At 39.5% G+C, this 72,089-nt stretch overlaps 1 protein-coding gene across 1 annotated transcript; it reads right to left on the bottom strand.

The window, feature by feature from the left end:
- Window positions 1–38,950: 38,950 nt before the first annotated feature.
- LOC101170738 (CXXC finger 4) lies at window positions 38,951–69,170 on the bottom strand. Its single transcript, XM_004065913.5, has 3 exons — window positions 68,729–69,170; window positions 66,228–67,167; window positions 38,951–40,061 (listed from the first exon to the last, which is right to left on the bottom strand). The coding sequence occupies exons 2-3, from the start codon at window positions 67,050–67,052 to the stop codon at window positions 40,017–40,019; spliced, it is 870 nt and encodes a 289-aa protein (XP_004065961.2). The 5' UTR covers window positions 67,053–67,167; window positions 68,729–69,170; the 3' UTR covers window positions 38,951–40,016.
- Window positions 69,171–72,089: the final 2,919 nt, after the last annotated feature.

Raw genomic sequence — 72,089 nt, 5'->3', positions numbered from 1 at the left:
TTCTGACTTTTTAAATGTATTGGCAGCTGCTGGGGTTGTCCCTTCAGGATCTTTAAACTGATGAGATGGAGCTTCAAACTTAGAGAAATTTGAACTAATTAGGCAAACCAGTGATCTGCATCTCATCATTACAAGGAGATAAGCAGTCAGCAGACCAAGCTGGGTTCGGTGCAAAATCAGTGTCCCAACAGAGGAAATACATCTGTAAATCCTGTTTCATTCAGCATGCATGTTTAATGCATGAATAAGATATTAATAGCACTGATGGATGGGTAAGTCTATGAAAATAATGTGAATGTATATTTCAGTGAACATTTTTTCTTTTCCCCATTGCAGTATTTCATGATGCCGCAGCATATGTGGCCCTAAACTCTTCAACCCTGATGCTCGCATTAAGGCTCCCAGTACAGGATATGGGGATTATTCTGTTATCCACGGATGGTGCTGGGAGAGAGTGATAGATGGGGAAAGAAACAGTGTGGAAGGAGAGATTGTTGAGTGGAAGTGCAACTGGGAAGATCTGGTTCAGCCTCAACGCTTTCTTCGTTCAGCGGAAATGCTGAGGTCAGTCACCAGTCACCCAACCCCCTCTTTTGCTCCCTCCACCCCTCTGTCACTCAAACCCAGGCTTCCCTCTCTTGTTTCTTTTCTCTCGTCTCTCCTCCTCTTCACTGGATGAAAGCATTTCCTCTCCTTTCCAGCAATGTGCTATTTTGACAAACAGATTTATTGGTTACGTCATATTTCTTCCCTGTTTTAATCAAAAGGCGCGGCAGCGGGGCTGACTGGGGCTCAGATTAATATCACCATTGATCAGATTGGATTGCGGTGTCTTCGCACCAACTCTACAACCCCAGCACCCCCATGCTTCAACCCCCCGCGACACACACACACACGCACTCAAAGGCTATTTTATTACAGGAAATAGCTTTACATCCTCAAAGTTCCAGTAGTGTACCTCGTGCAGCTTCATTTAAAGTGCCTATACCATGCAATCAACTTTTTTGAGCAAAGCGGCATTTTCCTCTAGTCACACATTTCTGAGTATTTCTCTAAAACTCAACTTTCTAAGCACAAGCCCCACCCAACCCAAAAAACCAACTGGGTCTTTGGGATGTGGAACAGCCCCTTCCAGCTAGAGTCAACACTGCAGATAGCGCGCCCAGGCTAACACACTCACCCACTTTCTCCGTAGAGCTAGCTGTGATCAGCAAGAACACTTTCCTTTTATATGTAAAATATGCACATCCATCTTTGCAAAAGTTCCGATATTTTTCATTTTTGTGGGTAAAACGCAGACACACTGCCGGGGCAGACAGGTTGACGTCATGAAATGAAAAGCGTTACTTCCGTGTTAGCAGATTAGCTGCAAAAATACCTAATATTTCATAAAAGGTAATAGATTATCATATTTATGGATATAATTTACCCTGAAAGGCTTAAAAATAGCATGATATAGGCCCGTAAAATTCCCACTCCCATCATCTTTAGATCTATTGTAAAAGCATTCCCAGTGGTCTTTTAATCACAATTCAGGTCTTTTTAGCCAAAACAGAAAAAAAGTGTGTCGTTTTCAAGGACATAGTTTTTGCAGAGTGGCAGGAGTTAATCAGAAATTCACCTCTGAGTTGTAGGCAGGACTGTTGAAGCAGAGTAATCCCACCCCTACAACTCGACACCTATCTGTTAACTCTCACTCCCGCTGGCTTACAGCCCCAATCTGACATTAGTGGTGTAAAAAGAAATGGCGAGCAAAATTGGAGCTAAGCAGTTGTGCATATCTGAACCAGATGCCAGCTCGGGCAAGGAAAAGACGAACCTGGATCTATTTGTGCACAAGTGGATGCATCAGAATGCAGCAGAAATGGGAGCTTGTGGCTCGTCACCTATGGCTTGTGTACATGCTTTTTCCAACTGCATTTTTTGGTCTGCTCCTGATTCACAATAAAATTTAATAAAGAAACTCAAAAATACAATTTTGAGTGTAATTTTATCTTTATAAGTCCTCCATCATGAGAACAATACCACAAGAACATTTTAAAATCACAATTTTCATCAGAGTGGATCTTTGAGTTATATGCAACATTTTGACTCGTAGTAATATGTTTGCTTTAATCATGGTTTCTGCATAGCTTGCAAAACTGTCTGAAAGGTTTCACATGTTTAAGTTTGTTAATTTCTTTTTAAATACTCCATAAATGACCCTTCAAATTTTCAGCTTTGCTGGTGCCCCAGCCTGAAGTGGATTTATTGTCGCTGGTGAAGGAAAGCATTGTGATGTTGTGGTTGACACTTGAGAAAGAGAGTAGGAGGGAGAGGAGAGCAGGTGCAGCGGCAAGGCGGTGACAATGCTGCGAGAGGAAGTCATTTTTACAAACACACCATGGCAGCCAGGGCCAGTGGCAGCCATCAGCTCTGCTCCTTCCTCTGCCAGCCACCCCTTTACCATGTGCTCACTCCCAAACACCTACACACACACACCGTGTCACACCACCTTCAATGCTTTTATCCACCCCCACCCCCACCACCACTGTTATCTCCTGGCCTGCCAGTCACGCCGCTGCAGCCCTCCTCCGTCCTCCCGCGTCGATCATGCGTGACATGGAGGTCAGTAGCAAGCAGTGGCGAGGCAAAGAGCCTCTGTGGACCCCTCCTTCAACTGCCCCCCTGGGGTGTGACCGGCAAGCAGTCTGCCGCACGCATTGGGAAATTACCACCCATCTTTTGTGGCTAAGTGCACGGGTGAGTGATGAACAGAGGCGGCCTTTGGCAGATGCTAACTGCAGGGGTGTAGAGGTAGGTGTGTGGGTGGGTGTACGAGGTGTGTGTAGGGGTAAGGGGGGGGTGCATCGTTGAAGGAAAAAATGTAAAGAGAGAGAAAAAGAGAGTGCTGTGAGGGAAGTGGTGGTTGGTGATATAAGGATGGGGGGCTGAGAAGTGGAGCCGCAGCCTTCTGATTAAGGGGCGAAAGACTGCTGGCTGAGGTGGAGGGTGGAGGGGGTGGGGGGAGGGATACATAGAACAGAGTGAGCACAGGAAAAACGGGGAGAGGAGATGGAGGGAAGAGAAAAAGGAGGCTGAGAGGGAGAGGTGGGGGAGGGACAATTTAACGAAGCTCAAAGGCCATTTCTGGAAAGCGAGGGAAGAGACAGACGTGGAGGAGATCTGGACGAATACGAGCTGGTGTTAACAGCCTGTTAGTTCTGCCCTGGCTTCTCTTCCTCTCCTGGTTCTTTGTTTGTGACTTGGTGCTTGGAAAATTGTGAGCCGGGATTTCTCCGAGCTCTTTAAAGAAACTCTGCAAATTCAATTCAAATCAATTTTATTTATATAGCTCAATATTACAACAATAGTCGTCTCAATGGGCTTTTATACAGGTAGTTGTATAGTAAACATGAAATCAAAAAAAGTCATAGAAAAGAACATGAACATGAAGTCTTAGAATTAAAAATGCAAATGGCTAAATGAAATAGACTATGCTAAACTGGGCGTTTAAAAAAAAAAAAAGGATTCCGCAAACAAAGAAGAAACCTCAGGGGATGTCCACATGAAGGAAGGATCCTCTCCCAGGACTGACAGGCGATGTACCAGAACTCTTAGAGAATATTTAGCTTATCTAACCCTACAACTACATGTTGAACCCTTATGCTATCCTAGGTACTTTAACGTTGGGTGTTGGGTCATCTAGCCCCACTTAACAGTGCGCTGAATCTTTTTTCTTCAGTGATTTGTGATCTTCACTGGTGTCCATGGATTACATGAAATCTTTCCACCTTTATCATGGTAGGAATAACACGTCAATGCAAGGGTGGGGTCATCTAAGATAGCACAAGGGTTAAATATTCCAGCAGATGGGCTTCATCTAGATGGAGTTCGGGGACGGCTGGGATCGCGAGATGAGCCAGAGGCGAGGTCCACAGCCAAGTACAGGGACGCAGACGAGCCAACTGGAATCTGGAATCACTCCCGCTCCCCTGGAGGAGAGTGGGAAAGAGGGACAATACATGAATCACACTGCACCAAACAGAGTCATGGACAACCAAATGATAAATAAATTATCAAGAATAGAGGAGAGGGAAAGTTGATGAGAATGCAGCACAGAACCCCAGTGCACCATACTTTCCCCAGCTTCTAACTTCTAGCAGCCTACTTGCAACTAATAGTTATTTTTATTACTTTTAATTCAAACATGTTAATAGTAAGTTAAATATTCTCGGGCTAGCCTGGCAAATAGCCTGTCCAAAGATGAATGTTTTAAGCCTTACTTTAAATGTAGAAACTGTGTCTGCCTCTTTTGTATGAGCTGGGAGCTTATTCCATAGAACAGGGGCTTGGTGGCTAAAGGCTCTACCTCCAACTGTGCTTTTAGTAATTCTAGGAACCACAAGCAGTTCTGCATTTTGTGAGTGAAGTGTTCTGTTTGGTAGGTAAGGCACCATGAAATCTTTAGTATAGGATGGGGACACACTATGTAAGGCCTTATAGGTTAGCAGGAGGATTTTGAGCTTGATTCTAGATTCAACTGGGAGCCAGTGAAGTGAAACCAACAAAGAAGTATGTGTTCTTTTCTGCTAGTTCCTACTAACAATCTAGCTGCTGCATTTTGAACTAGCTGAGGACTTGTAAGGAACCTTTAGGCCATGCTGCTACCAAAGACTTACAGTAATACAGCCTAGACAAAACAAATGAGTGGATCACTTTTAGATCTTCTGCTTTAGACTTTCTGATCTAAGACTTATTGCGCAGGTGAAAAAATTCAGTTTCACAAGCCTGTGAAATGTGAGCATTAAGTGATAAATCCTGGTCAACTAAAACCCCTATAGGTTTCTATCTGTGGAATTGGATGTTATATTTACGCCATCCAGGAAGACTGTCTGATCAGAGCATCTCTGAAGTTTTTAGGACCTGGTATTATGACCTCTGTTTTTTCTGGGTTTAGGAGGAGGTAATTCATTGTCATCCAGGACTTGATGTCTCTGATGCAGGCTTTCAGTTTCTTTATATGGTCATTCTGGTCAGGTTTAATGGATAAATGCAACTGCATATCATCTGCATAACAGTAAAAAATTAATGCTGTGTTTCCTGATTATGTTTCCTAAGGGCAACATGTAAAGCATAAACACAATGGGTCCTAGAACTGAGCCCAGTGGGACTCCATCGCTAATGCAATGAGAGGACTGTCCATTTACATTAACAAACTGATATATATCGGATAAATAGGATTTAAACCACTGGAGGGCAGATCCTCTGATGCTTATGTTGTGCTCTAATCTTTGGAGTAAAATACCGTGGTCGATAGTGTCAAAGACTGCACTGAGGTCTAACAGGACCAGAATAGAGAGTAGTTCCTTTGCTGAGCCAATAACAAGTCATTAGAGACTCAACCAGTTTCGGTGCTGTGGTGTGGTCTGAACCCTGACTGAAAATCTTCAAAGTGGCTATCATCCTGTAGGTGGCGGTAACTACAAATCTTTCTATAATAATAATAATTGATACTTTATTTATCCCACAATGGGGAAATTCTTCTCCGCGTTTTGACCCATCCCCTGTGGGATGGGATTTTTGCCTATTCATAATTTTTTGTCCTGAATGCTTTTCTGTTCCTCTTTAGAAATGTTTGATTTTTTTTAAAACAAATTTTCATTATCAAGCATCCAGAAAAATATATGCTTTCTACAGATTTTTATGAAACGTGGTGAAAATAGACATAAAAACTGTCCAAATAAATTTGCATCTGCGTCTTGTATGCCTGTTACCTGGCAACAGTAACTTCTTTACAGAGTAGCTAACAAACAGGAGCCATGCATGAAGAAATCCTTCTTTCTGGAAAAAAAAAAACAACAAAAACACACCAAAAGGTCGAGAAGGTGTGGGTGGAGGTATTTGTGGGTGGATAAACGGATGGGGTATGTGTGTATGAATGATAGTAAAACTTGATGTGCAAAATTAGGCTATTATAGACCCACTCCAAATTTTATTTTTGATCTGTTCTAAAATAAATTTGTCTCTGAGCTGTGGGCGGAACCGTTAGCAGAGCGTAACCATTCCCTCACTTCCCCTCATCCCTTTGTTTACACACTCTCCAGCTAGCTTACAGCCACTCACTACCTCAATCTAACATTAGCAGTGCAACAAAAATGGCAAGCAAAATTGGAACTATACAGCCTTGCAGATCTGAACTAGATACCAGCCCAGACAAGGAAAACAAAGTTGTACATGGATCTATTTTTCTGCAAGTAGACGCATAAGAATGAAGTGGAGCAAGGAGCTTGTGGCCCGCTGACTGTGACAGCTATGTCGCAGCTACAAGTTTTTCCAACTGGATTTTTTCATCCGCTCCTGATTTACCACGATTTGAATTCAAAATATATTTAGAAATGCAATGTTAATCTTAATGTTCTTAATATATGTCCATCATGAGAAAATTCCCACAAGAACATGTTAAAAACACCAAAAAAAATCTGGATCTTTAAAAGCATCTCTGGCTAAAAAGAGGTGAGTAGGGCATAAGCTTGCAGGGCGAATTCAGTTCAGTTTAGTATAAAGTGGGCTGATGGTTCTTAGTCACTAGTTGACATTTGCTTGTCTTTCTTTGAACCGTTTATCATCATAGACCTGAAAAGCACATTTTCTTTGAACTATGCAGTAATCAGAATTGGCAGAAGATTATACTTTGTATACAACCTTAAAAAAACACATTTTTTTCACGTAAGTGAAAACATGCCTTTAATAACCTCATCTTTTATTACAGTATTTTTCAACTGAACTTTGCAAAAGAAATGCAGCCTTATTCATTAAATGTGATATTTTATCATTAATCACATCAAAACGCTATAAAAATCATTTTCATTCTGACCTTAAACAACCTTTGCATTATTATTCAGTACAATAGCAGAATGTCAAAAGAAAAATAATAGCTCCTAGAGGTTACCTGAGGAACTGCAACTGTGTTTAGTTAGCTTTACTTGAAGAGTTTCCCCTTTACGGCTTAAGTGATAGGGGCCCATCACTCTGAAAAAGCTTCATTATAATTCACAAACGCCTTATTCAGTCCATATGAATCCATAATGGACTAGATCCTGTTCACCCAGGACTCATTTGATACTCATTTAACTCTTGTGCTATCCTAGGCACTTAACCATTGGGAGTTTGGTCATCTAGACCCACTAGACAGTGCGCTGAACCTTTTTTCTTCAATGGTTTGTGATCTTCACTGGTGTCCATGGATTGCATGAAATCTTTCCACCTTTATCCACCTTTGTCATGGTAGGAAGAACACGTCAATGTAAGGGTGGGGTCATCCAAGATAGCACAAGGGTTAATGTAACATTGACTATGCCACTGGCATGGGAATATCAGATGGTCAAGTAAAAGTAGGCACCATAGGGACATTGCAAGTGTCATTAATAGCCACATACCTACAGACACAACCTGTGGTATGTAGGTCATGGCTGATAATTTCATGTTGTGTTGCTATGACAACAACCAATAGATTTGAACAATGTTTTACAAAACAAACAGGCGAATATGCCAACATTAAGTAGCTTTAACATCAGACTAGAGCATTATACATCTGTGGGGCCCCTTAAGCAGCATGGTTTTTAATCTCAGTGTACATGCGGACAGTGAAAATCAAGGCATGTCTTAAATTTAAATATGTACAATGAGCGGATGAATATTTCTTCATTGCTTCAAACTTTTGTCTTGCAATACATGGAAAAATGTGCATTATCTCATCTCTGAACGAAAGAAAGAGCAGCATTTTTCAACTCCAATCTAAACTGGATGCAAATGTGTTTAGTAATTGTTGGTACAGATCAGCGGCGGAGCTAGACCATTTTATGTGGGAGGAGGGATGGAGGCAGAAAGCAAATGAAAACAGCAGAGTGGACATGTGAAAGGATCAAAATATGTTTCCAATCAGTTTGATTATTGATAAGTTTCCTTAGGTTTCTGAAGACAGACAGAGACGCCCCTGCCCTGATGCTGTTCACACATCTTTATAACAGCATGGTTTATTGTCTGAAAAAAGTCTGTAGGCCAGAAAGACTGCTTTAACTTTAATTCGAGTGGCCACCGGTGATTTTATTAATTTCAGTTATTCTTAAGAAGTTCAATTTTATTTTGTCTTGAGGCACTGCAAAATAAATTTGAACATCAAATCAACTAATTATCATAAATCAGTTCCTTTCAAACATCCCAAATCCTTTTAATCCACTTTCTCCCAGGTCTATCTGATAAGGCCAGTTTGCCTTGATTGTTTGGTCCAAAAAAATGAACCTTAACCCTGGGCAAGCAGTGGGCAACAATAAAAATAACAAGCTAAACAATTTAACAATCTAAATGGAAGAATGGGAACTACCAATCATCCACACCATCTGCTGTGACCGGTTGGGGTCTGAGAAGACAGGAAAGAGACAGAAAAACACAGATTTGTCATGTTATGAGACAACAGAGGTAAAATAGTAACAGCTGAAATAAGGAGGACAGGTTGATTGCTACCTCGTCTTCTTTGCCTTTTAGCTGCTCCCTTTAGAGGTCACCACAGCAAATCATCCACCTCCATCTAATCCTGTCCTCTGTATCCTCATCACTCACACCAGCCACCCTCGTGTCCTCCGTGACTACATCCATGAACCTCCTCTTTGTTCTTCCTCTAGGCCTCTATCCTGGTTTAATCATCTTCAGCATCTTTTTACCAATATGATCATTGTCCCTCCTCTCAATGTGTCCAAACCACTGAGATGGTTTTAGCAATTTTCAGCAGATACCCCAACTTCTGCTACTGAGAAGATAGACAGGTACCGTTGTCATCATAGTTGAAAGTTAAATGCTGCAATCTCGGTGATCTCATTTAGCTTGCCACAAGTGGCTGTGGGGCTCGGTTGGTAAGGTAGAAGGCTGCCATGCAGGAATCCAGGGTTCAATTCCCAGAGGGGAATAAACAGTGGTACTGGATACTGGGGACAATTACCATATCAATGGCAAGCAATTAACATCACCCAGTGGGGGCCCTTGGGCAAGACCCTCAAAGCTACTGCTCTGAGTGCAGTTCAGCTGCCCCATGCGGAGAAGAATTTCCCATTGTGGGATAAGTAAGCTATCAATTGTTATTATTATTACAAGATTGCAGATCCGGTTCCCACTCTGTCCTTGGGCAAGTCCCTCAATCAGTCACTGCTCCTGGTGGCCATGTTAGCTCTTTGCATGGCTTCTCCATGGATGTACAGTATGGGTGAATAGGGACTGTGACTTTACAGCTTTTTAAGCATCGAAGAAGGTGAAAAAGGACAGTATACTTGTAAGACATTTAGAATTTTTTGGGTCTATAATGCTGACAAATTACACTTTGACGTTGTCTGTCCTATTTTACACTTAAGTTACGTTTACACCACACTCTGCAACACTCATTCAAGGGACCACTTCCAAAGGTAAATAATCACATTTTGGGCTTTCGTGTTCAAAACTCTTGCGTACACGTGTTCCTACGCAAGTTTCTACAACCATGTTCAGGCTCTACGAACAAAACATGCGGTTATTGAACATGTGTGGAAAGTTAAACCAGGCTGAACTTTGACCAATCGGGGACTCAATCTGGGACTGACATATGGATGACGTTCTTTTCTTTTCCCAGAATTGCTAATCATTTGAACATTGATCAAGGAGGAGAAATTAATAATTGCAATCTGTGACCATCTGGATATGACACCAAGTCTGCGATATATCGGAATAGAGCAATGAAAGAAAAACCCTGGAGCAAGATTCACAGATTGCACCACTTTTGCACCAAGCCTCCTCCAACTCCAGGTGGTGGACATGCAATAGTAAACAGAAGAAAAAGAAAAAGAATAAGAAGAACCTCTTCCCTGTTTGTCCAGTGTGAACACCATGGGCTAAATGCGTGTTCAAGAACTAAGGTTCTTGGATTCTCCACACATGCCCTGTGTGTTTGTGGCTTTACACTTTACCAGTTCCATTTTCTGATCAAGTGCACATGCTATGGCAGAGTTTCTGCTGGCAGTCTAGGCATTCTGCACTTTAGTGTGTTGTTGGCCTATCTATAATTTGTTATGTTTTTAAACTGTCAAGTGGTTATTTTGTCAAGGATTGAGGTTTCATTAAAAGAAAATGGAAAATTATTCTGGACATCGTCTGAATTGCTGTCCTATAAGTAAAAGTTCTGATAAAAAAAAAAGTAAAGATAGTAAACAAAAGAGGCACCAGTGCTAAACCCTGGAGAAGAAGGGATGAAGTGCAAAGGTTTCTCCTTTCCATAATATCTACGAAAAAACAGATGAAGCTCAAGATGACAAAGGAGTTGCATGGTTTGCTTGACATTTATTTTTGTAACTTTGTAAACCAAAAAAAAAAACATTAAAAACAATGTACTGTATTTATTGTTTTTTTAATTAAAGAAGAACAGCAGGTTTAGGAAAAAATTAAAATCAGAAAGATTAGTAGAGGGACGTGAATCCTGCGTGAAAAGGTGGTGCAGTGAAATAAAATCCACACTTCCTGTCACGCCACTTGCTGAAAGTTATTGACTGAAACACTGCACAGTGGAGGCGGTGGGTGACACACATGATCTTTAACTTGAGAGTGCTGGCTGTGTGGACCGGGGTTCACTTTACCTTTACAGGGGTCAGATTTCACATAGTCCTTGCCAGCTGCTCAAAGCTTTTGCACCGCTGTCTAAAAGTGGACACAGAGACAAAAGTCTGGATGAGCCTTTGAAGAAAATCATTGTGGTATAATACAGTGCATGGTTTACTAGTATTTTTTAAAATTGAAAATGTTAAAGTTCATCTGTATTCTGCTGCAACATCACTGGTTGCCTGATGAAAGAATCTGGTTCTTTCGACCAGCAAATGGTGACTTAATCAAGCAGTAACAGTGGAAACAAAATGATTTCCAGCTAATCTTGTGGCCATTGATGAGCAAAGGTAACAGCTCGGATGCTCGCAAATGAGCCGCTGCCTTGAAAGCTCCCCAGCTAATGACACGATTATTTGCTCATCAGGGTGATGCGAGGATGTATGTGTGAGGCTGCATGCATGAGCGAATGTATAGCGCATGTTTGAATGCCTGTATTGCTTGCTGTTGATGGCTGCAGCGGTGGTGGGTGGTGTTGGCCACATCTCTGCGTGATAATAAAAGCTGGTGCTGCTGTTACAGAGCCCAGCATTGGCGTACTGCTTTTGGGTGCTGCTTCTCTGCCCAGTGAACTGCAGACACAACGCAGAGTTTAAAGGAGTAAAACGACGAAGAAATTCAGTGCACTGAAGACGTGAGGAACGTTCAAAGGTTTTGATTTTAAATGCTGAGCAAAAGCCGTGTTTAGTATTTCCCCCCTTCCTCCCAGAGACAAAGTGAACAGGCAGGAAATGCAAGGATTGTTAGACATTTAATCTTCTTTCTACTGAGTAAACCTCGAGCTTGTAAAAAATGTTTTTAAAAAGCAACAATTTCAATAGTGTCACTGAAACTAACTAAAAAAGTCATCAGTTTTTTCAGGTGAATTTTGTTGAATTGGAAATATCTAAACTCACTAATTACACAAAATAATTACAATTAAAATAAGAGTATTGTCTCTTTTTCAGAAGCAGGGTGTACTTTTGAAGAGACATCAAAAAGCTGTTTATTCTGTTTTTATTTTTTATTTTGTTTTAACTTCTTTAAAGGAAATCGGCTGTATGATGACATTTTTTTTTGTACAATTTAAATTTAAATGTTGCCAGAGAATATGTGATACTGCATTGCAGACATGACAGTGACACAACAAATTTACAGCCAGTAGATAAATGACATACAAATTAAATCAAATTAAATTCACGAAAGATCAAACAGTGGAAAATAATTGTGATCTGATTTTTCTAAATCTACATAAAACTTGCCTCTTAAGATTGCAGCAAGTAAGAGAGAAAGAGTGAAAGAAAATCATTTAATTTTCTTAGGAATGGGAAAAGTGCAATGCAAAAGTGCCCAATGCAAATGCTCAGCTCTAATGAAGAAACAAGTATGTATAAAAAACTAAAAGAATAACTCCTGCAGCTTTTTTTCTTCTATTTGAAAATGTATGTTGAACATATTAACCCTTGTGCTATCTTAGATGACCCCACCCTTACATTGACGTGTTCTCCCTACCATGACAAAGGTGGATAAAGGTGGAAAGATTTCATGTAATCCATGGACACCAGTGAGGTTCACAAATCATTGAAAAAAAAAGGTTCAGCGCACTGTCTTTTAGAACAGAGTTTCTGCAGAGTGACAGTAGTTTATTAGATATTCACCTTTGAATGTTTGGCATTTAGTAATGCCACCCCATTTCCTATCAACCATCTGTTGACACCAGGGGTGAGCAAAGTGCGGCCCGCGGGCTGGATCCGGCCTGCCTCCATGTTTGCTCCGGCCCACTGAACAATATCAGAGACCCATATATATATATTTTTTTAACTTATACACAAAACGTATTATGTGAGTAACAAATCACGCGCAAATCCAAATTTATGTACAAATCCTAATTTACGCACGCACAAAGCAAGAATATGCATTCACAAATCCTAATTTACGCACAAATCAAGAACTACGCAAGCACAAATACGACTGAGTCTAATTTCTCTCCATAAATATGCGTAGCTGCAGCAAAAGACATAGAAATGTGCTTTCCATTATTACTGGATGAGAAACAGACGCGCAGGACACAGCGCAGCTGCACAAAACGTGAGACGTGTGAGGAGCTGCAGTGCCCAAAGTCTTTATTAGGATTATTATGACGGGAGAGGATTGACTATTTATTGTTTTTTTGTGTGTTTTTTTTAAATGTATCAGTATATTTTTCCTGAATTTTTGTCTTTGAAAATCATAGAGTGTTATTTGGTCATTGCTTTATTTAATAAATAATGTTATTTATTTTAATAAAAAGATCATGAATGAAACTTTATTCATATAGAACTTTACAACTCTTTAAAGGTACCAAAGGGCTTCACAATAAAAAATTGATCTAAAATGGGGACAAAATTTTTAAACTAAAAACTTTAGAATAAGTTGTTTTAGAATATAATTTTCAATCCAAATGTTTTCATCTACATTCCATGTTATATCATTCTCACTCCACGCATCTTCTCCCGATCTGGCCCTTCTATCGAATTTTAGAACTCAATGTGGCCCACGAGTTAAATAATTGCCCACCCCTGGTTTACACTCTCTCCCACTAGCTTACAGCCCCTCACAACCCCAACCTAACATACTGGTGTGACAAAACTGGTGAGCAATGCTGGAGCTATCCAGCTGTACAGTTTTGAGCCAGACGCCAGCCCAGATGAGGAAAACGAAGACGTAAATGAATCTTCTTGTCATCAAGTGACGGGGCCGAGCAGGGAACTTGTGGTCCGCCCAGAGTAGTTTCTGCAAAACATTTGTAATCTTTTTCCAATTGCATTTCTGATTCATGACAATTTTAACAAAGAAATAATCAGAAATTCAATTTTAAGCAGATTTTTCTTTAAACGTGTCCATGATTAGAAAATTGCCACAAGACTATACGAAAAGCACAAAAACACAATTTTCATCATAGTTGGTTTTAAATTTATTTTTTAATTCTCAAAAGTTATGACTACTTTGTTCTTGCAGTGACTTCAAAATAATTTTTCTCACAGAAAAGCAGAAACTGAGCTTTATCTTGTTGTAAATTTTTCTATCATTTCTCACTGCAGACAGGAGCAGGAACCAATGAGACTGCAACACTACAGTTTTTCAACAACATGGAGAGTGGGACAGCGCTTTGAGCCATAGTTGGAAAATAAGTCATGTAAATCAGTGTCACACAGAAACACTATCTTTCATCTTATAAAAAAAAAAAAGCTTGACATAAATATGTACCCAATGCTAATAAATTATGCTAATTAGGGAGTTTCTATATTCTTCCCGTGCATGTTTGGGTTTTCTCCGGACCCTGGCTTCCTCCCACTGTCCAGAAGCTACCTACAAAGGTTAATTGGTATCTCTAAATTGTCATTTGGTATGCATATGAGTGTGTGAGTGTGTGTGGAACAGACCAGCCACCTGTTCAGGGTGTACCCTGCCTTAGCCCAAATGTTGCTGGGTTGGCTCCAGCCACCTGGTAACTGTGTAAGAGATTCAGGGAGTTCTGAAGGAATGGAATAACCTGATCACTCCTCACTAGCTTCATATGTGGGGGTTAGGAGAACATGGGGCAAACCAAAGACAAGTTGGTGAAAAACTTAAAATATTTATTTACCAAACTACAGTAAAGGACAATTTCAAACATTAAAAAAGCTAGACAAAAATCAAACTGATTACGATACATATGCAGAATAAAAAATAAAAAAGCAACAGCCTTGATGAGTGCTCTGTGACCATAACCCTGATGCTGCTGTTTATATAGTACAGTAGGCTATATAGTCATACATTTTATTAAAATGTTTTTAATACTTAGTCACCCAACTTTTATCCTGTTTATAACTTCTGCTCTTAGGCCTGTACTCTGTTGGATAGTTGTGCAATACATTTCCCTAGATTCTGTAATATTCATGTTTGTAACGAACACAATTTGAATCAGTTAAAAATGATAACAGAATTTTTAAGTGAATTCTAATGCTAAATAAATAAAAGAAAAAAGAAAACTAAGAAAGAAAAGACAGAGATCCTAAATCTGATTCAAATAAATGACTTATGATTATCAGAAAAGAAAACTTTTATAAAATGCATTGTTTTTATTGAATGTGCAGGCATCATAATCAAAAAGCATAATCTCTCCACTGAAACTGCAAATTAAAAAAAAAAAACTAAGCCAAAACACGACAGCATTCACTGATGTTTGGCTGCGATCAGTGGCATAAAAAGCCTTTCCCTGAATTTGAAGGAGGAAATTTACTTTCATGCCACATGGCCACACTCATAATTATCTGATTGTTGCAGACCATTAGGAATTTGATTTATTGTTCTTTGGCAGTCAGGATGGAGGTTTCTCACCCTCGCCATGAACGTGTGTGAAATGCACAAGTCTGGAGGGCTGAGGAGAATATGGGGAAGCGAGAGCCATATGTCTGTGCTGTCAGAGAGCCACTTGTTAGAGGAAGTTTAGCCTCTCTGTGCCTCCAGCCACAACCTTAATTATTAACAACATGTCTCCCCTCTGAAGAGCTGTGTGAGGGCGGCTCAGTGAAAAAGATGCTTTGGAGTGTGGACCGGATGCTGAAAACCCCCTGGATATGGAGATATTCAGTCATGGTGGGGAAGGTTTTCAGGAAAGACACTTTCCTTGCTATTTCCTCTCCTGTGAGACTCAGCAGCTGAAGATCACTGGTGAAGACCTGAGGAATTCCGAGGGATTTGCTCTCATTACATGTAAATCAGTACAATCATTGTAAAGTCTGTTGAAATGAGCTCATGAAAACGAGGACAGGTGCATCCTTTTTTTATCTACTGAGCCTTGAAAAACCATTATACTATTATACTATAGGGTCTTCTTCTGGGGTCATACCAGTTGTTGTCCAATGTCCAATTTTAAAACTTCAAATTTCAGCTATTAGTTAGATTACTTACTAACTACTAGTGATGACAAATTGTTTTAAAGTTTCTGTGATCACAGGTCAGGTGTGTCGTGAGAAATTATCTCTAATTGATCTAAAAAAACATTTACCATTAGTAGGATATCAGCTCTGTGTTCATCCAAACAGGCCCAGATTTCACACTGACTGTACTTGTCAAATTATAAGTCGCTCTGGAGTATAAGTCGCAACATCAAAAAAGTGCATTATAAAGAAGAAAAATTATATAAAAGTCGCACTTTCGGCTAAAAAGTCAATCCACCAAGCCTGGCATAATACTGCGTTCACACCCAACACGAGTCATGACAAAGTTGCATCCACTGCCTCTTTTGACGCGTATCATATTCAATGCTCAACACTTGTCCAATGTATGTGTTATGTGTTCATAAACTAGACGCTCTTGCTCCTGATCACTACATGGAAGCATTGAATGTAAATCTCATTTACGGTGCATGTGAGACACTGACAATGTAAAAAGAGCAGGTTTAATTATGTATTTTGAATAGCTCTTTAAAAACATCAGTAAACACGCCTCCATGTTTGGGTTCATTCAGTCTTTTTTTGTTATTTTTTTGTCAAGTTCACCTTCTACTGCAGGAGCTGCGTCTAAATCAGTGGTCTCCAACCGGGCCGTGGACCGATACCGGTCCGTGGATCAATTGGCACCAGGTCGCAGAAGAAATAATTAATTATGCCTTGTTCTTTTTTTTCTTTTAAGTTTCGACAATGTTTTATTTTAAAAGATCTTTGATTTTGAAAAAATTAGACCCAGGACTAGGAGAGGAGATACTACATTTCTCGGCTGGCCCGTGAAGGAATGACTGGGGAGAAGGAAGTCTTGACATCTTTTTTTAGACAGCTGCCCCAGCGACCCACTCCCGGATGAGTGGAAGGAGCTGGATGGATGGATGGATGGATGGATGGATGGATGGATGGATGGATGGATGGATGGATGGATGGATGGATGGATGGATGGATGGAAAGATGGATTCTCTCAGCTACATCTGAAATCACTTGAGCTGTAAAGTTTGGACAGGGGAGGACTACATTTGATCGATCTTTTATTCTGAAAGAAATTGGTTCTGAAAATTGACAAGAATGGTTGGTTAGATTTCAGTCAGGTTACAGGTTCCTTCCAGGTTACATTTCAGTCACTTGAGCGCTAAAAGTAGTTTGGTGACGTGCTACATGAGAAAAGTTGTATGTGAAACGTTTCCTTGCAAATGGATAAGGGATAAGTGCAGGGACAGAAGAACAGATGGAAGAACGGGCTACGACTTCAAGACAACTATGTGAGTACTATGTTTACATAGTACTATATTTACATGGTACTCACAACGCTCATTGGCAGAATATGTTACTAGAGATTGATGTTCCATTGGTGTTATCTGTTGTTAATATTATTAAAAGATTTGTTTTTTTGTGATGATCAGAAGTTTTTTTTCTTTTTAAAATTGGACCAAAATTAAGCATCCCCGGCAACCCCCACCCCTTTCCACCGGGCCGCGCTAAAATCCCCAGGGGTTGACCGATCCACAGCCACATAAAGGATAGGGAGCACTGGTCTAAATGACAGCACCTTCAGCGGTACTTCTGTGACTCTGTAACCCAGTTTGACTTGATGTCATTAGTTCATTAGTCTGGGGAAAAACAAAATAAAAGCAAAAATAATAATCACTCGATGTAAATAATAAAAATATTATGAAGTTCTGGAGAAGAACCATCAAATTCTCCTTCATGTTTTTTTTATTTTGGGCAGCACTTCTTCTGCGCTGCTGTCAGTAGCCAATACTGGTACACACACCTACAGCGCCCTCTAGTGGTTGCTAGTGGGAAACAACCGCCAAAGGGCATCGGGTTGTTAGTGGGAAAATAACAAATATACAAACCTATATTTATTTTAAAAGAAATCACATCTAAGTTGTTCCTGAGTATAGGTCACACTCCTGGCCAAACTATGCAAAAAACGTGATTTAAACTCCCAAAAATATGGCAGGTAGAAATACTTTTTATATTTATTTGAATCAAGACACAATGACAATTCATTGCTAATACAGACTATAGAGTTAAAAAATATTATTATTATTTTTATCATTTTGTTTTGTTGTGTACCTAGAGGTTTTATCAAGATTAAAGTATATCTTGGCTCAGAAAAGGTTGAAAAATACTGATGTAAACCGTGCATAGTCCTGCATGCTTGTTTAGATGGCAGAAAGTTATGATGTGAGCAACAGCAGATGCATTTGTTCTAGCAGATTACTTTTGCTGACTAAGCTTGTTTCTGGAATTAAACGTTGCCTGTAAACAGGAAGTGTTGATTGGCTTAGCTAGAAGAAAACCATGTCCGAGGTAAATTATTTTGGGATGAGACATTTGGCTGCTTTCACCCAGAACATTTTATCATGTAAACACCATTATGACATGTCCGAAAAAAGGGTGGTCAAATAACCACCATAGACCGTTGTGTTTTTTTTTTTTAACTCATTAGCTGTTGGGACAAACAGAATGTTTTTTTCTCATCTCCATTTGGAAATGATCTGAACATAAATGATTTGCAAAAGGGCCACATGGCTCCCTCACTATTTTTTACTGTGTGAGTTAAAAACCTGGCTCAGAATTACTGAAAATACGATGCAGCACAGTGCGAACACAAAGCTCATTGGTCGTTTCTCCGACTGTTGTTGCTGAAAAAAAGTGCCACATCATGCGAGCATCAACTGACAGTTTGTGGTTGAAACTATCAAAACATGCTGCAAATCACATGGAAGGAGGGAGTTAGAAATGTGACCTTTTTCAGAACATGATCTTCACTCAGAATACAGAAGACAGTGTCTGCTCCTCTCATTATGGGCTGTTGCCTTGTTTGGTTGCACATCTTTATTTTGTTTACTCCTGACACCTCTCTCTGACTCTGCACCTGCTTACACCAGCACACATTCACCAGATAGGCAACCATTCCAGGCCAAAACATCAAAGACTTCTGCTCCTGACTCTGAGTTCATGCTTATAATCTTCCTGTTTTATCAGACCATTTTTTGAAGGGGATTCCAATCTATTTGTCTCAAAAGCGAAACTGGAGCTGTTCCCTGCTATGAGTCCACCCAAACGGGTCTTTCACACTCATCTGAAGCCAAAAATAAATTAAAGTAAGGAAACAAGGACTGAAGTGAACCTGTTGTGTTGCTGCTTCTCTCTAGAAAGGACCAAAAGAAGCAAATTTGTCCTGATAGTTCAGGGGTGTCAAACTCATTTTCCCCGAGGGCCACATCAACATAGTGTCTGTCCTCAAAGGGCCAGATATAACTTATACATGTAGATAAATGTAATGAAAAGAAATGTAACTACTCCTTAATGTTAAATTACTCATTTATCTATTTATTATAACTTTTTAAAGTGACAATTACAGTTGCATAGAAAACATAGTTTTGCTTGTTACTCTAGCAGAAATCCTTTTATGTTTGATTCTGTCAGGTTAGGTTATATGGATAGTGTTTAGTTTCGTCTGATTACCCCTAGATATAAATAAATACACACCAATTTTTATTATTACTTAAAAACCTTTATGCTCTCGCGGGCCACATGAAAGGACATGAAGGGCCGCATTTGGCCCCCAGGCCTTGAGTTTGACACATGTGTGATAGTTGATTTTAATACTTACTAATGGGTACACTTACTCTAATTATCCTATAGTTTTGCTGCTCTCTTTAGTGTCTTAGGGTGTAGGGTGTATTCAGACTGGAGAAATCCTTTGTTCCGGATCAAGTCTGCTTAATTTGTTCCAGATTGAGGCCCGGACCTAGAGTTTGGTCTGTATTCAGACTGGCACAAAGTGGCCCATTTCTGGCAAGGAGACATACCATGTGTGCTTTAACTCAGGATTCTAGCAACTGCAGGGATGAAGAGATGCAGGGTATAAAGGTATGCTGCTAAGTGTTTATGACACATAGATTGTCGGGGCAACAGTGTGAAGCAATGTGTATTATGGTAAAAGATGTCTTGATGAGTCTGAAATAACCCTTGTGCTATCTTAGATGACCCCACCCTTGCATTGACGTGTTCTCCCTACCATGACAAAGGTGGATAAAGGTGGAAATATTTCATGTAATCCATGGACACCAGTGAGGTTCTCATATCATTGAAGAAAAAAGGTTCCGAGCACTGTCTAGTGGGTCTAGATGACCCAACTCCCAATGTTAAAGTGCCAAGGATAGCACAAGGGTTAATCTGACCACATTTCAATGAGTTGCCGTGTGTCATCGTTGTGGTGTTATGGCAATGGTTCTTGAACTTTTTCTCTTGTTCCCCCTTTTGGAGGTGGAAAAATGCCCCCATCCCACCCCCTCGAAAAAAAAAAACTGTGACAAAATAAGCCAAATATGTTCAACTTTAATACCATATCAAAATCTTAAACATTCCTGCTGCTACAGACAAAAAAAATCAATAAAGGGGAATTCACTTCGTGAGAACAATAACACTGAACCTATGAACAATAAGGAAAAAAAAAGTTGTGTTAATGGCTGCGATGTGTCTGCTTTGTGCAACACATCTTTTCAAAACGAGGTTGCAGGTTTGTTACTTCAACTCTCAAGTCATGCTCAATATTGAGCCTAGCTCTGCTCTTTGTTTTCAAAGTGGCAACAGCAGAAAAGCCGATCTCTCAAAGATCGGACGCAGACTGGAAGCAGAATCCCCACAGCTTTCCATGAGTGGATGCTCCCTCTCCACACTCCTACTCTGTTAAACGTCGGCTACCGTGGCCGTTTTGGTCCAGTTGTTCTACTACGAGGACAGCAAAGGTGTTATCTAATTTAGCTTTCTTTTTCTTTATTCAGTACATTTTACCTGGTTAATCTTTAACATTACGCCATTTTCTCTGGTGCTTTTGTAACAGACAAAACAGTTTGAGACTAAGCTGGGTTACTTTTCCTATCTCATCTGCTTCCTGAACAAAAATGTCCACATGTGCACATTATGTGCAGAGAGCACACACACACTCAGGTTAACTGAGCTCAATGCTGCAGAACAGCCATCAGTCAAAGTGCGTTGGCACTGCAGGTCTGGGGGCATTTACATAGATAGATGATGGAGAGATTATGGGGCACAGGGGTTATTAATCACACAGCTGAGGAGGAGAAGAGACTGCTTGATGTCAACTCTTCTCTCCTGGGATGGCTCTTCAGACCTGATATGTCTTTTGTGCCAATCCTACTGTTCTGTGTGGCGGTTAGCTGAGCTACGGTGCTGTATTAATACATTTGCATTATGTAGTGCTGCAGGGTAAAAGTGCAGTAAGAGTACAGTTTGTTGCCTTCTAAAGAGTAACAAAACATTACATTTTCACACTGACAGTTCAGATTTTTACACACAAAAAAACTGAAAATAAAAAAGTGTGGTGTACAATGCAAAAATAAAAATACTAATTATGTTTTCAGTTAATTCTCTGCAAATTTTACTTAATTAACCACTTGATGAATACTGATGCAAATATGCATCCAAAGTTACCTTGATTAAGGTTCTACATAAAAGCCAAAATATAAGTAAAATTTTTTTTCATAACTGGAAAAATGTTCAAGAGTTAAGGGGTTACATTGTTTTATAGACAGAAAAAAACAAAGTTTAAAAAGAATCTACAATAAATTCTAACTTTGGTGGAATTTGTGTTTTTGCATTTTATCTAAGTACCAGAAAGAACACAGAAAACCAAAAAAAGTGAAAAGCACGAATATTGTAAAAGTAATATGTAAATGATCCTTTGTCAATGGTTTTGTGTCAGATGCTTAGCTGAAGGTTAACTGTAGCTGCTTAATTTTAAATGAGGTAAAAGCCTATAAATAAACCAGTGAAGATGCTCCATGAATTAATTTTAGAATGTCAGGCCAGTGTTTTTGATTTTTCAACCCAAGTTTAAGTTCAAAATGTGTTGCTAATTCTTCAATGAAACTGACAATAAGAAAGTACAATTGTGTTTTTTTTATATTTAAACTTGCAGACTACAACAAACAATAGAAAAGCTGAATACTGCAAAATATGTAAACTATTTGAAAAAAGCATACTTTACCTACTTTCTGAATTATTTTATTACTTAATTATTGTATTTTACTTATTTCGATTATTGTATTTAATTTTTTTACTTATTTATTCATTTTTAATAGGAAATGCTACACTGTGTAATAATTTGTTCATAACATACACTTCGCCATTGTACAATCTAAATGTAATACTCAGAATAAGACACTGTCAATCTCAAAGGCACTATTCCCATTTACAATTAGTTCCCCCATTCATCCATTTTCTGAACACTGTCACGGGGTTGCTGGAGTCTATCCCAACTGCGGTGGGGCAAATCCTAGACAGGCAAGTGTGTTGCAGGGTCACCCAACCACACAAGAATTCACGGGAAGAACATGCAAACTCCACACATTTAAAGAACCTCTTCTTTTCTGTAAACCATCTAATTTTAACCACCATTTGTTCTCAGTCTCAACGTCCAAAAGTTGTAAATATTCAAGTTGACCTTTTCATACATTCTTTAGTATTTCGTGCAAGTTCTGGTCATGACGATGTCTATAAAAACACACCAATCACATGCAAAACAATTATGTTACACCCCTGTCTAGGGGCTCGTAAAAGGATGTAACATGAAGGTGAAAGAAACTAATTAAATACCCTAACGACTCAAAAACTCTCACAAACAAACCCAGGCTGAAAATAAGCTGGGAATTTATTTACAGAAAAACTCAAAACTAAACAAAAGAAAAAAAAATACAAGGATCAAAGTCTCTAACAATAACACAACATAAAACTCTGCTGATGCCAGCTGGGGTGAGGGGGGTCCAACAGATGATCTGGCAGTATTTAAACCCTGAGCTGGACATCCTCAGCCAATCAGGTGTTCCGGACAAGTGGGGCTCCAGTCTGCAAACAGAATTAGAGGGAAAAAATAAGAAGAGAAAAACTCCCACTGCAGGAGAAAACAAAAGAAAACAGAGACAGAAAAATACTCCAGAAGTACAAAAATACCAAACAATATTTCAACTACAGCTGTAAGAAGGGCCCAGCTGGGATTTGAATAGAGCCCTCTTGCTGTGAGGTTATAGCACTAACCAGTGCACCATACAGCCCTCACATTAAGTCAATTATTTGAATTTTATGATTTGATCTCCCTACAGAGAAGTGAGTTTCTACCAATTTCTTAATTAGACTGACAGTTTACTGATTTTTGAACAGGTCAGACCTTGCAAGATGCAGTTTTGTTGTGACAAAACATATTTTTACAGCTATTCATTTCAGTAAGACTGTCCAAGAACAATATTATCTGAAGACCTTAGTTTTCTGATATATAGTTTATGATTGATTCTGAAAACTACACAGTTCCTTGAATATCTTCGGAAAGATTTTAAGGGAAATTTATTAAATTTTAGAAATGTATATTCTGCAACACTCATTAACAATACAGTACACCTCATGGCTTTTTATATTTTAGATGTCTCAGTGTGAGGTACAATTAGGTTTTCTCAGAAGCTCAGCATTACATAAAGATTTCAACTTTAATTCAGAGGAACATTCCAAACCAGCCTCCATCCTTCACTTTCTCTTCCTTTTGAATAGTGAGGGGTTGAAATGAGCAACCGGGGAACTTGTGGATGGGATTTGGGGGTAATCCACAGAGACAGGTGAAGTACTCTGTTACTCCTGGCTGTTTGCTTTGGTGAATGTAACTGCAATCCCCTGACCCCAATGGGACGTGACATCGGGATTCTCTCTTACTCCTCGCTGCTCCATCAACACGAGATCACTCCTGAAAGGGGCTGTGGGGTGGGCACTACTGGATTACCTGATGTTAATAAATGGATTCAAACAAAAGCTGATTTGCTAAAGATAGTTGAAGAGAAGCTTCTTGCTAGTCTAAGTCAAACAATAAGTTTCATTAATAAAGTCTGTAACCGTTACTGATAAGGTTCTAGACATCTCTGTGGCTAAATGTTTGTTTGGTGCAAAAAGGAAGACGATTTGTTGTTTTATGAAATGGTGGTAAACAAAGTGTCAAAGAAAGTGTCTGCTCCTGTCTGGTTCACACCGTTCAGCTCTCTTTAGCTCTCAGCACGAGGCTGCACAGTGCTCCACCTATCTACACCTTCTCCAAGTGACTACACAATAGTTTTCACACAACAGACAATGTGATGTTTGGCCAAGTTGTAGTGATGAAAAAAATATCCAAGACCTCCAATATTGGAGCCACAGGACCAAACATTTCCTTTCTTGTATCAACCAGCCTTTAGCCTGAAACTTTTACTTTCATTTCAATTTTTTTATTCAGACCAAAAGAGCACTCAAGAGCCTTTTTTGAATGAGCAAATGTCTCTATGACCTGGTACTCATTTTTTTTCAATCTACAAATTCTGCATGTAAGCGAAGCAGCTTTTAGACCACAGACCGATTGTCTGTGGGAGCCACATCCACGTTATTGACGCCATGACTAAGTAATATGAACAACCATGGATTAGCAGCGAGCTGAACATGAAGACAAAATCCCACTGAGATGAGAGAGCGAGACACAAAGAGTTATTACAGAGAAGTTGGGGGGGGGACTCAGTTGGCTCTCTTTTTAGTACAGAATTGAGTGCACTTTTTTTTCTTTTCGTGAGTTCGGGTCGAATTTTATTGCACTTTTTAGATGTGAATTGAAATCTGTGCACAGAAGCATGTCAGGGGCGTGTGGTCAGGGGAAGCATATGTGTATGTGAAAAAGCATTTGCGCTGGTTTATTTTATTTTATTTTTATTTAATTTTATTTTTATTTTTCCACAATGCGTTGAAAGCAACAAATCTCACAATACAGAATGTGGAAAAAATGGACATCCCAAAAGCAGCTGCTTATTATTAGGGGTTCTGTGTCTATTGTAATGGCTGTCCATGTTGGGAGGTATTCTGAACTGTTACACATTTTACATTCTTCATTGGCCAAATATGTACTTGCTATGTGAATGGATAAAATCCTCATATGGAACACAATCAGTACATGGAAAACATACTGGAGGTATGTACTGTATTTGTGAATCTGACTGAAGGGGTCTGTGCCTCACCAGACACAAGCCTCACAGCACATCATTGAAGCATGTGTGTCATGATTGTTGCACCAGGTGGCCACAAACCCAGTGACCCAGCTCAATGGTCTTATATTTGAGTGTCTGCCCTGATACTGGTAAGTTGGGAGTTCAAATCCATGGTTACAATACAACAAAGATTAAAAAATGAAACCCAATACCTCCCCACATGACACATGCATGGGGAGGTAAAACCACTAAATGGTTCCTGAGCACAGTTGTGTCTGCAGCTCACTGCTCCTCCAGGTGCAGAGAATACATTTCACACCGCCATGTGTGTAAAAATTGATAAAATCCAAATCATAAGGACGTGAGGGGTTTACGTCAGAGAAACATTTATAGTGATCTTGGGTTGTTGGGATGATTATTCTCTTGTTACAAATTTTTAAAATAATTCCTGAATTTCAACATTTGTTTGTCTCCAATATGCCTACAAAATAAACAGCTGGTCTCAATGGGAGTATCTCGTTAATTTTATAAAACCAAGGATATTTGTGTTTTTCCTCACAGGAACTGTCACTCTTGACTGATTCATTTTATACCTTTTGCCTTGGTCACCACTGCCTTTAACCCTTGTGCCATATCAGGTGACCTCACCCTTACATTGACGTGTTATCCCTTCCATGACAAAGGTGGATAAAGGTGGAAAGATTTCATGTAATCCATGGACACCAGTGAGGATCACAAATCATTAAAGTAAAAAAGTTCAGCGCACTGTCTAGTGGGTCTAGATGACCCAGCTCCCAATGTTAAAGTGCTTAGGATGGCACAAGGGTTGCGGTTGGTTATGGGCTGTCTGACCAGGCAAATCTGTACAGGGCACACAGATGGCCCGGACAAAATACAAAGGTTTTAGACTGCTCTGTGAGCCCGTGGATTCAAAATGTTCAGGCTCATTTTTCTACGGGCCTACCTCAGGACAGGTCATGAGGAACAATCAAGCAACAAGTAAGGGTGGTAAGTCACCGCTGTGTTAGGAAACTAGAAAAGGTGTCTAAAGAATAAATCGATACATTTATAATGAAAATATTGTTGCACTCTTTTTGTTAAATACTTGCACAATTTAACATGCTTTTGCAATAAAACTTAAAAAGAAAAAGATGCAGCAAATTCATCATTTCACTGCTGATGTAGAAACTAAATATTCTACTTCTTGTTTGATAATGGTTGACTTTTGTCAATAAGAAAAGTCTTTGAATTTTTCTAATATATTATTAGATTCTCATATACAGATCAACAGTGCTAACACATAAAAACCTGTTAATAGAAAAGCATCTCAACTAGAGAAGAAAGTCAAAACACAAAGGAAGAAAACAGAATCCTGTTTTAAAGGTTGCTGAGCAAGAGGGCTCTGCTCTTTCCTGAGGATCTGGTAATGTGCAATGTTTGTAATCTCACATAATTGTTCAAAAAATGTTTATGTTGTGCAAAAAAAAAAGAGACAATTCCACTTAAACGCAGAGTACACTCACTCATTCACACACATACATAGAGGCTAGACATTTAAAAGAAGTGGAAACAAGCATCTGAACTCCTGGAGCAGGTCTCACATGCTCCACTTGTGGTTCCTCTAGCCCTGCAACAATAAAACAATCAGATGTAAGTTTACTGCATGGTAACATCTTTGAACCAGACATAAATACATTCACAAAGAAACAGAGCAGAATGAAGTGATGTTTAAATAGTTAGTATGTTGAAAATTGAGTGTCCTGCTAAATCAAGCCAGCTTGATTGAGCAGATGCTCTGCAAAGGTAATTCTTGTCATTCTCACAAGGAATCTACATTCTCGTGTAAAATACTTACAAACAAAATATGATGAATTGCTTTGTCAAATTAAAAATGATCATCCTAGAGTAAGGAATTTGGTTATCTGGATCACTTTCATCCTGATCCAAACCCAGCCATGGAACTCTGAATGAAAGATTATAGTTCCTTGATTCTGAGAGAATTCATTTTGTAGTATTTCCTTGCGGACTAGGTGGAAAAAGCCCACAATTACATGGATTTTTAACAAACGTGTGCAAGAAACTGAACAGGAAGTGCAAAGTTGAGGCTGTTAATATAAAGAGACACAGCAGATTTTAATCCTTAAACTAAGAACATTGTTTTTCTAAAGTGGAAATCTAGATCCATTTCTCTGTTTGTCCAGGAGCATCTCAGCCTCTAATTTGAAGAAGCTGGACAATAACTTTAACAATGTTATTGAATTTAGGAATGGCTCATTTATTATATATACTATCAATATCCACTGATGGTTACAAAATGTAAATACCCCCATCAGAACATTTTGGCAGATCCCTTCTTTTTTTAAATGACGAAAGTTTGAAGCTAAACTGGTAGAGACTGGAGAAATCTTTGAAATGAGATTCTAAGGTAAACACAGCCTTATCAGGTTACACCACAATATTCTCTCATGTTTGTTTTGTTTATGAAAAGGGGCAAAGCTTTCTGGGTAAATGACTGGCAGCTTGGAGGTTCATACTTGAGACTGATTTTTTTTTTTTCTTGCAAACACTGCATTACATTTTCTACCACAATATGAAACGCCATTGCCTCTGTTATCTCCTCTAGCTAGGACAGAGTTTTAGGACCAGTCTACCAAAAAAAAAAAGGAAAAAAAATTATTTATGACTTTAAATTCCTAAATTTACAAAAAAAAGGTCATAATGTTAAATTACGATTATAATAATGTTGTATATTTAAAAGTCTTTGGCTAAATTTATGATTATTTTCTCATAAATATGTGTTTTAAAGTCATAAATGTATGACTCTAAAATGCATAATTACAAAAAAAAAGTAATAAATTTACAAAAAAACACCAAAGTTGTCTGTTCTCTCGATCCACAATTGAAGATGAAAGATGTAGAGCGTTTTGTGAAGCTTCATTTGGGTTAGATTTTTTAAAAACAATGAAGTTTAGAACCTTTTGTTGACTAGGAACCAAATTATTATTAGCTGGCTTTCCGGGTTTTGGTGTCAGTAATGCGGAGTGAAAAGCTCAGAGACACGTTTGGGTGTAGAGAACCCCTACTTTAGTCTGCCCTTCATTCAAATACCATTTTGATGTCTCTGTCATGCACTCAAGGAACGCCAAAGGGGAATGAAAATAGTGTTATACATGTCCGCTCCTCCAAAAGAAAAGTCTCATTTCAATACAAAACAAAAAAGTGGCATGAAAATAGTCTGGTGCATTCGTGTTGAAAATGCCGAAAACTGGGCATCTTGGATGGCTTCATTTTAAAGTTGTAAATTCCCGACTTTTAATTCTGTAAATTACGAAAGAGGATTAGGGACATGGAGAAAAAAAAGAAAAGGACATCAAAAATTCTGACTTTAATCTCAGAACTACGGAGGCCTGTGAGCTACTACCTTCAGTTAGCTGAGATTAAAGTCAGAATTCTGAGGAAACAGGTTAGTCTTTTCTATGGCCTTTTTTCTTTGTTTCTCTGTGGCCCTAATCCTCTTCCATAGTAAATTTATGAGAAAAAAGTTGTAAATTTATGTAACGGGGGGATTTTTCCTATCTGTACAATTTTATGTTTTTTTTTTAATCTTTTTTTATTGATCCTGGTTGTGCAACCTAAAACTCCAAGGGCCCTTGAATGGCTCATGGCAAATCTGCTTATGAGTCACAGGTGTGTGTGTGATCAAGGTGGGTTGGAGTTTTGATCCTTTAAAAAGGATGAACAGCTGGACCTGGACTGGAGAAAAAGAAAGAGGCGCACCACAAGAGCTGCACAAACAGTGTTGAAACACTAGCGATGGGAGCCACACGTGTGGTGTTGTGGAACACCAGAGACGGAGGCTGCACGTGTGGTGTTTTGGAGCATGCCAGCCCCAGGAATTGGACATTGTAGAGTCTGGGCTCGCCCACATGACTGGGACAGCAAAGTGGAACCAGTGGACAATGGAACTGGAAAGTGGAGAGGGGATGTGACGAACTACAGCAGAGGGGTGTGGTTGCGACCCACCCCTCTTTCAGATAAGTAATTTACCCTCTCAGTGCAAATCCAAGTCAGCCCAAGACAACAAGACATTTTCTGAACAACTTCTAGTGGATTTAATTGCATGGGTTTTTACTGTTTTATACTGGGTTTTATTTGGTTCTGTCTGTGTTTTTTTATTTTTTATTTAATAGATGGGGTTTGGACTGCATGCTCCCCTAATCATCCTGGAGCATTTGGACTGCTGGAGGCTGAACACTATTGGACACTTGGACAATAAACCTTTTGAAAACTTGTATCTGGTTTTTCAGCTCCTTACAGAATCTGATCCACTAGAATCTACCTGTCTCACATTTACGACTTTAAATTTTGTATTATTATTTTTTTTTTGGTGGCCCTAACACTTTTATTTAGCCAATGCGTTTACATGTCAAAAAAGTGGTGATTCCTAAAAATGAGGCAGCAAAAGACACAGTTCACCGTGCTGTAACATGTTGACATGACATTTTCAAGCAGTTGCTGCAGATTTGTTGGCTGCATATCCATGATGCCAATCTCCCTTTCCACCACATCCCAAACGTTTTCTTTTGGGTTAAAATCTGGTGACAGTGAACTAATTTACATGTTCAAGAAACCAGTGACACAAAGACAGCGTTACCTTAAGAAAAAGTTCATATCCCCCCCCCGGGCAACATGCATTTAAGCGGTCACTTCCAATGAAAAGTCTATGTAACCTTGCGTAAATGTGTTATTTGGGCTTACACACTGAAAACCCTCATGCTTACCTGTAGCTATGCACATTTTCAGGAACAAAGCTTGCGGCCAATGATTGCGCATTGAAAGTTAAACAAGGTCAAACTTTGACCAATCAGGGACTCAGATATGGTTGTAACATTTGGATGTTCCCTTTTCATTCATAGAAATACTAACCGTTTGAAAAGTGATCACGGAGGAGAAATTAATAATTGTGATTTGTGCCCGGCAGTAATTATAGGACAATTGAAAGCAAAGAAAGTATTTGAAAGCAAATATTTTCATTTGGAACTTAATGTTTTGTTTGCAATGTGGTGGCATAAATATCACTTCACACACCAATTCTTTCTTATGCAAGATTAGAATGTTCTTGAACACGTCACATCCCCGGCGTGTCCATAGCTTAAGGTCTAATCATTCCAAGTCTGTCAATAACTCATTGGTTGCTTGCTTTGTTTCAGAATTTTAAAATTATTTTTCTTAAAAGTCCTGAAGATACCGGATGATATCTTGGTTTGCAGATAGTCCATCGATCTCAGCTCTATAAATTAGCTGTACAAGTGAGCGGCATTTGGAACTGCAGGAATATTCCAGGCAGCTCACTGTGCTTCAGTCTTTGGTTGGCTTCTGACGTGTCTTGTGTGAAAGCACATCAAAACCAGATGAGAATGGCAAATATATTAGCCTTGTATGCCATTTGAGTCTATGGCTCAATGCTAGTGTAAAAGCCCCTGTAAATTTCATAGTCTGTGAAGTTCAGGATAAAAGCAGGATTTGAGCAGCCCCACATGGATATGTCTGCCGACTTTCTCTAAATGGATTTTGAAGGGGGTTTCTGCAGAATCTGGGTTGGTGGTCCATAAACCTCCTGGATACCATTCAATATAGATGAATTTTAAATAATATCCACATTCTGCAAACTTTCGAACACTACCTAGCATATTACAGTCACAGTGTAACCAGAAACCAATTTATCAATATTTTAATCTGCTTGCTTTCCATTGTCAAGAAATAAACCTCACTGTAGGTTGTAGCAAAGCACTTAGCGGACCCTAATATGGACAAATCATTTCACTTCATTTGTGAAATTTGAAACCAGTGAACTTCTTTTTCCCAAAGCTGAGCAGATCTGGTATTTTAAATGTATTTGCACACTTAAAGGGACATCAACCTTGATTCCAGCACAGCCAGCTTTGATTACCTAATTCCTTGGAGATTACTCTGCGACTCTGTCTGCCAGCCTGCCACAGGCGTTGACACGATGTGGCAAAATGTCGCCAGCCGTCATGAAGCCGACCGTCCCAATCAATCAGTCAACCTTGTCGCACATCTCTGGATGTGTTTTTCGTGTGTCTACCAGAACTGCATGTGAAGAGGACAGTCAGGGAGCCCCTAAAAGCATTGTCTTCCACATTCATCAATTACTGCACCTCGGAAGGTTGTGTCTGTCAGGAGGAGCAGATGGTTCATGCGCATAAGTGTGTGTGTGTGTGTGTGTGAGTAAGACAGGTTGAAGGTGTTTGTCAGAAACAGAAGAAGGTGATGACTGAGACAGAGATGGAAATGTATGATAGAGATGTACGGATGTGTACAAGTGCTTCACCAGGAAGAGCTGGTCTCACTGCACAGCATTACAGCAGGACAACTAATCATTGTAAAAACTGCTGAGATTAGGCAAAAAGAGGAATCATTCTTCTGTTTTGTTCCATGTTATGTGTAATAATAAGTGTAATTTCCCGATCTGACATACAAAGAAAAAAAAATCTGCTAACAAGTTTGATTTTTTTTTAAAATCTTATTTCTTTTAAAAACCTTTTTTTTGTGTGCTTTTTGGATTATCTGCAACAGAGCGTGAAGAATCCACCATTCTCTTCCCAAACTTTTTGAACTTGAAAAAAAATCTACTTTCCACCAAAGTGTTGCTCGTGCTCATCTCGCAGCTTCCTTCAGTGGATGATGGGTTCCTTCTTCTTCTTCTTCTTTCTGCTGCTCTTAACTGTGTACCAGCGGTTCTAGAGCTGTCATATTGCATCAGCGCTCTGCTGATTACTTCCACCTTGTCTCCCTCGTCAGGAAATGATTCTGACACACACTCACACCCAGCTTTCTCTGCATCAATATGCGTGCGATGGAAAAACTGCAGACAGTAAATAAATAATGAAATACGAGTTGGGTGGGGGAGGGAATAGGGTGGCGGGGGCTATGTGGCATTTTCCCTGCGTCTCTTTCTCTGCCCTCTGTGTGCACGAGAGACGCCAAAGAGGAAGTTGCAATGCAATACGTGTAGGAATTGAGAATATTTCCATTTTCACGATCGGAAATTCAAATTAAAGCAGAATTTCCTGCAAAAAATGCTCTTGAATAAGTTTGTAAAAAAAATGAATATTTTTATGGTGACTCTAACAATAAAAATACGAATTTTTATAAATGCCCTTACTTAGTTTATTGTTTTCAATCAACTATAACTATAACATCAATTAACTTTTTTTCAGAGTATTTATAATCTCAACCACTGGGAGTGTTCCAACAGACTATTGTACAACCTTTTCCCAAGCTTTATTTTAGTTGGAACTGAGAAGTGGGGGGAAAAACTGCTGTCCAGGTAGAGAAGTTTGCTCACAAGTGTTTAAATGTATTTGCTGGGAATTGTTTGTTTGTCCTGCTGGTCTAATCTAGTTGACAGTTTGCTAATCAATGTGACATTTTACTGAAATAAAAAACAATATGAGATTGAAAGTAGAATATCTATCACTTTTTTTTAAAGGGAGGAAAATTGAAGTTGTCATTCAAACTCCCTCTTTGAGTCTTTGTTTGGGAAAGTGCTCCTGGTCGGGTCTGCTCTGCATAACAGAAGTTGATTGTGCATGTCATTTTTCTTTGGGATTAGGGGTTATGTTTGACATTTTGGTTTTGCCTTCCAACAGTGCAGTAATCTCAGTAAATAATTAGGTTTTTACTCCCATGTGATTGTTCCACTGATGGTACTTCTTGCCTCGCGAGTCACTGTCATTAAAAACTGCAGTGTCTTAAGCGTTTCTCAAAGCTTTTCACTATAAAAAAGTCCTATAAGCTCTTCCAGCATGAAAACAGAAAACACTCTGAATTATTACTAAACAAATGCATTTTTTAAAATAACGGCTAATCAAAGCTTCACCTAGGATACGTTGTAATGATGTTGAAGGTTGTGAAGATTTAGATAAAGTATCTGCTCATCTGTTTTGTCTTTCTTTTTTGGTCTTTTTTTGCAGATTAATTCTCAGAGACCTGTGGAGCAGCCATCTGTGCCGCCCTACCTTTTTCAGGCCACGGACCAGTTTAATGTCAAACGATATTTTCAAGGATTGACCTGTACAAGGCTAAAGTGGGCGTCCAACTTTTTATTTTATTTTTCATTTTTATTGGCTTCTAGTTTCCAAAACTTTTGAAAGTTTATCTTGATCCTCTGGAAATATCTGCAGCTGCTTTAAAGTTTATTTGTACACGACATTTTCAATAGGAACCATTCAAATGTGATATTCATTGTCCCTTAACTGTCAAAGTAGAGGCTAAAAGATTGGACTCCAACGTAAGCCCTGTCCAACTTTTAAGGGGCAGCGGGGAAATAAATACCCAAAAAAGACTATTTTTAGAAAATGTTAGACTAAGACTGTTGTTATTATTATTATTATTATTATTATGGTGTGTGGGAACAACTGTTAAAATAAACCCATGTTTTGAGTAATAATCAATCGGCAGCCCGGAGGTTGGGGACCCCCGATCTATTACATATTATCTTTAGGGTCACAGACATTGATGAAGCCTGTCCCAGGTATCAAAGGGGTTAGGTCAGGGTCCACACTGGACAGGTTGCCACTTCTTCACAGGGCCACATACAGAGACAGACAATTGCACTCTCCGACTAACCCCTAAGAGGCAGTTTACTGTCACCAATTTGCATTGTTTTTTGGACTGTGGGAGAAAACTACAACGCCTGACATACAAGGGGAGAAGGTGCAAACTCCACACAGAAAAGGTTTGAGCATAGGCCTTCATGCCATTGGTGATGTAGCAACAAAAACATACATCTTGCTATGAACATCATGGTCGTTTTAATTCACACTATGAGTCTGAAAGTTTTTTGGCTTATATCTTTTTTTGTATTAACATTTTTGCTGTTTTGATACTACCAGCAGTTTTCCATTTATATCTGTCAAACAAGTCTTCAAATGAAAGAAACTTTGATCTGAAGCAAAGATTCCTGGTGCGAATGGACTCAGTAACTAGTCCTCCCAGTAGTTTAACAAAAACAACGTGTTCATTTTTGCAGACTTCGACACGTAATATTTGTATAATTTATAAAGATATCTTTTTTTTTGTTTTAACCACTAAAAACCACTTACAAACCAAAAAGGGAAAAAATTGACAGTAAATGATATATTATTGTTATGTTTTTGTTTTTTTCACCAACACTTGTCTCAACCAATGTTACCACTAAATTAAAAGCTTATTGCAGACTGGGCAATTTCTCTAGAATGTGTTGTGAAGGAAGACCAACAAAGAAGAGACGTAGCATTTTTTTATCACACCCCACCAAACTCGGTTTGCCTGATCACCTTGGCCTGAAAGTACTCCAAGGATCCTGACAGGCTTTCAAGGTGAGTACGGCCCCTGATTTCTTGTCAGATCGACAAAGAAGTGACAAAAGTTTTTCAATGAACAAGGGTTGTCAAGGTAAAGCTTTAACCCAGCACAGCTGTGACTGATGGAGCCTGAGCGCTTTATCTCTGCAAATCACTTCAAAAGTCAGTCTGGTGTGCGCTGCTGTGAGCTCTCAGGTTTGGTACTTGGCAGAATTAATGGGATTCAATGATTATTGAGTATAAACAATCTGCAGGTGGAGGGAAATCAAGTGATTTACTTTAACCTCTAAATCCAGTCACTATAAAGACAAAAACAGCATTTTCCATGTTTCTCTGGTGATTTTACCTAGTATGCAGTTCAAAGCCAGCAGCTTTAGGAGTTCTTTACAAACTCCTTTAAACTTAACCCTTGTGCTATCTTAGATGATCCCACCCTTACATTGACGTGTTCTCCCTACCGTGACAAAGGTGGATAAAGGTGGAAAGATTTCATGTCATCCATGGACACCAGTGAGGTTCACAAATCATTGAAGAAAAAAGGTTCAGAGCACTGTCTAGTGGGTCTAGATGACCCAACTCCCAATGGTTAAGTGCCTAGGATAGCACAAGGGTTAATGAGACTTCCATGTTTGGTGAGAGCAGGTTTCTTCTTATTGGTTTCATATCAGCTGCTCAACAGGTTTGAGTGGAAGTTTCTGAAATAAAGAGTTTTCCCGTCACAGTTTATGAACCAAAAACTCTTTATTTCAGAAATTTTCAGAAGGGGTCATGGAGGTTTTTGGAGCCCGTTTGCAGCTATTAATGTCTGGTTGCGTCATGAAGAGTGTATTTTCTCTCAAATGTATTATAAAAGCTTACATTTCCATTTGGAAGGTAATATTGTGGGCTGTTTTGAAAAGTTGGAGGCCCTGGGTGAAAACTCAAATCCCACATTTAAATAGTGGTCACAAAGGTTCAGAAAATCAATTATATAAAGAAAAAACTTCCCCTCAAAGACGGGTGACCTGTCCATCGTGTAGCCTGCATTCAACCTTCTGAGTGGGCTTCTGCAACCCTTTTACCCCAAACTCAAATAAAACAGGTTTAGATAATGGGTGGATGGATTTAGTTTAGTGTAATTAGTTCTGGTTTTAGTCTGTAACTTTCAGAAGTCGAATAAAAATTTCATAAAAATTAGGACAAGAATGTGTTGTGATGTTTAGAATAACATAAAAAAAAATAATTTTTGACTGAATAAAATTATTTATAAATAGTTTATTTGGTTCAACAAATCCTTTAAAACCAAATATGTATTATACTGGCAACTCAATATGAACGATACATTTCAGTTATGTGTTACTTAGAAGGCTATTGAGCCATGTATTGGTAAAAAATGGAATGTAAAATATAAGTATTGATTAAAAAAATGTGGCAATTTTGATAATAAATCAATGGAAGACTTAACCTTCATGAGGAAACTTCTTTCAAAAAGAGAATTCCTTTTTCCTTTCTAGTTTCTTTACTGCCATTTAGTGTTTTAAAAATATGCATTTGGCTCCTGTGTGGCATTTTGGACCTTTTGCTGTGAAAATTAGGCGCCAAATTTGACTTTAGCTTCTTGAACTGTGTAGCTAATCGATTAGAGAACCACATTCATTTTGAGACACCGCATTTATCTTAACTGCCACTATGACAAAAATGGAAAAGACTCTTAAGAATGTGTTTTTACTAATTAATAGCTGCTTCTAATTAATGTTTTTTCTGTCTTTTTTCAAATGTTTTAGGCCCACTTTATTAAGTAAGGAACTAATTCAATTAACTTGGTAATTTAGTTATTACATCACTCAGGGGAGTTGCAGAATACAAGTTATTTGTCATCATAATTTTTTTTACTATGAAATTTGAATACTTATTAAATTATTTCCTTGGAGAATCACCCTTTGTTATATCTATTTAAACTCTTTTCACCTTGCTAAAAAAAAGCTTTCATTTTGTTAGCACAACTGGTTTGTGTTAAGTGTTGGAGACACACAACACATTTTGTTAAAAATACAAATATGAATGTGCATTTTGTCAGCTTTGATTAGCTGGCCTAGCATGACCAAATAAACAGGAAAGCAAGATGTGTGAATCTGCCTGTTTGCTGCTGACATCTATCATTAAAAGCAGGTGAGATGCTCATCCTAACTGTCAGTTAATGTCACTTTTGTTCATTCTTTCAGTTTTAGGTTAAACTAAAAAATGACTTGAAGTTGAGTCATGGCATCTGGACTTTAAATATTTTTTTCTTGAAATGTTTCATCAGTCTTCCAAAAGGCTTCATCAGCCTTCTGGATCATGCCACTTACAAGCAGATCCCAACACTTCAAGATGTCACTTAGATAAATGAGAACCCTCACAGACATAAAAAAGTACTCTGACATCTCTGCTTTGTTGCAGTCTATCTTTGTCTGTGTCGGTATGACAACTGCAAAGTTTTTTTTTTATCAAAATCCCTACTGGAAAAAAAAATTGTTAATTAAGCAAACACAGCAAGATTCCCTCGATAGCTGCTATTGTATGATGACATTTTTACTTTCAACATGTGGGTACAAAGACTACGGAAGACGATTAGGCCCACGGTGACAGAAAAAAAAAGGTCATGGACAATTTTGACTTTTTGTCAGAATTCTGAGATTAGACAGAAAAAGAAAGAAGTGTATACTTAAAATCTGATTTTAGTTTTCCAGCTCACAGTCGTTAAATGTTTACTGTAAAACTCCATTCACGTCGGCCTTGGCAACGCGCGTTCAAGCAACCACCTCCAACAAAACTAGCCATCACAGATGCTTTTCAGGCACATTTAAAACTCTTGAGTTCGTGCGTATAGCTACACACATTTTTAGGACAGTTTTGGGGCAATTTGTACAAAATGAATGACCTTTGAACATAGATTGAAAGTTAAACCAAGTCAAACTTTGACCGATTGGGAACTCCGATTTGGTAGTGACGTATGGCTGACGTCTCTTTTGATTCACAGAAGTGCCAACAGTTTGAAAATGGATAAGTATGGGTTCTTGCCCGTTTAAGATTCACACGGGTCACATGCCTGATGTGAACGTAACTTGACAGAATGGAGGTTTGGTGTAAAAAGCATAATGAAATACAGGATTAGAAAACAGGTTGCTGTAAAATGCAAACATCCTTTATGTGTGGTACAGCAACTGTTTACAGGACTTCTTGAATAAAAAAAAAAACCTCACTCTTGAACAACTAAAAGTTTTCTGAAAATGTTAGTGGTGTAATGATTAATTGAATGAATTTATCTTCCTTCTTTCGAACAAAATGGATCTGTCTGAGGTATGTTGTTAATCCAATTGAAATTAATCAACCTGTAACATTCTAAAATAGTTTCACGATGAAAAAAAACTATTATAATCAATTTAGGAAAATACTATTTGGTTTGAGAAATTTTAGGTCTATTGTAATAAAAAGTAAAAACAACCAAGTGCATTACGGCAGGAAACACGTAATTGCAGCAAAAAGGGATCAAACCATGATTACAGTCTAATTTGTGTAAATTTGCAAAGACGTGACCATACAGTGCGCTAGAATTCTCTTATAATGTTCTGTTTGTATCATTTTGATGTGGAAAAACAACAGTGAATTGAACTTTATAAAACTGTGAATGGGTTAGCCAACAATTCTTGCTTACTTGTTTGTTTGTATACATATTTAATTTACTCTTGTTTATCTTAAAAAAAATAAAGGGAATTTAGAAAACTTCACCTGTACTGTTCTGTACCCAGGTATTTATCTCTGATTCACACTGGTTGGATTTTTGGCCAAAGATGTCCTGGATCAGTTTTAGGTCAGCGAATTGGATAATTCAAAATGAATCGTCATGAATCGAATTGTTAAGATGAATCGTTACACCCCTAGAAAATGTGTATATTAAAATTCTTAATTTGTATAGTTCAGAATGGGTAGGGTTAATGATCACTTGTTTACAAGTGCTCATAAATCTCATTAACCTTTGCTGGACAATTGTGTGGATAATTTCTAGGACAATTTCCCACCTTCCTCCTGTGTTGCCCTCAGAATCTCTGTTTCCTCCAGTCAAAGCAGAAAACTGAACATCACCAGCAGGCACTGAAGACTTTAAAATTCCAGTTAGAGAGCAAAGGAGAGGGAGGTGCGGCTATGGGGGGAGGATTAGAGAGGAGCTGTCTCTGATGTTGTTTAATCTTACCGGCCAGGGAGCAAGCCAGCCACTGCACTCCTGATGTACATTATCAACCTCTGATGACCAGCTAGGGGGATTTGGCGCCTTAGATGCCGCTCTGCTGCCAACGCTGCTGGTGCAGAGCACTTCAGACCGTCTTCCTGACCGGCCGTAACCAGCCAGCAGCTCAATTTGGCTGATGGCAAGCGTGCTCAGCCAGGGGTAAAGTCAGTCCCGGATGATTTCCTTCTTCTCAGCACTGACACCCCTCCCCTTCGCAACCATCATCCAAATGTGCCTCTGTCCTCTCTTTCCCTCCCATTGCTGTCCTCCCTTGGCATTATTACACCCCCCCCCCTCTGAAACTGAAAGAGCCAGCAATCACTCAGTCGCTCACATTATCTCGGGATCCTGTCTTGTTCCTCCCTCCCCACCCCAGCAGCCATCCTCCTCTCTTTTGCTGCTTTACGTCCCTCCATTCCGCCTTCCCCAAGTGCATTCCAGCATGACATACCACACGGGATTTCACGAGTCCTTTAAAGTCTGCTGCCTCTGGGAACCACTCTTCTTCATGCTACATTTTAGTATTCTAGGGAATACATGACTGGGGAGGCAACCAGGGCTGCTATTTTTCTGCAGTCTCCTCCTGGTTGTTATTTCTGTTGATGCTTTCTGGCAGAAAAACAAAAAAGGAGGAAAACGGAAGCTATCAGGTGATTGTCACTGATTGCTCTTTTTTTTCTTGACTGCTGAAACCCTCCTTTTATTGACCAAACATTTTCTGTGCAGATATCTTTTACTTGTTTATTTGAACACATAAACGCATCACAACAACATTATAAAAATTCTTAATAATCATTAAAATCAAAACACATTTACACATGCAACAACAGGGTTTTGGACAATGAGTAACTGTGATCAATTTTGTTACTGGAATTTATTGAGATCATTTTGCAGGTGAGAAAATTGCTGCGTACGATAGCAACAGAAAACTATCCTTTACCTGCAGAGCCACATTTGACATGTCAGATATGTCTACTGTTCAGCTGGTAAATCTACATTTTAGCATTTTTCACCTCACTCATATTTTCCCCAACCTTTTGAGAACTTTTCATGACAGAGACTGAGAAAAGCTTCGTAGTTTGGTTGAAACCTGTTTGTTGGACGGTTGTGACCTGCAGGCAGCACAAAACATCTGGTGCAATCAAATGTGATTCAATTCAAGCTTACGAAAGGGGTGGCCCTCCGCACGAGAAGACAGTATGTCCTATTCTGCAGTGAGTGGACACGGATGAGAAGACAAATCAACAATCCCATCATGCTTCGAGGAAACTCCATCAACGAACCTGTTAGATTCTATTTCAAGGAATAAAAGACAAAACTGCAAGAATGAGTCAATTTGGTGGAATTACTAAAAGTAAAAAAAGAAATGACTGGTCTAGGATAATTAACAGATTATTGCTCCAGAGTGATGTGTTGGGATTCTCAGATCATCAATCCTCATAGCCTCTTCTGTTCGACGGATTCATTGAGGCTGATTGTCTGTTTAAGTCCTTTACATAGGTTGGGCTGTAAAATCTACAGCCGTAACACTGAAAACACATTCATAGACACCAAAAATATACATAATGATACTGTTGAAAGGTACAATAATTACACAAAAAGGAAATTACAGTCAAAACAACACTGTTATGTTTTTGTTCCTCTTTTTGTCCTCCTTTCCTTCTCGCGTCCTCTCTAGAAATGGTGGGCGACTTAAATTCTGTGGATCCGTCAGGGGCTCCTGGCAGAAAGTCTAGAGTGCCACCTGCCCTCCTGCTGGATGAGGCTGCAAGAGCTTCTCCTAAAAGAACCATCGGAAAGCCTCGCCATTGTTCACAGGCGTCCTCTGTGGGAGGAAAAGAAGAAAAGGTTTTATGTACTGGTATAAGGGACAGTTCTCTTACATATGTTTGAATCAGTCATCAGTTAATGGGTGAAAGATGTGTGAATAACAGCTGTTTTAAATGTTATTAAAAATGAGGTAAAGATTAACCTGGAGGGGCAATTTTAAGAGGCTGTGCAGCTCAACCTTCAATGCAAGTATATCATTACAGGAGCCAGCTAAGGTGATTACATCCTCGTTCCTCCCACACCCAAATAATCATCGCACTGGTTGAAATATTCAGTACAAATTTCCAAGAAGCGACAATGAAGCATTTAATTACTGAGCACGAGCTGCAGTCAGGGGGAACAGCGCATCATTTCAATTTGAGCCGGGGCCAGCAAACCACCCCCACACACCCCTCCACAAAACCCCAAAACCTCCATGGCAAAAGCAGCTTCTTCTTTGAAGATGATTTAGAAGCCAGCAACATGAAAAGCTGGAGTATACCAATGAAAACTGGCATATTTGGGGATTTTCTCTCCATTTGGTGCCTTAACAAAATTGATAACAAACACTCCTTTTCTTCTTTGAATTATATTTTTAACAGAATGTTTTATTTTTTATTGTTTATCCGATAAGTGTGTTCTTCTGCGATGCTCATCCAGGTTACTGTTTACATCTTTCTCTCTTTTTTTTTAAATATATGAATGCTCTTGAAGTATTTACTCATTCTATGCTGCTGTGTATTGTAGTGTCTATGTGGACAAACATGACTTAACGTTTATCAGTTCTGATCTTTTCATGGAACAGGTGAAGTGTATGTGTTTGCGCTTGTGTGTGGGGGTGTCTATGAGTATTTTTCTATTTAAATAAACAGGCTGTCAAAAGGCGCCCTGTGCAGCTCTCCAAGTGAGGTTTAATAATATTTAGGTTTTTTTAATCTCATTTTAATTTTTTCACCTTTAAAAAAACACATAAATATTGATGAACATGTTTATTTTGTTTTAAAGACAAAAATGTATAATATGTAAATGTGACAAACCATCTAAAACCTATGGGGGAAAAAGTATTTTTGGTTGTTAAGACAAAGGTCAAAATTGGAGATGAATTGGACAACACAAAAACGTAAAGATTCCCCCCATGCCTCCCTGCTCTCTGGCTCTGGGGGCCCCCGTGGCGGTCCTGCTGGCCCTGGCCTGGGTGGCGGATGTTCTATTATGCTACTGTGTGGGTGTTGCGGGGATCTGGCTGCCGCTGCTGCTGCGGCGGGGGTCTTGGTGTGGGGATGACTGGGCGCTCTCCCTCCTTTTTACATTCCATCATCCATTTTGGAAGAACATAAACACTGACTTGAACACAGGTGTTAGCTCACCTTTGCACTAATATTTTGCGTGTTTGAATGAAATATTTCACACTAGTTGGTTTGAAGGCATAAGAGCGTGTGGAAACAATATTTGTATTGTGTACAAATATTGGCCCGGATGGCGTCTCCCCTGCCATCCTGAAACACTGTGTAGGCAAACTGGCAGCAGTCTTCACAGACATTTTTAACACCTCCCTGGAGTCCTGCCACGTCCCGGCCTGCTTCAAACTGTCCACCATCGTCCCTGTCCCCAAGAAGCCCCGCATAACTGGCCTCAATGACTACAGGCCTGTGGCACTCACGTCTGTAGTCATGAAGTCATTCAAGCGCTTGGTCCTCCCCCACCTCAAGTCCCTCACCTCCCCCCACTCCTGGACCCTCTGCAGTACGCCTACAGAGCCAACAGGTCTGTAGACGACGCTATCAACCTGGCCCTCCACTTCATCCTGCTGCACCTGGACTCCCCGGGAACCTATGCTAGGATCCTGTTCGTGGACTTCAGCTTGGCATTCAACACTATCCTCCCCTCCAGTTCTCCAGCTAAACGGGCCGGACTCCACCTGCAGGTGGATCACTGACTTCCTAATGGACCAGAGGCAGTGTATGCCGCTGGGGAAGAATTTCTCCACAACCCAATTTATCAGCACAGGATCTCCACAGGGCCGTGTACTTTCTCCTCTGCTCTTCTCCCTTTCCACCAACTGCTGCACCTCCTGCCATGACTCTCTTAAACTGATCAAGTTTACGGATGACACCACCTTCATCGGGCTCATCTCTAACAATGATGAGTCTGCCTATAGGAGGGAGGTGGACCGGCTGGTGTCGTGGTGCAGCATCAACAACCTGGAGCTGAACACCCAGAAGACAGTGGAGATGATAGTGGACTTCAGGAAAGTCACAGCCCCCTCATCCCCTCTCATCTTGACAGACTCTCCCATCACCATAGCGGACTCTGTCCCTCTCCTCGGCACCACCATCACCCAGGACCTCAAGTGGGAGCCGTCTATCAGCTCTCTGCTCAAAAAGGCCCAGCAGAGGATGTACTTCCTGGGGCAGTTGAAGAGAGCCAAGCTGCCGGCCCAGATGATGGTGCAGTTCTACACGACCATCATGGAATCCATCATCACCTCCTCCATCACTGTGTGCTATGCTGGAGCCACAACCAGACACATAAACAGACTGCAGCATATTGTGCGCTCAGCTGAGAAGGTGATTGGCTGCAGCCTTCCATCTGTCCCCAGAACCTGGGGACAGGCAGGTCGGATAGCTGCCGACCCTTCTCACTCTGGACATGGTCTACTGGAGTCTATTTATTTTTCTGACCATTTTATAATTTTTTAGTTTTGCTTACTGCTGTTCATTTTTTCTATTCTTAAGTGTTTTATGTTGCACACTATCACTGAAGCAAATTCCAATTCTGCAAAACTGCTCTGTTCACTGAAAATGACAATAAACACTTTTTGAATCCTTGAATCCTTGGATGTTGACATGTAAACATTTTTTGGAGCCAACAGGTGTGCTTAGAACAATTGAGTGTGTGTGCACAGGCCCCGCCCTTATAGACTTGTATTATTTCTGAACCTCACTGTAATGAGTATTACCATCCAGTAACTTGTTGCTTTGTGCTGCTTCATGGTTTTACCCCCCCCCCCCCCCCCTTTTTTCTTTAATCACCCTCCTATCCCCCCTTCTCTAACATCCCTCATTCTTCCTCCCTCCTTTCCTTTTCCGTCCGGTCCAAAAGAAAATATGTTCAAATATGATTAAAATGAATAAAGTTTGGACTCGATTACAAAAGGGGTTCATTCAGACATACCTCTGGTTTGTCAGAAGATTCAAAACCCCTGTTGTAACAGTAAAATATGTCCAACACAAGAGGCCTTCAGCTCTCATCTGTTTGCCAAGATGTTGAACAGGACAAGATAAAAAAAAAAAAAATGAGTGAAAAACAAAATCCACAAGTAATCTTTGATGGAAATCTTATTTAATATTCCCCCAGTCATTATATAAAGGATAATATATTAAAATGTTTATTCCATTTATGATATTAAAAGGTACAATAAAATACTTTTGAAACAGTACTGCATTGATCAAAACTAACTGTATCACACTTATTGTTGCACAAACTTTACATGTTATAAAAGCGTGGAGGTTTGGATGCAAAGCTTACATTTAACTCATATTTATCTTGAAAAAAAGGGCATTGAAATAATCATAGACAATCTAAAAATCCCATTTACCTTCATTTATTTTAGCTTCCAAAATATCATGACTCATCCTTTTTACAATTAATATTTAAAACAAAGAAGAAAAAAAGCAGTTCACCGAAAAGCATTTAGGCAATGGCTGCAAAAATGAGTTACAACCACTTTAAAGAAACAGAAGTTTAAAGAGTTAAAATCCATCAATAAATAACAATAAAATGAATCAACTTTTGGAACAACAAAGAGCAATGTATTTTTTTTTAAATCCATAAAATCCATGAATCTAGGTAAATATAATTTGGAAAATGCCATATATATTTATTTTAAAAGCACGGTGGCACAGTGGTTAGCGCTCTTGCCTCACAGCAAGAAGGCCCCTGGTTCAAGTACTGGCTGGGGGACCTGAAACAGAACATCAATGGGGGACCTTTCTGTGTGGAGTTTGCATGTTCTCCCCGTGCATGCGTGGGTTTTCTCCGGCTTCTTCCCACTGTCTAAAAACATGCTTCATAGGTCAATTGGCAACTTTAAATTATCCATAGGTGTGAGTGTGAGAGTGAATGTGTGTGATTGTGGCCCTGCGACAGACTGGCGACCTGTCCAGAGTGTCCCCTGCCTTCGCCCACAAGTGGCCGGGATAGGCTCTGGCAGCCCCGTGACCCCGAAAGGGAAAAAAAGGTAGAAAAAGAATGAAGGAAAAAATTAATGTTTTTTTTTCATTCACGCATTGCTGCAGTGTTAATGCAAATACTGTTTGTATGACCTATTTAACATTGATGAAAAAATATAGGATCAATCATTGTTTCGTACTTTTTGTACAGCGGAGCTCTGGCAAAAATTGAAGGTGGATTACATGGACTAACATGCACAAAATGTTGAATTTTGATACATCTTTTTACACACAACAGTGGTGCAATAAATACTTTTAGACTGCGGTGAAACTTCAAGTAATAGAGAAACAGCTGCCAACTAAATTGTACTTTAAAGAGTTTAAAAAATATAATTGATTAAGCAACAAAAAACTTCAAATTAAACTTCAAATTAAACCTGGTCTCGGGGCTCCCCCATTTCTACAAATCTATAAATGTGGATCCACTTATTACATATTAATATGGCCCTCATGACCCTAATCAAACGTTTTTACATTTATCAATATTTGCCTCCGAACATGTTCATGCAAGTATTACACACTTAGCATCTGTATGCTTTACAATATTATTGTTTTTGCTGTTATGATATGAACGTAAGTACCTGATGGCTACATCTGTTGTGAAACACATATACATACGTCAGTTGCCTTTTTCTTTCTGAGTGTTGAGTCTACAAGAAGGGGAAAAAAATGCTAAAATGTTTGTTAAAAAATAGCATAAAATGATAATTCACACAAAAAACTAGATGCAATTATTTTGTATTCACAGTTTCTTCTAACACCAACAGCTGATTCTCTCCCACTAAACAAAATTGGAGGTTATGTTTTCTCATATTGATCAGTTATGGCAGTGTCTGCGGTCTTTATGAGGCCTGAAGATTTTCTTCATAAACCTAATCTAAAGCTGTCACCTGTACATTGGAGAGCTTGGCTCATCCTCACACCCATTATATATTCTTTCTGTGTCAGTGGCAACAATTTACCATATTTTCACACCACATTAAGCAATTACCATTATCCTTCTGAGAGACTAATAGAGGAGCTGGGAGCAGCAGGATACCATCATCACCTATTTAAAACCCAGGATAAATGATACACTGTCGTGTTTTAAAGGGTCAAGATGTTCTCACACATTTTACCCAAGAGCAATGAGGTGATTGCTATGTCAGAGTGACTTCAATACTTTTCACCCATTTTTTACATTAATTTCCCTTAATCTTTTTCCAGAATGGCTCTTTTAAAACATTTTTTCAAGAGATCCAGCCAAGAATCTTGCCTTTATTTAGCTGTTCTGATAAATAAACAACATCACCAAGTGAAATTAAGCTCTCCTTTACAATTATCTGGGAAAAATGAAATCTTTTATTAGTAAAATTGTGTTTATTTTCAAAATTTTGAGAGGCTGACTGTATCATAAAAAAGCAAAGCTAGTTTTAAAATACTTTTTTTGCTTGTTTTTTGACCTCTGGCTCTTATTAAATCTCCAGAATAACTATGTAAGTTACGGAGCCCATGTCCTGACATTAAAAAACGAAAATGTATCTTGTTCCCACAAGATAATATTCCGTTCCCTCGAAATACTATTTCGTTCCCTCGAAATAATAAATTTGTGCGAACAAAATAATCATTCACGTCATAAGTCTTTCATAAATACGGATATACTCTCCGTCTGGCCACAAAAGCCGCTTTCAGTGGTAACTTCCGTGTCTCTGTGACCCACATTCGTTCAAGAAAGGAAAAAGAAAAACAAGAATGATCAATTTATTATTGTCTTAATGAATTTAAGAAAAATATCATAAGATTTATGATAGCTAGGCTTGCTGCTTTGCCATAAGATTCACCGGACATAGCTCCTTCTAGCTCCGCCGCGGAGCTCTTTTGCTTGTCATGCCGGCATTCGGGCAGCTGGCTGGTCGGTAGACAGCCAGCTGACATTGTAGTTTAGGGTCGAATAGGAATAATAATATTCAGGACTTGTCTTTTATTAACATACTCTTTAGCAGTCGCTTTACATTTGAAGGCTAGAAGGCTACATGCTAACTAACTAGCTGATCATTTATCCTGTTATTCACGTCATAGATTTACAGCAGATACCTTCACATTTCTGTCTGTGTGTGTCTCATTACATTGCATTGAAGACACGGAGGATGTTTAGAGATCAGATTTATTTCTTTTAAAAAGCACAAAAGCAACGATCGGTAATCACGTTCATTCACATGATCCTGGTACGCTCTCTGTCTATCTTGCTGCAAAAGCCGCTTTCTGCTGATACCTCCGTGTCTCTGTGAGCATTCAATAGGGGTAAAAATAAAAGCAAGAATGATCGATCTATTATTGTCTCTGTGAAAATCAGAAAAATATCATAAGATTAGGCTGGCTGCTTCGCCTATACCGGACTCAGCTTTTAGCTAAGTGTGTGCAAGATGTGAGCAACATCCCGTCATGCTTCACGCATACCCAAGATGCATTTGGACCAGCCAATCATTGGTCTTGTTGTTACACTTCAGTTACAGGGACAGGGTGATTGGTCGAAATGCATCTTGGGTATGCGTGAAGCATGACGGGATGTTGCTCACATCCATGTTTGTAATGCTAGGAGCTAAGAGCTAAGAATCAAATGAAACATGTATTTCAAACAGCTTTAATATTTACTGGATATTGATAAATCATGTAATAAAATGGTTATAGTATAACGGGGTGGGATTATATAAGTTCGCTTCCTTCCACTCCCTTTCAAGCAATATTTATTAATTATGTCTAATTATCCTAAGTTTGATTAGTTACCGTATGAATGTATAACTGATGATTATATTGTTTTTGTGTATTATTTCTATTTGATTGCTTGAAATAAACCATTTCAAATCAAAAAAATATTGATGAGTAATTATTAATGATTTTTCAAAAATAAGAATTTGCTCTTGCTATAATAAGAAAACAGGGCGGATTGTGGCTCAGATGGGCTGGAATACAAAACTTTAAGATTTTATTGTAAAAATAATTTTTGTGTTATGCATTGCTTAATAAAAGTTTTGTTGATGGTTTCTTAAATTGTTGTCAATAATGATAATGAAAGTTGGGGGACAAAATGTTTTGCTAGGGAGGGCACTTGACTTCCCTTGCCCCCCGTAGTTCCACCCCTGTAAGAATACTATTGTGCAAGATTTGTGTCAAAGTGTGTGAAAATACAGTAAAATTAGATATTTTTACTGTCAAGTTCTACATTTATGATGGAGCTTAATACAGTGCATCCAAAAGAAAAGGCTTGAGATCCCATTGTTTTTCAGTCAGTAGTGTAGATACTTTTTAGGTTTTCATTTTATTAACATGGGATGGACACGTGTGGAATCGTAACAATTGTAATGTAGAAATATTCTAACTTAAAAACGAACTAAAAGTTTCAATGGTTTTCGTGAAGTATCCCTGGTGACAAACATTTAAATATTGCAGGAGTTTCATTAAAAAGCTACTCCGATCTATCCAAATTATCCGTGTACAAAGACGAGGAAAAAACAAATCTGTACCCAAATGTTTTGGATGCACATGTGCGCCACCAGGGCCCTATCAGACTCAAGTCCACTTCTCTCTGACTGCAGCATGCTGCTCACAAGATGCACAAAAGAGATAAATTAGAGTTGAGGATGTTTATCTTGATCCATATTCTGAAATTGATCAGTCCCTGGTGGAAGTGTGGCTCGCCGGAGACAGTAATGACCCTGATCTGGGCACTCGGCATGTCTCTGTTTTGTTAAGTTCCCACGTTATTGATCAAGTGCGGCTCTTGAGTGCTGCCTGGATTCACTCTTGGGCCCTGTTGCATCTGTACACAGCGGTGACCAAGCACAAAGAAGGCTCAATTAGCACAAGCTCGGAGCTGTCGGCTCCCCCACCTGCGTGTGCCTTCAAATCACACCCATCAACTAGCAGATGGAGCGGTGGGTTGGAAAAAAAAAAAAGGTGGGGGGGTAGGGGGGCTCACACGAGACAAGAGGAGGAAGAGGAACGGAGGGAGAAATGGAAAGGGTGAGCAGAAGGCAAGTGCTGATAGTGTTACACTGGGGACAAGGGATCGATGCCAGCGTTTTACCTCAAGACTTTGTGGCAGGGGTTCAGCGTCACATTAACGACAGCGCCTCTGCAGCAAAGCATGCATAACAACCGCACAGAGACGACACTCCGACACAGAGGGAAAAAAACAATTTCCTGTGCTAACAATGAACGCACACACACACAAACAAAAAAGCTCTGAACTGTCTGAAGGGGGAGGACAACTTCAAATTAACCCTACCACACCACCACGGAGGGCAGGGTATTCGAGGTGTCTGGGTTTTTTTTTGTTTTTTTTTCTCCAGTGATAACAGCACAGTAAAGCTGACATGTGGTGGAATAATTCTCTGCTGATTCTAGAGAAACAGTGTGAGATCTCTAGGCGGCCAAGAAACCCTGTGATGCTAACTAAGACTGGCAGGTGCAGTTAATGCTGAAGCCACATCGTCAGCTGATTTGAGACCAAGCTGCAGACAGACAGGAGCTAGAATGAAAGGGCGAATCATAATCAAGGCTAAAGGTTCCCCTAAGCGAAGCAGAACCTTATGCATGCATGCTAGGGCAACTTCAACCTCAAGTCACAGTCTTTGTAACCCAGGGTAAAGTCTGATCCTCTCTAAGTTCCCCAAATAAATAATAAAAATATGCAAAAGGGCCTTAACCCCCTGCTCCCCCTATTCCCTGCAGCCTTGGCGTCACTCTGTGCTGGGGCCAGCGATAAACCACTCAAGACGATGAGGATGATAATGGCAGACGCCGCAGCGCCTCAAAATTCAATCAGCGCCCGGACGTCAATGCGGATGAGTGTAAAAATGAAATATGCTCGCCGACGTGTGTTAAAAGACGGCACACGGGGCTCACGGAGACAACAAGAAGAGATAAAGGGAATGATGAGGTAAAAAGCAAGTAAAGGAAGACAAGGAAGGAGAGAAAGACAGAGGGAGAGAGAAAAGATGAAAATAATGTGGCTCCACTGCTCTGCTTCCAACACAATCCCACTGGCATTCTGAGCAGCCCTGCTTTAACCACAGACTGTGAATAAATTAGCCTTTTGAACTCAGGGTGATTGCAAATGTGCCCCGGTTTCTCTTGAGACATGTCTGGCAGTAACCCTCAGCTCTGTGCTCTCAGCCAGCCTTGTCACAGAAGCCGCCTTTTCTCAACCTGCATGCTCACGTCATGCACAGCCGCACACAGGCGTGCACATCATAATCATTTTTAATTCACCATAATTGTTAGAGTTTTGCTTTCTTTTTATCTCTGCTCCCTTCTTCTACTTTTCCCTCTATTGTACATGAGACACTGGTAGAAAAACTGCTTTAAAAAATAAGTTATATAGGAAAATATTTTTCAAATGTGCCAAATTCTTTTTATAACACACATGCAACTATTATTTATAACCCTGATTTATCAAATATTTGTAGGATTTTAATTTGATTTACCAGATTTAGCTTGTTCTTGAGCGAGTAGTTTGTTTTGTCCTTGGGGGGAGATTTGTTTTTTTTCTTGCTGTTCACTTCACGTGGGCAGACATATATGAGCACTAATGATTGCAAATATCGGAGGTTGATCGGTCGATCACTGACTCTTTGCTCTGTCCCATTCACACACTGCTGCCAACAACACGTTGCATAGATTTATGCAAAGTTTAAACTTTTATTTGTCATTTATTATTGAGAGGATGCAGACTCTATTTTTTTTTAAAACTAAAAGTAAAATATAGTAAAAATAAAGGGAGATCCAGGCTTCTATGCATTGAGAACTGCACACTTTCAAAGATATTTCTAATTTGTTGCCTCTGTCTTTAAAAATACTGTGCAAATATGACATGACACATAAAATATCTGTTAAAATATCAATTATTTCTACTGCTTAACTAATGCAGAATATTTCTTATTTTGGCAAAATGTTAATACATTTGATGGGATATTCAATGTTTGCCATTTGCAATGTTGGTGCTCAACAGTTGGGGGAATTTAGAGTGGAAAGGTCTGTTGTTCCGGATCGAGTCAAAAACCTTGCGTTTTGTTTTTAATTTAGACTGCTTTTCAAACCAAAGCTTGTAAACAAAACCCTGTGACAACAGATCCCTTCACTCATTGGCCAGGAATTACGAGGGCAGGGCAAAGTCACAAGAGACAGAATAAAGAAAATGCTGCGCTTTGCAATCCTCGTTGGGATAGTTCACTTGTTAAAACTTTATATATCGCTGACCAATTTTGAACGTCTGTATCAACGTCAAGTACAACACTTTTCATTGCTGCTTTGTTCCGGTGGAGTCTTGCTGCAAGGCGGTTACTGAGGAGATGTCGGGTATGAAGAGTAAATATAGTTGGGAAAATAGTCAGAAGCAATGTGTGTCATGTTAAAAATTGTTTTGATAAGCCTGCATTCATCCAGTTGCATTTCAACGAGTTGCTATGTCTCATTGCTGCTCTGCTACTTTTTTATTTCCCATACTTCCCGGCTACAGACAGAGGAAATCCAAAGTGAACCGGAGCTCAGTCCGATTGGAAACGAACTGAGACCATGATGGGTCCGAGAGCGGGTCCTGGCCCGAATCAGGGTCCACCTGGCTGTATTCAGAATCAAAATGTATTCTGAATTATCAGGAAAAACAAACTATAGTTCACTTCAAGAGAACCAGATGTGTCTGAATACACCCTTGATATCTGTGATCAGATCAACAGTTTGCTACATTTTCTTAAAAACCTATTTGAGTGTGCAATGAAAAAAAGCTGACGTCCAAAAAATATTAATAGCGCATTGAGCAGGAAGGTTTGTATAGGGCATATTGATTTGCACTGCATGAACGCTGGGGTGAAACACAAATTAGAAAACCCTAGTTTCCTTTCAAGAACAATGTTTTTTAGTAGGAAGTGAAGTCAATGTATGATGTAAGGAGCAAAAAAAAAGCTCACAACCATTGACTGGATATGAGAACTGGACTCCAGAAATGTGACGTCACCCATAGAACAGAACTTGCTTCTGGATCCACCAAAATGAAGTCAATTCAGTCAATTCAGTTTGCGATACGGATGCCGCCATGTTTGGAGATAGATGCTGTCGATAAGCAGTGATTGATCTGAGTCATTCAGAGTCAATGTTTCTAAGGCAACCGCTGTTGTCAATCAGGAGCGAGCATTCTGGAAATCCACATCCTCACCACTTATAAGTGGGCTACACAAAATCTGTCAATCAAATGTTTTGAACCGTCAATGCAAATAGCTCTACTTTTATTGAGGCATCTGATTTTAATATCAAGATAACTTGATATTGAAAAAAATATAATAATAAAAAAATTAAAATTATCAAGAACATGTTAAAAAAACGTATCAGAGCAAGAATGGTTATTCTGACAAATGACTAGTGACTGTCATTTGAAGAATGGGATTTTGGCTTCTTGGAACCAGCATGTACTTCCTATTTGGAACATGAGGATGGAGGGGTCACTCAGTCCAGTTCTCACATACAGTCAGTGTCCACAACTTAAAGTTACTGTTTGGTTCACTGCGTAATGTCTTCGTTTTCACTTCTCAGAGTGCCGTGTGTGAATGCAAATCCAACTAGATTTAGGTGTGAAAATTATAAGCAATTTCAGCATATTCAAATTGAGTCTGCAGGACTATCTTAGTGTGAAAGCAGCCTAAGAATGAATAAATGTGTTGTACTTTAAAGTAATTTGAGTGTCAAAAAAGAACAAGGAAAATTTAAAAAACTGCTACAATTTAAAGTTCATTAGATCACAGTAACATGGTTACATTGCAGAAGCAGTGTTTATTTCTGCTTTCTACAAATATGTTCATAGCAGCTGATTTTAAGTGTTTGCCAACCGTCTTTAACAGTGTGCCTCTTTAAAATAAGGGTTAAAGCTTTGCTCCTTTGATGGAAAGTAGAGGCTGTCTAAATATGCTTGACATAGTCTACCAAACTGAAGGGACAGGAAGGTGTTTTAAAATGAGTCCATGTTAACACATAATCTTGGTATTGTGTCAGCGCTAGCCTCTCTTAACAACAGCTCCTTTTTTTCAACACATAAAAGGCGAATCAAGTTAGAAGCTATAAGTTTTTAGTTTTCCTCTCAAAACAACAGATTTTGAACATCAATGTGATAATTGAAACAAATGCTCGCAGGCGTTTCGTCCTGATTTTGTTCTAAAATAAATGTAAGACATTTGAAATCAAGGTCCAGTCTGGCTCTTAATATCTTCATAATCGAATCAAGCTAAGCATATTGCAAATGCTTGTGAAAATGTTGCCTTTTTTGCTGACTAGGCATGAATATGTTGTGGGGGCCTGATGATGGGCTTAAGAGCTGTGCCTGAGAGTGACTGGGCAGTCACAGTCGGGAGATTAGGCTGAGGGGCAGCAGCGGAAAACCAAATCCATCTCCATCTCAGAAACATCCTAAAGCAGATTACTGACTTCAGATGGAGAGGAAGAGGGGGGAACAGAGGGAAGGAAAGGGGGAGGAGATGGATGAAGAAAAAGAGGCAGCAATTAACGTAGATGCAATTCTGGCACCGTTCTCTGACTTGATATTTGACCTTTTCTAAAACTCTTGCCAAATATCGCCTGAAAAGCACAGACAGACCATATGGCAGAGTGCTGCTGGAGGCTGAGTGCACAGCAACTCCAAGCCTCCGTATGCTAATGGGAAAATGTAATTACAGTGCAGTATTCCTGTAAGACGAACGTTTCAGGAGGAGTGATTCACGATGTGATGGGGCAAGCTTCATCCGCCGCACAGAAAAACACCCTTTGTGATCAAACAATTAGAGAACAGTTAAGTGGACAGGGCCTAATACGCCTGAAGTAATAGTTATAATGAAGGTAAAAACAGGGGCGAAAAAAACTGAATCTAGAGCTGAAGAAGGCAGTCTGCTCCTCGAGTCACTCATGCCACGGCAAATATCCTTTATCAGCCGCAGCCGACGGCAAAACACCTGCTGAGCAGGTGACGTCACTCACGTCTCAAAACAGACGGCAGTGCAGCGACACACCTCTGCTTATGAGACATGGTGTGAACGTGCTCTTTAAACTGAAAGGAGCCGATTTGGAGAGAAAAAAAGCTTTCAAAGGTGTCTAGGAAATGAAACAAAAAAAACCCCACAGGAGCAGCACTATATATTCTAAAATGTCTCTTAGCCTATTTACTAGGTTCTGGTTTATCTTTTTAAAGCATTATATTGATGTTGAGGGCAATAAACAGTTTCAGTATGAACAGTTTTTCCCCCAGCTCAGACTCATTTTTCTCAGAAATCCCCCTTTTAGCATCTATGAGCAGTGGCAGGGAAACAGAAATTTTAATTGACTTTATATGCTTACCTTTCAATGCCAGAGGAGTGTGTTAAAACAAAGCAAATGTATAAAATGTTTACTTTCATTGCGGCTGAGCTGCTTTTTTGTGCTGTGGTGCTGGTCCTGCCAATCAGCAGCAGCAGCAGCAGCACCACAGATGGAAAGTGTTTGACTTTCAGTATTTTTCACCAAAACCTCCATCTCTTTGTGGTCTTAACAAAATTGAAGGAAACTCTTCTGTGGCTCTGCGAACACTTCTTCTAATGCTACACCTTCTGTGTGGAAGCAGAGTAAATACAAAAACATATGACAGGTAGTGTGCAGATTTGGGTCTCCTGTGTCAGATTAAAACACCCAATCACATATGCTAACCCTCTCCTCAGCGTTTCTGCATGTGAAGATGTCCCACATCCTTCAGCACGAAGAACTACAGCCTAATGGAAGCAGCTCATGCAAGTTTTAATAAATTATAACATACAAGGAAAAAAATACAGTTATGGAAAAAAAAAAGAAATAATCATAATGTAAGAGGTTCTTATGATTAAAAAGAAATATTAAACACCAACTTGAAATCCAGTGACAAACCAGAACCTTAAAATCAAAACTTTTGTCTTGTTGGAGTTTGTGATGGCCTACATTCTTTATATCTTGCATAAATGGCATATCGTTTTATAGCGCCTACCTTGAAGGTCCAAGGTGCTTTACAGTCACTGTCCCATTCACACACATTCACACACTGACATCGGTGCCACTGATGAACACTGGCGCCAGCCTATAGCCATCACTGTGTCTTGCCCAAGGACTATTTGACACAGGAAACGGGGCAGGAACAAAACCTGCAACCAAAACTGCAACCTTTTAATCAGAGGTCAACTGCTCTACCTCCGCACCACGGCCGCCCCATGTGCAAATACTTATTGTAGAAATATTGTTTATCATATTTTGAAGAAATAAAATTTAGTTATTATTTTGAAACTCACAAAATTCAGAATAAAGAAGTTCAAAAAGGCCACAGTGGCGGTATCAAAATTGGCAGACATGTAAATAACATTTTTTTGTGCTGATTCTCAAACATTATCATTATTATTATTCACTCATAGGTTCTGTGTTCACTTTAGCAATGTCTGACTGATGTTTTGCATCTAGTTCTGCTCTTATTAAGAGAAACTAAGTCTGGGGTCTGATCAGTTTGGGACTCAATTCTGCAAAGTTCTCCTTAACTGAATTTGATACATCCAACAGGGGAGGAATAAAAAAAGGGTCTGAGCTTTGGAGCTTAAAAACCAACAATTACATATTTTTATTTCAAATCAACCACAAAAAATGACTAAATCTCACATAAAACATCATTTCATTTCAAATATATCAAAGTTTAAAAGAAGCACTGGTTGTAGTAATACTCTCAGAATATGATTTTTCTTTTTCTCATTTCCCTCCTAAACTGATGGACAGTGATGCCAACACTGTATTTTGGAGGCTGACGCTCTTGGAGAAGAGAATGAGGCATTTTCCCCCTAAATTCCCCTCAGGAAGCTTTAGTGTTTGCTAATATTTCTAGAAAACTATGACACAGGGAGCATTTCACCTGTTACAGAAGAAATCGAGACAGTCTGAGCCGGGAGAGGGCCAAAGGCCGAAGGACGGGAGCATGGAGGTAGGAGGGGAGCAGATGAACAGGACATGCATCTGCTGGCGTACACCTGAGGGATCTGGAGTGGAAATCCCCCACTCTGCAGCCACACGGCAGAGCTCTGAACAGCGAAAAACGTCAGCTAGCACAACGAGAAGCCATGTGGGAGTAACGAAGCGAGGGCTAAGCGAGGCAGCATGCTGCCAGTTCTCTGAAATGTTAAATTGAAATGCAAAGTAGGAGCAAGCCTTCTTGTTTTGATCAGACTTCTCAGCATCTGTGTGGGAGCCCTTAAACTCACATGAGCTATTCCATACGAAAAAGCTTGCATTTTTGCCAAAAATCAACATCACACTTCGATGAGTGTTAGAGAAAACCCACACCTGAAGATAAGGCTTTAATTTTAGACTCAAAATAAAATATCTTTGAAATTTAGACATCTTCAAAGATGGACTTTAACAACAGAGACATTGAACGCCTAAACTCTGAATGTTACATTGTCTTATTGAGAACTTTTATGTGTTCTTGCCAAATTTGAATTCTGACCACTAATCCATCTCTATAGGGCAACACTTCGCCTCCTTTCATAAGTGAACAAAGAAATGTAAATAAATACCTATTATATATCTGATAATAAATGATACTGAATTTAAAGTTTTTAAAAACAGTTTTCTTACGTTTAAAGAAGAAAAACATCCGGTGAGATTCAGAGTTTAAGAGAAATCCTGCCATCACGTTGAAGAGTTGAAAGAAAGATAAGGATGTGTAGGATCTTGTAGTTGTATTATTCATCAATGGCTAATTTCTCTATTGATTGTGACTAGATTTGTACAAAACGTACATAAGGTTAAGCTATGTGACGTGAGAGAAAACAATAAACAGTCTTGAATCATCTTTTTAACATTTTGATAATTTTGTATTTTGTATTTAAATGTGAAATTCAAAGTAAGTTTGGTCAAAATGTATTAAAATTTTTGCTCTTTTCTATGTGGAGAAAATAAAAATCTTAAATAGATTATTTACATTTAATATTGTTTAAATGTTTGCTTGCCAAATATTACCTTCTTGGCAAAACGTTTGGATATCCCTGTCTCAGGAGGTTTGAATATTGTTTCTAATATTTAAAATAAAGGCAGATGGCTAATATGATGTAGAATGAACATTTTAGCCTGTTTTACTTTTTGTCTTTTATCTGATGAAATGTTTTGTTATTTCACAGACAGAAGGTGAATTTCAAAATAAAACTATTAGAAACTGGAATTTGACAAATGATGAAAGAATTTTCCCCTATTTACTACTTCCCATTTAACAGAATATTCATTTGACAGAAATATGTTTATAGGAACAGAAGATACTGATTTGTAACCTGGATTTAAAAAATAAATGTACATATTTATCCTGTTAAGCAACTAACTTAAAACATGGCAAATTTCACCATTTAGAGTTGGTCTCTGCTTCAAGCTCAAAATAAAGCTCAACAGACTTGTTTCATTTGGTAAAGGCTGAGAGCTGCAAGTCAACAAATAGCAAATGAGTTCCTACAAGCTGAAGTTAAAGACTTTATTTTCCTTTAATGTGATTTTAATATATTTAGAAGTATACATTCCCACATAAAGAAAGTATTGAAATAAGTCACAAAAGTATGAAATCATTTAGCCAACATTTGACCCAAATTAATTTTTATGTAGATATTTTGTTAGCCTAGGATTGAAAAAAAAAATGGAAACATCCCGTAAAATAATTTCAGTGGAAAATGAAATTTACTGACGTATAAGACAAAATGCTTCAGGCAAACACTTAAATAAAGAGAAAAGAAAAGAAGAACCCCCCCTTTGTTTAATGAGAGCCTCTTTTCAACTCTGTTCTGTGTCTTTTGAGAAACTGATCACAGCTTACATCCATAGCAGCTTGAAGGATTTCTTTCCGGAATAAATGCCAAAGATAGAATCTTTCCAGAAATGACAACAAATTTTGAACAGCTCAAAGGATTATTAGCTAAAATGAGGACAAAGCAGTAAAAAAGGAGACCTCCTGATGTTCAAGAGGGGCTTTAAATATCCCACCCTTTACCAAAGGACCACAGGCTGACTTCACACCTCTATGACATCTGTAACACACTATTTTCTTGCTAAAAAAAAAAAAAAAGTTGAAAAATCTCTCTTAGCATGGTGTCAGATGCTGGGCTTGAACTATATATGATCTGAGATCTGACCCACCATAAAAAAGGGAAGCTGCACAGAAGGATTTGAGTTGAAGAAGCTCAGATGCTAAAATCACACAGACGCATTTCTTTCAACACAAATTATCCCTTTAAAATGTACTTTTACGTTATTTATTTCTAGGAAGCAAATCTACCAAACAGGCTAGAAAATTGCCAGTAAGACTTTTTTTCTTGTGGCTAAGCCTAAAAAAAAGATTTTTCCAGTAGTTTACGTTTACTGTTAAGATCCTTGAAAAAATGTGAATATCACATTTACATACAAGTTACATTAAAGGAATTTAAATATTTCTGCTCAGAAATCCTAAAAATGACATTCGTATTGTTTGTTTTTGAGGAACTTTCCTATACAGAATTGGAAAAACAGAGTCAGTTTAATTCAGGTTCTCCACATGAGCAAAGTCATTAAATTAGTTCAGAGTTTAGTTTCAGATTTAAATTATAATGTAACATTAAAATAAGGCCAAATAAGCGGAAAATGTGAACACATTTGAACAAACTTAAACTAAACTAAGCTTTGTTTCCTTCAAAAAACATATTTTGAGGCTTAAAGAGGTCAATACATGTTCTGGCCTGTTTCCTTCTTTTCCTTAACTTAAAAAAAGTAACATATTCTTATTTACTGCACAACAACAATGCAAAAAAGACCCGCTCCAATAAAACATGGTGTTTTAACGTGTTCTTGACACACTTTTCTCATGATGGAGGCCATATCTGAAGAAAATTAAGATTAAAAGTGCATTACTTTGTACTTTTTATTTAAGTCGTGAAGCAGGAGAAGATGGAAAAATGCTATTGGAAAAAGCCAATAGCAGTGATGCAGCTGCAACATTCAGCAAGCCGCAAGCTTCCTGCTTTGCTCCATTCTGATGCATCCACTTGCAGACAAATAGATCCATGTACGTCTTTGTATTCCTTGTCCAAGCTGGGAAGTGGCTAAAAAATATATGTCTGGATAGCTGTAATATTGTTAACCCTGTTTGTTGCACCAGTAATGTTAGGTTGGGGTTGTGAGGGGCTGGAAGATAGCGGGAGAGTGTGTAAACAGATCCATAATGGGAAATGGGTCCGGAGTTGCTCAATGCCAACAGCCCTGCCCACAACTCAAGAGGCAAATATCTAATGAACTACTGCTCTTCTAAAAAACGACACAGGTTTTTGATTTTGACTAATCACAATTGAAAGTCCACTGGGAATGTTTTGACAATAGATCAAAAGGTGATGAGTCGGACTTTAAAGTTTGGGCTGTAAATGAACAGAAACGACCAGCTGTAAATGTAAACCTAAATGGGAAAACTAACATGGACACATGCACAAAAGGTCGTTGACCTGCAGTTTCAGCGCTAAATGGGACTTTTAGTCAGTTTTGATGCATAAAACCGTTTTAAAATAAAACGAAAATGGCAAAGGGCCCTCATTTCAGCAGATAGGGGGATTTATTTATTTTTTTTGAGCTGTTAAAACCCCACTTTCTGCAGAAAACTTCCCTCACCAGCTACGGTCTACAAACACATTGTTTTGAACAAAGTTAATTTTGTCCCAAAGATTTTACTTTTGTAACATATTTTAAATGTTTAACCATTTAGCTTGAAGTTACTGTTGTTCATGCAAACATAAAATAAGCACAGAGAGCAGAATGATTGAAGAATTCCCCATCACACTGTGATATCATCTTGTTGCAACGGCCTGCGCTCAACCTGCTCCCCTGATGCAATTACTGAAGTCTTTTCTCTCACACTTTTTCATACGGGCGCTCAGTAATGATGAGATACCTTTTAACTTCTCAGCCAGAGTCCGTATCAATAATTCACTCTCATCTGTTTAAATTTTAAAGCGCCACACATTAGCGTCCTGCCGCACCTGCTCTTTCACGCCGTCCACCCTCGACTACAGTGCATTGCTTTCCCGCCCCTATCTCTCTCTCTCTGTCTGAGCCCGACCTGCGTTGTAATAAATACGAGTTCTCATTCGCCACTGAATCACAGACGTTAAATTAAACAGGGCCAGAGGAGGCGGCGGACCACGTAATGTAAAGGCATCGTCCAGATGCCTCCAATTACGATTTGGCCTTAATTGGCGGCGGTGGCAAATTCAATGAATTCTTTAACAGCAGTGAGCGCTTGTCTCTGCAGAGCTGCGGCCTAAGCAGAGCAGCTACTCAGTGCAAATGGAAGATGACAGAAAATCCACACGGCACAACCGGTCTAGTGGGAGAAAGGGCATGACAGCGACTAAGGGGGCCCAGGCTCTTTAGAAGCTGAGGGTAGCTCGCAGGGAAGTTGTGTATAATTAAGCGGTCTGCATTGTGTTTCAGATGGCAAAATCCCATTGTCTTGACAGGAGCTTACTGTTGACCTTTAGGTTTGAGATGCGAGGCGGCGTACACCCCCCTCGTCCATTTTTCTCTTTTTTTTCCAAACTCCCCCAAACCTCTGCCACCAAATTAATCTGCGATTTTTAAGCCTCCAAGTCAGATATCCGCAGATCTAAAGGCCTTGCGTCCCTCAGGCTTTCCCATCTCCACTTTTTTTATTTATTCTTTACCCCTCTCATATTAGCCCATGGAGATTGACTGAGAGCACTGAGTGTTATCTCCAGGCAGGCAAAGGTTTAGGGGGAGGGGTGAAGGCCACAGATTTGTCTTTATCTATTCTGAGCACACCTAAAACAAATTAGACCTGGCTGCCGTTGCTTATTTGGTTCCCCTACTCTCATTAAGGGGTTGAATCCAGGCTATTTTCCTCAAGGTCCTGCCTCTCTACCATTTGCGTGCCTTGTCTTTCATCGCCATAGCAAAGGTTTCTCGCTCGGCAGCCTAACCACCTTTTCATCTCAGCCATTTCATGTGGTCATATTGACACTGCACAGAGAGCAGAAAAGACAGATCAGCCCTCCCTACACCGAGATGCTGATTTCCTCCACATGACTTGATGCTGGCCTTTGACATTTTTTAATTGAAAGAGAAATCTGCTTGACTGGACTTTGCTTTGCCCTTTTCCTGCTTTCTCTGCTGTTTTTTTCAGAAGCTGATTTTTTGTTTTTTCGTTTTTCCAGTCTTCTGGTTATAAAAAAAACAACGAAAAAAACCAAGTGCGGGTCCAGTCAAATTGTTTCCATCAATTTACTCAATAACCCAGTGAACCGACTCTTGAAGTGATGAGGATGTCATGTTTCTATTGAACTGTATTACAGAGGAGGATGTTGTTTTAGACATCTGTCAGTAGCCATTAGACTCTTAATCTAAAGTCATTCACCATAAATTCCTATAAAAAAATCAAGCATTGAAGAGAATTATTGTGAATTTAACCACTGAGCTGGAAAGTTTTTTCTGTCCCACCCTGATCATCTTTTGATCTATTGTAAAAGTGTTCCCAGTGGTCTTTTAAAAATGAGGTTTTTAGCCAAAATTAAGAAAACCTGCAGTTTTCCAGGATACAGTATCTGCACAGAGGCAGTAGATGATTAGAAATTCACCTCTGAGATACAGCTGGAACTGTTGACGTGGAGAAACCCCGCCGCCATTTCCTATCACCCATGCTCTCCTGCTATTTTACAGTTGTCTCGTTGAAAACCTTTCCATGTTATCTTTGGTCACTTAATACTGTTATTATGTAGTTAATTTCATTTGTACAGAATTGAATTATTATAACGCATCAATTAAAGTTCTGTCTGATGCTTTTCACCTGTTTCAGCTGTGAACTGGCGATTTATAAATAAACTGACTTGTAATGAATTAAGCGTGTTGTTCCTTTGCTTTGTGGGGAATCTTGTTTGACACTCTTCAACCAACTCCCACAGTCCAAAACCGCATCTCATAAGTTAACTGGAGACTCTAAACTGCCCATATGTGGATGTATGGTTGTATTTCTGGCTTTTTATAGACGGCTGAGCTGTGCAGGATGTACATTGGTTCTGGCTGAAGGCAGCTGGCTGAGGCTCCAACCAGCCCCATGACCCTAATGAAGTAGAAGGGCACAAAGAAAATGGATAGATGGAGCCTAATTTGAAGGGTTGTTATAAGGCTTGATGTGCAGTAAAAACCACGCAAACCAAAAAAATCACACCTTTACTGTAGAATCTGCAGGTGTTTCTTTAAGCTTATTTTGTATTTCTATATTTGGAGGGCAAAGAAGTAATGCATACATGCTTTTTTTCAGTTCAGTTGATAGTGATAACATGTAACAAGTGTGGTTAGTGTGGTTAGGTTCATACCTCAAGGTTTTTTTTTTAAATCTGGGAATTAAAGTGAACAAAGTTCCACTTTGATCATGTTATGATGTATTTTATAAGCATGGGCAGAGTATGCTGTTATTAGCCTAAATCAAGACACCTGTGTTGTTTTCTAGGACATAGTTTCTACAGTACTCAAGTGGTTTTATTCCTATGTCACAGATCAAAGATTTCACGTAAGTTTGGATACAAGCTCCTCAAAGGTATTTGACATCAACTGTGGGGTCCCCCAAGGTTCAATTTTAAGCCCACTACTTTTTAATCTATATATGCTGCCACTTGGGGACGTCATCAGGGGCATTTTAGACATTAAGTCATGGATGGCAGAGAGCTTCCTACAGCTAAACCAGGACAAAACAGAGGTTTTAGTGATCGGTTCTGAAGACAAGAAAGAAATTGTTTTATCTAAACTAAAAAATTACAAGAATTCTCAGTGCGTGAGAAACCTGGGTATTTTTTTTGACTCAGAGAAGAATTTTATACCACAAATTAAAAATATACATGTATTTATTAATTTATTTATATTAATTTATTTATTTTTAATTTTTTATTCACACTTACCATTTTATGTGTCTATTAAGGTTTATTTATGTAATTATGTTTTTTGTTCTTGTTTTAAATATATTTTAATTTTATTCCTTTTACATTTTATTAGTAACTCGAGTGTTTTCCTCTGAGGGATCCTCCACATCAGTAACTGACCCTTCTCAGTGAACGGGGTCACTGCAGTGGTTTCTCCCGGGTCTGACTCTTTTGTTCAGATCTGGGGGGTCCTGTGTGTACTCCGTGAACTTGGGTGGGGGGTCACTGACGTGGACATGTCCCCAAAATATCGTTTCCCCACTTCAGTACAAAGCCAGGTCTCTACGTTCCATCATTTTATCCCTCTTTTTATCATGGTGTCATGGCGTGTCTGTGTGTGTGTGGGGGGGGGGTTGTCGCCATTGTTTGTCGGGTCATTTTGTCATTAAATTTGGTTATATTTTATGCAAAGGACTTTGAGTGACATGTGTTGTAAAAGTGCTTTATAAATAAAGGTTGATTTGATTTGATGCAGAGTGGCAGTAATTAGAAATCTGCCTCTGAGTTGTGGGTAGGACTGTTGGCATGAAGCAATCCTTACCCCCTTCGCGTCAACCCATAACTGAGAGATCTCAGTTTACATGCTCTCCAGCTATCTTACAGCCCTTCAACCCCAACCTTACAGTAGAGGTGCAGCAAAAATGGTGAGCAATATTAGAGCTATACAGTTTTAAGACGGATGCCAATTCAGATAAGGAAAACAGAGAAGTACATGGATCCATTTGTCTGCATGTGGAAGCATCAGAATAGAGTGGAGCAGGAAGCTCAGCGTATTTTCTATGTAACAACTAAAATCTTTTCCAAAAGGCACCTTTTCTGTGCTTCTGATTCACAACTATTTAAATGAAGAAATACTCAGAAACGCCATTTTTAGCCTAATTTACTTGATATATGTCCTTCATCATCAGGGAAATCCCACGACAACATTTTAAAATATAGAAATACATTTTTTCATATGAGAGGGGCTTTAAAATAACTTTCTCATTAGAACACCTAAAATAAGGCATTAATAGTTCCCAAAAAGAGGAGAAGTTACTGTCAATAAAAAAAATAAGTTCTGTTGACTGATTGGAGATCACTTTACAACAACTCTTTCATCTGTAGATAAATATGTTTCGAAAATGGGATTGTTTGCGTTTTTTTCTCTTTAAATGTGTGTTTGGTCCAAAATCCAACAAGCTATTTGTGTTTGTTTACAACTATGCCTGCATCTGTGAGGAAGAATCAGTATATAGCATAATTTTGATGTCTAAAATACCTATAGATGCCTGATTTTCAATAGTTTTTACAGGCTGACTAACACTATTTTGTAAGGGTTTATTCCATTAAATGATGCTTAAATGAGCCCTGTCTATCCAAGCATCTTTGCAGGACTAAAATTTCATTTAAGGTAAACAGGTGAAGTAAACAGAGAAGACTCATACACCTTGGCCTCATGCGATTATTGCATTTGAATGTTAACAGAGGACCTTTGAGCCATCTGAGCTCGAGCTATGCAGAGGTAACTGCAGGGGAAATGTTAGGTTAGATGAGATTTTGCTGCCAGACTAATCCATCCTGGAGCCCGAGAGCAGCACAGACACTGAGCTGAAGCTGCTGCAGAACAGCACAGTGGTGACACGGGGCAATTCTCTGGGGCCTCGCATTAGCGCGCTAAATTAAAGGGGGTATTAGATTAAATTGGCTCTCCGATTTCAGCCGTGTGAGTAAAATTCTGATTTGCATTTTCCACCTCTGCTTAAGATATAATTAGTTCAGGGTGATTCCCATGTGGAAAACATTGACAGCCAAATCTAAATGGCTGCCAGTAGCTGCTCGTCTCTTCCAAGGCAGGAAACTATGCTCTGCTCATGTTTGTTGTGTGCAGTTGTTTGCAACTGTGTGTTTGCATGAGTAAGGAAAAAAAAAAAATTATAGAACAGATGCTGTTCACATGTGACCTTGTTGGGAGTCTGCATGTCTATGTTACTGTAGCACCAGATTGATGACACCTCTCAATCAAATGAAGTCTCAAATGAAGAAACGGTTCTTATATGTTTCTTTCCTTATGTTATTGAGCAAAAAAAAAAAACTCATAGTCAAATCTTCACACCTTAAAGATGCCTTCAACCTCAAAAACATTCCTGCAGCAGAACATGCACCTGTAATTATAGAAGCTGAGTTAAAAATAGCTATTATTTCTTGAACAGTGGATTTCTTAAGACGTTTATAAAGTAAGCATGGATACTATACAGACTTTGTCATTAATCATTTTTGTAAATAAATGTTTTCCACAAGTGGTTCTAACCATTCATAACAATTAACATGTGTGCTTGGAGCACTATTTGTTACAAGATGTTGGCACATCTACAGTTTATAGCTGGTGTGAGATTCAAAAGACTCAAAAGTCCCTAGATGTTCTTTCTTTGGGGGTATATGAGTCTGCAATCCAGAAAAGCCCAGTTTACTCTGCAAAAGTCACAACAAAACACAAATTCATCTCTTTTTTTGGACATTTTGGTTCGATTATATCAGTCAAATAAGGCATATAGTCAAAATTGCTAGGCTTTTGTTTAAAGTTTAGGAGGAAAAAGTGAGAAAAAAACTGTTGAATAACTTGAGCTTGCAAATTTGTGTTTTGGTCTAAAAATGTCTATTTAGGAATTTGAAATTAAATAGTGGAATTGGTACTGAAGGCGACAATTCCACGAGTAGTCATGGGTAGAAAAATGGCAGCTTCATTCAGCACTGATAAATAGAGACCATCAGAACAGTGAGATTGGACAATATTCCTTTCCCACTAACCTACACAAAAACTACAGCAGGCAGACATGCAAATGCCTCCTTCATTAGTGACACGTGTGATCCACATTGACTCATAAAGTCCAATCTGCCTGCAATATTCAGAATGTAAACAAAACAAGATTCTGGGACCAAAATAAACACCAATAGAAAAGCTCAAACAAAATAATCAGACTGACGTCTTAATCGTAGTTAACAAAAGAATCAAACATTCTCACTACAGTAGATTAGGTAATGCTTTTTAATTAACCCAATTTTACTGCCCGTGTAATCATTTAATTAATGAGCAATTTCTCTGGGCCTCAGGTTGCATTTGTTCGGAACACATCCTCATGTTAGCAGGAGAAAAAGTTCAGAATCTGTACAAGGAAAGAATTTTCACAAGTTAATCGTTTGATTTCACCCTTGATGATCAAATAGCCTTAAAAATGTATCAAGTTTAAACTTTTTGATCTGTAAACTTCTTAATTTTCTTCCCACCTGGGATTTCAGGGTGGAGATTTTTTTGGGTGTGTTTCATTTGAAATAGAAACTTCATCTTTTAAACATGATTCTGTAACGTTTTCGCAATTATGCCCCAACCACGATAAAGAAAAGGTGCTATAAAAGGATTTTATTCCATACTCTAATGTAAATGTGTGAATTAGAGTGGGAATCGGTAGATGTTCCTTGCTGACACCCCCCACCCCCCACAAAAAAAAAGACACACACACACAACTCGCCTTCAGAAATGCCATCAGCAATTCCGCCACTCTCACGATTTCTTGGTGGCCGTAGACTGAGGCTTTGTGGGGTATTGATTCCCCCCATCCAGAGACAGTTTCCATAATTGGTTAAAATGACTGGGTGCAGAGAGAGATGGCTCTCTGCTGAAAACCATTTCCCATCCCTGTTTGGAACAGAGCCAAGCTTGGGGTTGTTCGAATGCGTTCCAGCCCCAGCCTGACTGGCAGCAATTAGGGGTGTCTGAGCCAAGCTCAGCTTGCGCTCCACACAAACACCCCTAATTACTGCCAATTAGGCTAGGCGGGTAGGCAGATTTGAGAAACCGGCGGGATGTTCAGGCATGGGTGGGCATGGAAACAATTTTCAAGGGCTTAGAACGTGACTGGATGAAGAGGTTAATGCTTTGGAGTGCACGGGGATAATAACAAAAGCGGGGGGAGCACAGCCCCTGTTTCTCACCTCCAGCGATGAGCCTGGTTTCTTCTTCAGCTCCTCGCATTTCCTAAACTTGCAGATCTGGTGACCGGTTTTGCGGTTCCGACAACTGCTGCAGACGCCGCAGTTGATTAGCCGCCTGCAGGGTGCACACACCCCACACCTTTTCCTTTTCTTTTTCGCTGGGTTTCCACTGGATGCTGAGGAATTATTCTGTGGGCAGTCTGCCAGATTGGCAATTTGAAACGCACTGTCTGTAACGGCTGCTGAGGCTGCGGGGGAGTGAAGGGCTGTCATGACGATGACCCCGGGAGGTAATGAGATGCCCCCTAAAGCCGGAATAGCGGAAAAAGTTCCAACGCGTTCAGGGAGATTCATTATCTCTGCTTCAGCAGTGCCGCATTTCAGCTTGTTCATGCATTCTCCTGCTAAAGGTCTGCAGTGTTCAGGGGATAAGGTAGAGAGGAAATTATTATTTGCCATTTGCAGCGTCTCTGGCGGTACGCCAGGTTTCCCCGTTCTCTGGGAGTCATTTCTATGCATGGTGGTCCTATTAGGGTTTATTGCTGCTGATTTCCTTCCCCAGAGCATGGCGTTATCACAGTTCCATGGGGACATACCGATTCTGGCACTGGGAAAGATGGGTGTTGTGATACGGGCAATTTTAGCAGTCTGAGGAAATGCCCCATTGGTTTTATAAAAGTTCGCAAAAGACCTGTACCTTTCCATTTCAGCGTTATAATCCAAAAGCTGGCTTAATCCACCATCCTGAAGATTACCCTTTTGCAAGAGAGACACATCTGCATTCTGTCCGTTCTCTATGCAAAGTGCAGTGTTTATGTTGGACATGGCTGAAGAGGACTCGTCAGTGTTTAAAAAGAGGAAAAGGAAGTCAAAGGGGTCTTCGTCAAACTGAAGCTGGCTACCAACAATGGGCTACCATCCTGGTTTCTCTTCTTCTGGGCTGAAAGTGACAAACAACAGGAACAAGAAACAACAGTTACACCTTAAAAAATACAAACAGTTGTCATTCAGAGCAGTTTCTTTGTTTCACTAAAAGTGACATCTGGAAATGGGACTAATAATCTGTGAAAGCTTCACTTAATATTGATAGAAGATCAATTTTAAAGGTGGTTTTTTTTTTAGCTATTATAAAACAGAAAACTCAGTTTTAAGAGTATATATATATATATATATATATATATATATATATATATATATATATATATATATATATATATATATATATATATAATGTAAAATTGAAGGAAATTCTTGCTTTAATTCACATTATAACAACTATAGCTGCAAACACAAAAAGTTACCTTATTCCCACAGCACGGACACTTAAAAGAGCTGTCATGTTTTAGACAAATGGAGTGACACTGTTAGACATCTTCAAATGTGCTGAAAACAACTACAGCAACAGAGCGTTAGAGGTGGCCCATCAGTGTAAACAAGACTCTGCTCTTCCTGTTAAGGACACCTGGTATTCATTCATGGCTTCTGTTACAGTGACAGCTCTCAGTGATGGCCACCGGTGAATTTACAACCAGATCATGGACCAGACCAACCACAGTGTCAGCTGCCTCAGGATAGTGTGTGAGTGTGTGTGTTGGAGGGGGGGGGGGTGCTCCATTTCCTTTCTGTGTCTCTCCACCAGTCTGTCTGGATTTGGTTTCCATAGATAAAAGCCCATTACACACATCTCTCCCTACTTCCATTACCCATTTCTGGGCTTTTCTCCTAATTGCAGAGGCTGATCTAAAGCTGGAACACGCATGCACGTCTTTTTCTTTGCAGGTAAGCTGCAAAAATGCATGCATGGGACCGAAGTGTGGCATTTGTCAAGTCTTCAGTACAACTAAGTGTACTAAATGGTGTCTTTTTGACCTGAAACGGTCCTAATGTTTCCTCTGAGGCTAACTTAAGTTATCTCCAACAAGTGCAGACTCCACGTTGACACATGACCATATTTCTTCGGAACAAATGCCTTCCACATCTGCAGAGTCAATCCAAAACAACCCGCAGCCGCTCGTAAACAAAACCTCCTTGCCTTAATGATCAGCCCTCCTCAGGGTCATTATTACTTAATCAATTCACCCCTGGAGCGAAATATGCCGCCCAAAGGCAATCAAGTCACGGATATTGATTTTCAGCCTGTAAACAAAGTTTTGAGAGACAGAAATGTTCAATACTTGGAGCTGGAGGAGGACAGAGGTTTGAATAAGGAGGACTGTACATGTTCAGGCATCATACAAAAAAATTAAAAAGAAACAAAAGTATTTGAACGAAAAGGCAATGAAAAATGTGCTGTTATGTTGTCTCCTTCTTGTGATACACGTTCAGATCAAAGGTCATGCACAGATAATCCGGCGCAACAAATAATCCCCATAAAAAATAAAAAATAAATCTGACAGCAGCCTCAAATCCAGGCGGAGAGGTGAGGGTGAAATATAAACCGGGATGGACACAGACACAGGCAGACGGAGCGAGAGGAGGGGGGATAAAGGAGCATCACCTACCAGGTTCCTGTCGAGAGGGGCTCCCAAGATGCTACCAGCCCGCGACCGTGTAACGGCACATTACTGCGAGGCGATGCGTGAGGCTGATAAAACGCAAAGATGCGCGAAGACGCACAGACAAGCTGCCCGAGGAGAGCGCGGCGACCCTGCGCCTGGGTGTGCGCGCGCGCGCGTGTGCGTCTTCGGAGCGCTCAAAACAAAAGAATCATTTCATATCCACTTTCCTGTCACGCTGCCACAAGACCGGAAAGTGCATTAATAAGCCAAAAGGTGTGGAAGGAGGAGGGATAATAAAAAGAAGGGCGCGATCTCAGAGGTGGCGCGCTGTTTCCTCCTCTCCCGATTCCGGCGGCGGTGTATTGTGTCTCTGCTCCGTCCGTGTCTCCTGTCGCTGTGTGTGGCTGATTGGCGCCGAGGTGAGGCAGCGTGGATGTGGACACCTACTGATCATTGGCTGGAAATTACTATAGAAACACTCGGGGAGGTGGGAGGGCTGGGTGGAGCGGGGCGTGCGGCGCCTTCGCAGTGGCCCCTCTCTCAATCTTTGACATTTTCAGCATGTTTGTTTCACACATTTGAAAAGTTGAGGAGGGGTAGTGCTGGTGGACTTAGTGTGTGTGTGTGTGTGTGGGGGGGGGGGGGGGGTCATTTGCTCCTTTTAATAAGGACTGGGATAAATTTGTCAAATTAATTTGAATGGAGCAGAGCTGTGATTAAGATAAAATGCCCCCGCCGGATCACCCCCCCTCCATCCCTCCCTATCTCCGCCCAACGACAGTCATAATTATCAGACCTCCGGGATTCATCACGTTATAAATCCCGCCTGCCTGCTGGCCACCCGTGCCTTCAGCGCCAGCTGACAACAGGGTCTGCGTGGCACATTTATCCCACTGAGTGCAACCCAGCGCGTTCCTTCATACTGATGCTTACAGGCTTTCAGTTAAATCTTTCTTCCAATCAGTGCCCGGGACTCCCCCCCCCCCCCCCCCCCCCCCCCCACTCAGACTCACACTCGGCATTTATCCAGTGCTCCGGGCTGTACTTTTAAGGGAAATAATGCAGACAGGAACAATCGCACTCTTTTTTTTCTTTTTCTTTGGCTGACTATTTCTTGTTCAACACTTTAAAAGCAAGCGTTGGAATCCCTGAAGTGCCATTTCAGTTTTTTTTAATTTTACAATTCTATTATGCATTGTAACCACTAAAACCTTTGTTAAAATAAAGATAAACACTTAAGAATAGAGGCATTTCGGGCCATAAGTAAAGTATTTGGCAAGGGGTGTGACTTATGCTACACACAGGCGTTCAAGAACGCACTAGGGATTCTTGAACATGCTTTTAGCATATGGCGTTCACACTGGACTGTTGCTACACCATATTGGCGCATGCACTCATAGATGAAAGAGGATACGTCAAAGTGCTGCAAATCTCGTAAATCTTGCTTCCGGTTTGTTCTTTCACAGCTCTAATCTAATCTTGGTGTCATATAATTCTATCTAATTTATCCTCCATGATCAATTTTCCAAAGGTTGGCACTTCCATGTGTCAAAGAGGACGCCACCCGTACGTCACTACCAAATCCGAGTCCCTGATTGGTCACAGTTCAACAGGTTTGACTTTCAACAGGTATTCAATGGCCGCATGCTTTGTACGTAAATGGACTTCAAAACTTTGTGACGTGTGAACGCGAGAGTTTTGAACGCAGAAGCCCGAAACGCGCATTTACTCGTGTTTAGACAAACTTTTCATTGGAAGTAGCTGCTTGAATTTGTGGTTCTACTGCGCTTCAGGGGTGACTTACGAATGATCAAACAAAAAAAAAAGCAACAACCACTAGAGGGCACTGTAGGTGTGCGGATCAGTATTTGCTGACAGCAACACAGAAGAAAAGGTGCAGCTCAGTCCTAAACCAAGCTTGGGGTTGCTTGGAGTTGTGGCTCTGCTCTGCCTTTGCTGGAGCATTCAATGTGATAAAGGTACAGTCTAAGAAGCACACATTCATTCAACCCACCTGCTTGTTCACTTTTGTATACATTTGGGCATAGGTATTGCTTTCAACACCACTGTCTGTGTACCTGTCTGTGTGCATAAGTTAATTTCAGTCGTTGTGCCCTGTGAAATAAGTCTACTATGAATGAATATACCTAAAATCTGTAGATAGTTGTGTGCATACTATTTTTCCGTGTGTGTTGATGTGTGTATGTGATAACTAAGTCATGCAACATACTTATGACACTCTTGTGTTATGACTTTGTATTATCGACTGCTCCCCCAATCTCTCTATCTCCCCCCATCTTAACCCCTCACCCCCCATCTCTAGCATCTCTCTCTCTCTCTCTTTTATTTTTTTTCCGTCTGGTCCAACAAGGAATACATTTAAACATAAATATTATAAATACAGCTTATTCTCAAATACAAAAGGGGTTTATACAAGCATGCACTTTGTTTGTCTGAAGATCCATAAACCCCTATTGTAACAGTAAAATCTGTCCAGCACTAGGTCTTCAGCTCTTATCTGCTTGCTTAGCTATTGGACAGGACAGGTAAAAAAATGAAAAAGTCCTACTTTGATTTTCTTTTGAGTTATTGTAAACATGTTCTCGTGGTCTTTTAATTATGATTATGTCGTTTTTAGCCCAAATCAAAAACCTGTATTGTTTTTTAGGATATAGTTTCAACCAAACAGCAGGAATTCATTAGAAATTCACCTCTGATCAGCTGATTTAAATGAATTGTGTAAACGGTTGAAGAGTTACAATAGTCAGAAGGATGTCAACACTGGAGTTAAAGGTCTGGAGTAAAAGGGTTAAAGAAAGGCAGGTGAGGTGTTACACAGATTGTCAACACATCGCCTTCTTTCAAACATAAGATAAATCCATTTTTTATTTCATTCTGACAGCAAAATCTATGCAAACATGCCTCGAAAACCGTTTCAGAACTACAGTTGTGGCCAAAAGTTTTGAAAATTACATAAATATTGGAAATTGAAAAGTTGCTGCTTAAGTTTTCAAAACAGCAATTTGCATACTCCAGAATGTCTTGAGGAGTGATCAGATGAATTGCATAGTCCTTCTCTCCAAAAATAAACATCAGGGACAGATTGATCTTCTGCTAAAAGTATGGCGAATGGACTCCTGAGGACTGGGGCAAAGTCCTTTCCTCTGATGAAGCCTCATTCCGATTATTTGGGGCTTCTGGAAAAAGGTTTGTCCGGAGAAGAAAAGGTGAACGCTACCATCAGTCCTGTGTCATGCCAACAGGAAAGCGTCCTGAGACCATTTGTGTCTAGGGTTGCTTCTTGTCCAAGGGAGTGGGCTCACTAACAATTTTGCCCCAAAACACAGGCATGAATAAAGAATGG

Source organism: Oryzias latipes, chromosome 1 (genome assembly GCF_053564925.1).
Source record: "Oryzias latipes strain Hd-rR chromosome 1, Olatipes_Hd-rR_3.1".
Classification (NCBI taxonomy): Eukaryota; Metazoa; Chordata; class Actinopteri; order Beloniformes; family Adrianichthyidae; genus Oryzias; species Oryzias latipes.
The sequence above is the reverse complement of the archived record's forward strand: the minus strand, read 5'-3'. Positions and strand labels throughout refer to the sequence as shown.

What these genes read in the sequence shown, in the direction of transcription:
- LOC101170738 (XM_004065913.5), bottom strand. Translation starts at nt 67,052, where the DNA reads ATGTCCAACATAAACACTGCACTTTGCATAGAGAACGGACAGAATGCA. An exon ending in AACCAGGCTCATCGCTGGAG is followed by an intron (nt 40,062 to 66,227) that starts GTGAGAAACAGG and finishes TTCCTCCCACAG; the next exon opens with AGGACGCCTGTGAACAATGG.